Source organism: Diadema antillarum, unplaced genomic scaffold, assembly GCF_040938485.1.
Source record: "Diadema antillarum isolate AM-2024a unplaced genomic scaffold, OU_Dant_1.0 seq00000604_RagTag, whole genome shotgun sequence".
NCBI lineage: Eukaryota > Metazoa > Echinodermata > Echinoidea > Diadematoida > Diadematidae > Diadema > Diadema antillarum.
The window spans coordinates 3,321,654-3,393,742 of NW_027271532.1; the positions used below are offsets into that span (position 1 = coordinate 3,321,654).

The window sequence follows — 72,089 nt, forward strand, 5'->3', positions numbered from 1 at the left end:
AATGATCTAAAGTTTTTCATTTTAATACAACTGTTTACTAATATTCTGACAAATTTGTCGATTTTTCGATAAAAGAGATCATTTTTGGTAAAGAGTTCAGCAGCATTTTTCATTGGGGCGATTTGTTTCACAGTTGTGAGTAGATTTATTTAAGGCTCCGTATACACAAGTGTATACTCTAACTGATTTTCTTTGCTTCCTGTCACCTTGTTTACGACAGAACAGAAGGTATTCATTGGAATTTCGTTTTTCAGAAGTAGGGAGAGCACTGTCGCCACTCAACGACAGTATCGGCAGGCGTTTCACTTTACACAGATACTGCCAGAGGCTGAATAAAGACTAGTTGTGATAGTGGAATTTCTCATGAATAAATATTAAAGCATTGAAACCCTGGCCATTGTTTAGGACCATTGTCAGGGTGTTAACCACACACTCCCATACACACCCATTGACCCCTGTGCAAAGTGAAGTTTTGTACAGAGGGTTGAAAATAGAGCAAAATCTGGAACCTAACTGTGAAATTAATCATGGATTTCATGAAACTGATTTATGCTTTCATATTTAAACCACCTTCAACAAAATTGTACACTATTCAGCTATCACTAATATCAATGACAGTGTTATCTGATGTATAGTTTATGAATTATTAAGAATCAAAAGTGGGAAATGTTTTTTGAAACACCTAGTAGGAAGTCACAAGACTAGTGGGATCTCGAAATACGGCTGTCCAACGATGTGGTATTTTGCCTATGAATAGACACTAAGCCCTAACTTTACTAAAGGCCCCGTCACAGTACAGCGAATGCCCAACGAATGCCCAACAAATGTCCAATAAATGTGAAAATTTGAAGATATGTTCACATCCGTTGGTAATACTAGAATAGTTTGTAACATGCTTGGCGTTCTTTGTATTCATTAGCTATTCGTCGGGATTCGCAGAGATACGCTGGAGCCGATTGTTTTTTAAACATGTCCAAAATCTCCAGCGTATCTCGGTGAATCCCTACGAATAGCTAATGAATTCAAAGAACGTCAGACATGCAAACTGTCTTCACATTTTGGAATTCGTTGGGCTTTCGCTGGGCATTCGTTGGGCTTTCGCTGTAGTGTGACGGGGCCCTAAACTGCGAGAACTGCATAATTTCCCCCTCTGAATTCAACTTATTACTTTTCTAACATGTGTCTTAACTAAAGCTTATTCAGCGACTTCTTTTACATAGGTCTAGAGAGAAGTGATTTATGAGGCACAGTTGGTCGTATAATTTCTATATCTTGCTTTCTGAGTAGCTTTTACTTGTGATTACAGTAGTAATATGACGTAATCAATTACATTTCGACCTTTAAAAGTTTAATCATATCAATCACTTTAATCCGTTGAATCGTCGCAGAAGTCTGTGATAAATCTAAACATAAGCCGTCCACTTCTCAAACTAATCCTCACCGGAGGAGACGAACTTGAAAGATTTTCTTAAATTGATCCAAGAATTAACTACCATTGTATGATTAGTCTAAGTATGACTCACTTAATGCTGGTTCAACCCTTAAGCTTTGACCCCCACAAAGGACCTACTATAATACAATGATGATGATGATGATGATGATGATGAAACAGCATTTATATATAGCGCCATTTATCTGAAGAAACATTCAAAGGCGCTCAGCTCCCACAAAGTGTCACACATCATTCACAGAGTTGCTGGAAAAGATAAGTCTTCAGTTCAGACTTGAAGGTATTGAGGCTGTTGCAATTCCGAAGCTGGACTGGTAGAGAGTTCCACAGACGTGGCGCAACAGAAGAGAACAACCAAGGAGCTTCAAAGCTCCTTGATACAACGCGCTTGTACCGCAGGGCAAGGGGACAATGATTTATGTTGTGGACTCATGACCCTCAATAGTAGGGCTATACCACAAATACCCAAGGAGGTATACTAGTACCTCCTTGGTATACCCCTCTCTAAATCCCAGGGAGTTACCAGTTGATATCCCTTTGAAAGTCAGCCCTAACTATGGTTGAAATGGCAATCCTTCCCATGAGTGGAGAGTGAATAAATGAAATAAAAATAAATCAGCGGAACATCCCCCAAAGAAATCGGCTGAAGATTCTGGACTATGATGTATGGAAAAGGAGGTTCTGCTGGTCTATAAATAAACAGAAAATATGATTTTGCGACTTTGCACACAGGCCTACACCACAGTTTCCAATCGTTTGAACTTTATGACAATGTACGGTGATCTAAGGATGTGTCATTTTTAAGCGCAAGTGCCTTATAGGCGGGGGGGGGGGGGGGGGGGGGCATGACCTGGGGCCGTGTCCCCCTGGATTATTTCTGGGGGATGATTCCCCCCCCCCCCCCCGTCGAATTTTAAAGCTTAATTTTAAGATTTTTCAATGTGCTTGTCTTTTTTTTTTCATTTCCGATAGATTTTGTGTCTGCAAACCTGTTCGAAAGGTAGACATTTTTGGACTGAAAATTTGTCAGATATTTCACCAAAGTATGCACCACGTCACTGAGTTTCATTTCTAAAAATACCAAAGCTCCAACAGGCTACACCCTCCACCTTAGGTCTATAGCTATCTCTATACACTTAGTCTACACAGTGAAGACGCACGCGTGGATCAAAAGGCAATAGATATGTCACGATTTAGCCAATGAAATTGTCTGTGCATAGATTTACGTCTATTCTTTTTTTCTTAGTAGGCGTTTTCACATCAGCCCGATAAAAATCAAAGCTCGAGATATTTTTGGCGATTGCGAAATAGACCACGTTTACAGTGCGGGGCTGGGCCGCGGCTCGTTAACGTTAACACCAATAATTCTAGAATCGTATACAAAGACAACGAGGGACAACGAGTTTTCCCTCGAAAACAGTCTATTGCAATACAAGTACAATAGAGACACGGTATATTCGAGTCATGTCAATTTCGCCTGCGTCCCACATCCTTTTCTCCTTACGCGTTTTCACATCAGCCTGATAAAAATCCAAGCTCGAGATATTTTTCGCAATCGCAAATTAGCGCGCTATTTCATTTCCTATTCACATCAGCCCGAAGTGAATTAGCCCGAATTTTTTTTCGAGCTAATTCGACAGGTGAGTATGTGCAAACAGCATCAGTAATGTGTGTGCCCTCTCAAAAATTCCTCATGATTTGTGTGCAGTTGCCTCGGTCGATCGGGTCACACACGTTAGGCATGATGGGATGCACCGCGCTAATTTCTCGAGTCGTTTTTACATTATCAAATAGCGCGCTACTATCCCGCTATTTCAGAAATTTCCTTAGTGGGACTCAAGAAATTTTCTCGATCAGAGCGATACAATAAGCGCGCTAATTTGTGTTCACATTAGGCGTTTTCACATCAGCCCGATAAAAATCCAAGCTCGAGAAATTTTTCGCGATTGCGAATTAGAGCGCTATTTAATTTCTTGTTCACATCAGCCCGAAGAGAATTAGCCCGAATTTTTTCGAGCTAATTCGACAGCTGAGTATGTGCAAACAGCATCAGTAATGTGTGTGCCCTCTCAAAAATTCCTCATGATTTGTGTGCAGTTTCACTCCATCGATCGGGTCACAGGCATGATGGGAAGCATCGCGCAAATTTCTCGAGTCGTTTTCACATTATCAAATAGCGCGCTTCTATCCCGCTATTTCAGAAATTTCCCGAGTTGTAGTCGAGAAATTTTCTCGACCAGAGCGATACAATTAGCGCGCTTATTTGTGTTCACATTATCAAATAGCGCGCTATTTCGTTATCGGGTTAATTTCCCAAGTCAGAAAATAGCGCGCTATTTGGCAACATCGGGCTGATGTGAAAACGCCTATTATCAAATAGCGCGCTATTTCGTGATCGGGTTAATTTCACAAGTCAGAAAATAGCGCGCTATTTCGAAACATCGGGCTGATGTGAAAACGCCTATTCTCTATTGAAAATTTTGGAATTCCTGTTCTAGTTAATAAATGAAAAAGCTCCCTTTATAAGTGCGGCAGGGCGACCCCCCCCCCCCCCCCCCCCCGAAAAAAAAAAAATATCGTCGTTTATCGAAATGATCGCGACTCCTTGGCATTGCTTGGAAAGTTGGCACCAAGTACAAAATATTTATCGATCAGTGCACGATGTCACAACTGCTTTGTGACATCAGTTCACATATAGTATACAGGCCCTATTATATTTTGGATCAATAATTTATCATCTATATAGTGATTGGTTTAAAGAGCTTCAAGTGATTATGGGTATTTTCAGCTACGCCAGTATGTTGGCATGTTTGACACTCCATGGCGTAGGCCAGGGCCCTGTCTTATAAAACTTGTGATAGAAATCAATCGATCACAAATCTCTTGAAAGCTGCAATCAATCGCAACCTGTGATTGCAGTATTCCGTCTTAATTTAATCACAACTTTTTTATAAGATGGATTTGCATTCAATCGTAAAGTTGCGATTGATTTGAATAAATCACAAGTCTTTATAAGACGGGGCCCTGCTATTTGCAAAATGACGTCACTTTTATGACATTTTGCAAATAGTATACTATTTGCAAAATGTTACAAAGCAATTCTGACATCGCGCGCTGCTTCGTAACGTCACTCTGTTACATGTCACAATTTCAAACAAAACGATTGTGACATCACAAAGCAGCGTCGCCACTTTGTGCAGGGAGGTGTTAGAGGAGATGTGTAGGTTCTATACACAGCATGACAATTGAATGCCTAGCATTCCACTGGCTTTGATGTTCCATGCTCCACGCCGCTCTTCCGTAGATTTTTGATATGGAGACCAAATAAAAGGTTCTTGATTTTAACCATTTTAAGCTGGATTTCAGAGGAAATGTTGAAATCTTGTGTAGAACTTTTTGGGTATTAGGATAATTATGGAATAAATCTTTTAAATTTTTTCTTCAAATTTTCTTGTTATTGATACCTGTATCCCGGGACTTAAAAAAGGAACGTTAGTATCGAATAAAAAGTTAGCCTTTAACCATCTGGCGCACATTTGTGCATAATCTTGTTTGCCAGGTTTAGTACCCAAATGTGAAATCCGTCGGATTAAGTGATTATTGACCAATGCGTGTTTCCGCGTGCTTTAGGCCTATAGCATTTTACAGTTAAAGTAGTATACACCGTGAGCCTTTTTTTCCTTCCCTTTTTTAACTGATTTTTGTTCGCGTGTCCTTTTCTCTACACACTAATGACTGCTGCAAAAAATGTTGAACAGGCCAGCGAAGCTGCTGTTCGCTCGGTTTGTTGTGAATGAGAAATGATGCATACTTAGAAATGCTGCCTTTTGTCGAAGCAATTCGTTAACACCTGCAACAGAGCCCATAACTTCATTCTGGGCGGCAAGGAGAGATGCGGCACTTGTTTCTTCTCCTTCTTTACACCTCCCTGCTTTGTGAAATATAACAATGTTTGACAAAACAACTGTAACAGTCTGACATCAGCGCTGCATCGTACGGTCAGTGTAGAATCCATCCACAACATCGCATCCACCACACAATTTCTCGCCTCACATTAATTTCCCCTTTCTTGTACTTAAATTTTTAATCCAAAATGTAAAACAAATATACAATTTACTCTTTCTAATTTCGAGTTTCTGGCTAAAACTATAGGCCTCGGTGCTTAGCTCCAAAAGTGCTATTCAATTCGGGGCTGCGCCCCTCAGTGAAAATAGGCCTACTATTTTGGAGTCACCTCTGCCCATTGATTAACCAGAAACTCGCAAGGAAATACAAATTATATACTATTTGGAAAATGATGTCGTCATAAAAGTGACGTCATTTTTCATATAGTACGCCGCGGTGTGTCAAGCATGCCGACATTCTGTCATGATTGAAAGTACTAATCACATGAAGCTTTTTCAACCAAACGGTAAAGTTAGAGGATAGTTGGGTTTTTTTAATCCAAAATAATGAGAGAATCTAGAATCTAGCAAGAAGTCTGTGCTAGATCTAGTTCTAATTAAATTTTAGGGATTTAGGGTCTATTCAGTGCGATTCGATCGCAACTCAATTGCTCCAGCAAAAACAATCACGACATAATGACTCGAAGTTTATAGAAACGAAGTAGATTTAGATGTCAATACAATGACATGTAAATCGAGGCAAATGAACGCAAAACATCGATAAACACTTCAATTAAGGCGAAATTTCGTTTGTACAAACGAAATTTCGCCTTAATTAGAGAATTACCAATCAGATGAACCTAGTCTGTAGTGACCTGTTCAACATTTAGACTTGGACAAGTCATAAGATGACTCACAGAAAATATCTTTTTGTAGCTGCAAAATTTATTGCAGGAAATAATCGTTAGCAATTCATTTGTGAACATACCTGCGGTATTTTGAACAGCTTCAGCAAGTTAGCAACTTGAATCGAACAGGCGCTGGAACTCGCCCCAACGACACCAGTCACACGCTGAGGGGAGGTCATTTCTTCCCTCCACTTGGTCCAGAGTTCTGTCAGCGATTCGTTGGCCTTGCAGGCGATGTCGGCTCCGAAGTTTTGATCGTAATCGAACCAGTCGTCGAGTCTGACAAATTTGACGGACTGCTCGAGCGAGTAGGCCTCCTGGTTGCAATCGTCAAATGCCCGCAAGCCTAGGGTAAATCCAGGGAGTATGGAACCGTTATTTATCATATCCAGGGTGTAGAGCATAGCTTCCACGGATTGCATTCCCGACTGTTTCAAAAGTTGTCCGCAAACATGTTGGTCCGACGACTGGTGTACTCGAAGCAAACCGCCTATAACGATATCGCCAGGTATCCAGATAGCTTGTTTAGCAGGCCATGGAAAGGAGGTATTCATTCCAAAGGAAGAGCCAAGGTTAAGGTGAGCAAGAGTTAATAAAATGAATAATTCCAGGACTAGATTAAGAGCCATGTTTCCAGCTAGTAGCTATAGGAACCAGCAGCCTACCGCGATTGAATGAAAACAAAAACAAAGCCTGCTAGCTAGAAGCTGGAGCGGAGATCCTTTTGAAGCAAAGCGCACGCGTGCCTACCTTCGAAGTGGCGGATCTACTTGATGAGTCGAGAGTCCGCGCTGTCGTCGCGTCGTCGCACTGAATTTCGACGAACGGATGCCCAAACCTCAGCCAAACCTATCTCGAGCTCGCAGAAATTCGTTCGCTCGCCTAGCTCGCTCGCGGGATCGCATCTCGCAAGCACTGGGGCTTGTGGAGTACGACGCAACCTGGTCTTGAGAGCGCCCTCCAGCGACGAATGGGTGACCACGCATACGAAGAACGATTTACTAGTTACTATGTAGGCCCACGTTTATTGAGAGGTACTCGTAAGTCGTGTACGAAGTAGCTGAGAAACTCGCTCAAAAAAAAAAAAAAAAAGCAGCACCATTAATATCGTTGAAATGGTATAATGTCATATCGGGGAACATCTCCTGCGCTGTGAGATGAGGACGATATTGCTATAATCATAAATGTATCGATCTTCAGTATTCTGTCGCGATCTTCTTGTCCTGCTTTTTATTGTCACTCACTCACCCTGCTCCGCTCTGTTTTCTATATTCTGTTTTCCCCTTTATTTTGCCACTAATGTCATTTTCTTCATTTCCTCTCCACCATTAACGCCATCTTCTTCTTTATTTTTTCTTCTTCTCTTAGGAAGTCCAATTTGGCTTAATTATTGTGTCACTCGTTTTAGAATGAGTGTGCAATTACGATTTCCACTAATCTAATTTCAATGTTTGTTTCGTTTATTTCATTTGCAAAAAAAAAAACCCACACGTATAATTTCAATAAAACATTTTAATACACATTAAGACACAAAATCAGTATAACAGTGTAATCAAGGAAAACACTGTGAATGTGCGGTAATGATTTTGATTGTGCTAGATAGGCCTACTTTATAGGCAAAGTCTTTGGTCGTCAAAAATAGTATGTGACGTTGAGATACGCATAGATTATTGCGTAGAGTCACCCTTGCTACTTCCTTTGAATGACCTGGGCCCTTTTGCATAAAATATGCCGTCAAACAAAAGTCAGGAAAATGAAAACATAAGTCAGGTATATGGATCAGCCAATCAGAGTTGAGCTTTTGGCGATTTACATAATTCTGACCTATATTCGACCTCAATTATTTTTTGCAACATATAACACTGTCACTGATGGAAATAAAACATCGTTTTGCCATTAAAAAAAAAAGGTAATCCATGGACCGTGACATTATCATTGTTCAGTTTTCTCTTCTTGCCAAACAATCAATACAACATCGCGTTGAAAAAAACAAAACAAAACAAAACAAAAAAACCGAAACGCAGGCTGCGCGTGATGGATACGCCTGAAATTGATGACGCAACATTGACAAGTTAGCATTACCATCATCCTTTGTTCCAATATTGAACGATGTTCACCCTCCACTCGCAACCGTTGGGGACGAACAGAATATCAACAAAAACAACCAGCAATTAGAAACTGCCTTTCATTGGCGGCAATCGATGGAAAACCGATGCGACGCTCAACACATGCTGACGTGTTTGTGTTTTACCCATCATACCTCTCCTCCTCTTCGAAGTTGCAGCTGTACGTGTCAAGACTACTGAGCATAAATTGTATCCACGGAGACATCATGCTCTGATTTCACTGCGCGTATTGCAGAGTGAAACAAACTAAACGACAGCTGAAATGCAAGACGTACCACGATACAGGGGATAGTTTGATATTTGAGGGGGGTGAGCAGAGGAAGTGATTCTTTGACACAGTTTTGAAAGACTACAGTTTTGAAATGCCCGATTGCCCGATTATCTCATTCAGAACGTTTTTCACAGATAGCGAAACATGAAGAAAACCACAGGGTCGGCGGAACTGGAAGGGGGGGAGGGGGGGGACTCGCCCCCACTTTTTATTGTACATAGGAATACATATGGTCCGAATTCACAAAGTGGTACAAATGAAACCATATTAAACCATGGACAAAAGCCATGGAGCGCCAAAAGTCGCATGGAATATTTCGTTGCGAAATCAGTCATTTCGTCGATGAAATAATTATTTTGTAACGAAAAGACAACATTTTGTAACTAAATGAACATTTCGTCCACGAAATGATAGTTTCGTTAACAAAATGGTCATTTTGTAACGAAATGACCAATTTCGTAACGAAATATTCCGTGCGACACTTGGCGCTCCATGGTCTTTGTTCATGGTTTAAACCATGGTTTCATTAAGTACGACCTTCGTGAATTCGCCCCCCCCCCCCCACACACACACACTTTTTTTTTTATCCCGGAAGAAGTGGCACGCACCAGAAAACAAACAACCGTGGTTAAGCTTCTTGTGTGTGTGTGTGTGTGTGTGTGTGTGTGTGTGTGTGTGTGTGTGTGTGTGTTGTATATTCTTTCATTATATTCGATATAATGAAAGTTATGGGAAGTCTTATTGGAAATTTGATAATAGTTTGTGTTTTGATAAGGAATTTGTACAGGGAATGAATGAAGAAATAAAAAGTATTGAATTACAGTAGTTGACGGAGTTTGATACTAAATCTTCTTTCTGGGATTTTTTAAAGATGAAAATGAGAAATTTTGCAATGAAATTTTCGAAGAAAAAAATCAAAGGAGAGAAGATTAAGTATACAGCAATTGGAATATGAAATAGATATTTTGGAGAAAAATCTTCTGTCGTCTCCTGAAAGTGGTGGAATTTTAAAGGATATAGAGAGTAAAAAAACGGAATTGAAGAAATTGTATAATGTGTATACGGATGGATTAAAAGTTAGGTCAAGAGTGGTCTGGTATGAAGAGGGTGAACAGAATCAAGAGTATTTTGAGCAGTTGCTCAAGTCGAATAAACAGAAAACGGTTATACGGGAAATGTGCGATGATAAGGGAGATGTGATTAAAGAGAAGGATGTAATAATGCGATTGATTAGAAATTTTTATAGAAATCTGTATTCAGAAGATGAATCAGTGTGTGATGATTTCAGAGAAAGTGTATTTTGTAAAGACATTCCTCAATTAAGTGATGACAGTAAGAATTTTTGTGAAGGAAAAATTACTAAGGAGGAATGTTGGGAGTGTTTAAAAAGTATGAAATTAAATAAATCACCTGGGAATGATGGATTTACAGTTGAATTTTATCTTACATTTTGGCCACAAATAGGAAGTTTATTGGTTGAAGTTTTCAATGAAGCTTTTGAGAAAGGTTGTTTAGCAACGTCTCAAAAACAAGGTGTAATAACATTGATTGAAAAAGAGGGCAAAGATCCATTATTTATAAAGAATTATAGACCGATTACTTTGTTGAACACGGATTATAAGATGCTTTCTAAGATAATGGCAAAGCGAATTAAGGGAGTTTTATATGAGATTGTTCATCTGGATCAAGTTGGTTATATAGAAAACAGGTATATTGGTGAGGCTTTGCGTTTGATAGACGATATGATTTTCTATTGTAATAATTACTGCGAAGAAGAGGCATATTTGATAGCAGTCGATTTTGAAAAAGCGTTTGATTCAGTTTCGCACAAATTCTTATTTAAGGTGTTAGAATTATTTGGGTTTGGTGAGTCGTTTTGTTCTTGGGTGAAAATCATGTATAATGGAATAAGTAGTTGTGTTATGAACGGAGGTGTTTCGACAGGTTATTTTGATATAAAGCGAGGGGTGGGGCAAGGCGACCCATTATCACCATATTTGTTTTTATTGGTAATGGAAATTCTGGCGCAGGCGGTGAGAAGGGATAATGGGATTAGAGGTATTCAGTTTGAGAATTTTGAGGTTCGACAAGTTTTATATGCTGATGATATGACTTTATTTGTTAGACATAGGTCATCAATTATCAGAATACAGGAAATATTTAAGGATTTTTATGAATTATGTGGTTTGAAGGTTAATATTGATAAAATAAAGGTAATGAGTATAGGGAAGAAAAAAGGGAGAATATGAAAGATTACCCATGGGTAATGTTGTAACTGAAATAAAGATTTTAGGAGTGTATTTTGCATTGGATATTAAGGTCAGAGAAGAAATGAATTATAAAGAGATACTGAGTAAGATTAAAAGACTTTTGGGATGGTGGAGACAAAGAGATTTGACTGTAATGGGAAAAATATTTTTGCTCAAAACATATGCTCTGTCTAAATTATATTATGTATCTTCATCAATAGAGGTTCCAAAGTGGGTAGTGGCAGATATCAATAAAATTTATTTTGAATTTATATGGAATGGTAAAGATCGAATTAAAAGGGTTATTTGTTATCAGGATTATAGTGAGGGCGGTCTTAGAATGACAAATTTTGAATTATTTGTTAAGAGTCAACGAATTATGTGGTTGAAGCGATTGTTATATGGTGAGAAGCTCATGGGATGGAAACTTTTCTTTGATTATATTTTTAGGACTGCGGGACGAAGATTCATATTTTTGTGCAATTATGATATACGATTTCTAAAGTTTAATGTACCATTGTTTTATTTAGAAATTTTGAGGGCATGGCAAGAAATGGAGAATAACAGGAATTATCAAGAAGGCAAGATTAATCCAATTTTTTTAAACAATAAGGATTATTTGTGTAAAGGGAAAATGATTTTTTGTGAAAATTTATATAGGAAGAATATTTATTTAGTGAAGCAAATTTTGGAAAAAGATCGTATGAGATCAGCAGTATATTTTCACAGGTTAGGATTAGATAGTGAAAATATAGTTAATGTTTGGGAAATAGGGGAGGTTGTTGTAAGAAGCCAGAAATTTGAGGGAAATATATATGATTTTTATTCTGTTGATAAAGAGGAATATCATATTTCTTTGAAAATTTTTGAGAATGTAATTTTATTGAAAGATGTTTCATTTAGAAAGGTGTATGAACTCTTTGTTACAAATTTACAGCAATTGTATGTTTTACGAATGAAAGATGGCCAAAATGATTATTTGTTTTCGAAAAAGGAAATTACACATATATTCTTAAGACCAAGAATGACAAAACTTCTAACAAAACTTAGGGAATTTCAGTATAAATTATTTCATGGAGTTGTTTATACAAAGGAAAATCTTTTTGAGTTTGGTTTCGTTGCAAATAACCGGTGTTCTTTTTGTGAGCAATCGGTAGAAACATATAAACATTTATTTTGGGATTGTGTGTATGTTAAGAATTTGTGGCAGGAAGTGATAGATAGGTTTGAGATGGCAGATCTTCGAAATATAGAGTGGAGAGACGTTCATTTTGGTATTACGGGAAGGGATCCAAAAGTAAAATTTTATAATACAATAATTTTTAATTTGAAATATATCATTTTTAGATCTAGGTCGGAGGGAAAAATTCCTACTTTGGAGGAAATTTGTAAAAGAATAATAAGTTTTCGGGATGAAGAAAAAGAAATTGCTATAAAAAGAAATAAGTTGGGATTACATTTGCTGAAATGGGAAAATGTTTCTGAAACGAGAGCTTAAGTATTGTTTTGTTTTCTTTTTCTTTTTATTAGTACAGTGTAGTTATCAGTGGTGAAGGCAATATAATGTGTCATTGGCCGCGCGGAGGGATAAGTTTTTGGTGGTGTAAAAGTTATAGGATTTTGTCCGCAGCTAGGAGTTTGATGAGTTTTGTTTGGTGAATTTGAATGGGTATTTGGAGCGGTATTTGGGTGCGGGCGGACGATGCTTTTCTGCATACGGCCATTACACGCTTGTATGTTGTATGTATCAATCAACATTTGGAAGTCGTTTTCATTAGGAAGGAAGGTGGTATCGCTTCGGGTGTGTTTTGTGTGTGGGGTGTATGTGTGTATGTGCGTTTTTGGTGTTGGTGTGTATGTGTGTTGGTGTTTGGGGTGTATGTGTGTGGTGGTTGTGGATGTATGTGTTTGGGGTTGTGGTGGGGTGTGGGATAGGTTTGAGTGCATCGGGGTTGGTGGGGATGGGGATTTGATTTCAATCAGGGAGGTGGAAGAAACTTTCTTCCACCTCCCTGTTTCAATGAAATGATTTCATTCTAGTTTTGTATAAAGTATTTTTGTTGCTTTTTTATGTATATACCCTTGTATATATATACCCTTACATACTCGATTTATAATCGAGTTGTTATGTTGAAGAGAGATGATTGGCAGTATAAGTATAACCATAGTCAAAGATACATATATATATACATTTTTTTTTGTACATGTCAATACTTTCTCGTGAAGAAATGGTCAGTAGGATTGATTTATAATCGAGTTGTTATGTTTGAAGGGAGATGATGGGCAGTATAAGTTGGTAATGGATTTGTCTTTTGAATGGCATTTGTACCGTTTTTATGTTCATGTTACACCCAGAATGGGTTGATTTATGATTGATTTGAATGAAATCAATAAAATATCATCGAAAACAAAAAAGTGTTGTACCAGAAGCGCGGGTAAGCCCCCCCCCCCCCCCCCCATACACACACACTTTTTAAAACGTGGCGCCGGCCATGAACCAAACCAACGAAAAAACCAACAAACAAACAAATTTCGTGGTATAGAAGACACTGAATGTCGGCTGCATTTTCAAGCGCAATTCAACACACATCCAGCTATAGTAAAGTGATCTGCCCCTCGGGCCTCTGCAAACCAAGAACCCATCAAGCATGTGTCAAGTAATTTGCCAGCTCACAACCCTTTTCTGACATTGACATCCAAAATCATATACGGACAGCATAACATAATACAGACATCTTGACATTGACAACCATGAAAATAACGACAACGCTAATGAGAATGATTTTATAAGCATGATATATAATATTATGTTACCTTTATATTTTTTTTCTGATTTTTTTTTGCTAAATATGAAAACGAATAAATGAAATGGATCTAATGAGAATGATTTTATAAGCATGATAAAGTATGTTACTTTTATAATTCTTTTGCTGAAAATGAAAACGAATAAATGAAATGAAATCCAATTCAATCAAATGAAAATATGGTAAGAAGGTTGGGAAAGATTATGCTAAGCCATATACATGTACTGTAAAATGTGTAAATATAATGTAAAATGTATATAGAGATATTTTGAGAGAGAGAGAGGGAGAGAGAGAGAGAAAAAGAGAGACAGAGACAGAGACAGTCAGGCAGACAGACAGGACAGAGACATATATAGAGAGAGGGAGGGGGCAGAAAGTACCAATAATCATTAATCAATCACAACCAGGGTTGCAATATATTTTGTTAAAATCTAACTAAAAAATTAACTGCGCAAGTGAATTAAAAGTTAGGTTCACACGCTGTTCCTAAACTTTAAGTTCAGGTCGAAAACTTAACTCTCGATGATTAGCTTGTAGTTTTAGCACAGTGTGAACGCACTCGAAAGTTCACAGTCTTAAAGTTTAGTCGATGATTAGAACCACGAGACATCTCGAATCGAGGAGAATCGTTTCAACATTCTGCTAAATCTGAGTTGAGCACGCCCTAGGGGGATTGTATGAAATAGGACACCATGGTTCAAAAATAGAACGAACTTCGGGGACGTCAACATCTGTCGGAGGAAGAACATCCTCTTCTCCACTTATACCAATAATAACATTATTATTGGTAACCTTCCCATTTCTTAAGTAATTCAGGATCATATCTTTCTAACATACAGGTAGCAGTTCGTAGATACACTCGTCGATACTGTTGGGGTTTTTTCTCTTTATCTGCTATCATCTAACACCATTAGCACGGTAATTTCCCCTGTCTGCTCTGCAGCTTCAACAAAATGAAAACATGAATGCGTCATCACTTATAGTTGGACGTAAGCATGGTAAGTATATAACTTACCGACTTATGGATATTTTAACTGCGATGTTTTGACTACCGAAAACTTTCTGCACTTCTCTGTATACATCTTTTTATTCTGAGTCGGCTTATCAAAACAAGACACTCCGTGTCATCTTTTCTTGTTGCCGTCTCTTATTATGCAAACCTTTCTGATATTTTTATAACAATTCCAAGATAGTAGTAGACGAAAAGATTGGAATGACACACAGCCTAATTCCGTCATGATGGAAAGTATTAAACTAAAACAGTTTTACGCATCTGTTACCACCTTTGACATTAAACACTAAAAATGACGACATTGCGATTGTCAAATCTATTTTCACGTAATTTGTTTGATTTGCCAGTGTTTTTGAGCTGACGTGGGGCAATTTTTTTTTCTTAATCCGACAAGGATATTTTATGTTCGGTTTATTTTTCAAACTTAAAAATGAATCTTTTAGATATTGAAAAACAGTAATAAATGTTGACAAACAACGGTAAACACAAATGGTAAAGAAATAGGCCCTACACTTATGCAGGGCTCGACACTAACGGTGGCCCGGTGGCCCGGGGCCACCAAAAATGAAAGTCGGGCCACCAAATTTCAAAAAAAGGGCAAATTTGGTGGCCCGCCTCGGGCCACCAAAATTTTGTGAAAACTATGTCAATAAATTCGTAACTTTTTGCGCCGGAAATTAGCAGTTAAATTTGTTCAAAGGATGGATGAAAAAGACTGAATGAGTGCCTGAGAGTGAGTGTTGCAAGTTTGTTGAAATTTATTTTTGAGTAGATATGTCCAACTTCTAATTCTTACTATCATAAATCTTAAATATTTGACTCATTAAAAAAAAGGGACTTTTAATGTTTTTATTTTTTTTTCGGGACACCAAATTTTTCTCTCGGGCCACCAAAAATGTGAAATTTAGGATTTTGGTGGCCCCATCGGGCCACCAAACAAAAAAGTTAGTGTCGAGCCATGACTTATGTGTAACATATTTACACAGTATAGACCATTGAATAAGTCCCTTGAATACACATTACGAATTGCCTTCAAAATGTTTATACTTTTTGTGAGTATGCGGTATTTGTCTTGCTTATGTACATTAGTGGTCAAAACTTGAGTTAAGTTTTGGGTTTTCGTTATATTTGTCGCCAGTTATACCCCACAAAATTGAGGAAAACAGGAGTTCAAGAAATAATGGAAGTATTCTTCCGGCCATCTCCACGACACGTGATTCCTGCAAAAGTTCTTGGCAACGCAACAAAATCAAACTAACCCTTAATTGGTACCCTACATATGCCCTAGCTGATTAACTCTGTATCCCTTGTCTTAAGTTTTTTCCCCTGCCTTTATTTAACGAGTAACCAGGCGAAAAAAAAGCATGTGCGGAGCTCCAAACATCAAAAACATCAAAACATGGGGCAATTAACTTACTTTCCTGAACTATATTCTGAGATACTGTTCCTTTGCTCTCCCCATTCGTTTGGTCGATGCTTTGTTTTGATGTAGGTACCTATCTGTCGTAGGGTGTATTATTGAGATTACTAGATCTTAATTACGATGTCATTCAAAGTTTACTGATGGCAAGGCAGCTCTGAATCAACTCTTCTAATTCGGAGTGAGACTTGGGAAATGGCAAAACAATCAAGAGTTGAAGGCTTTTAGACTTCTCATATTATGGTCGAAACTGACCAAGGTCTCATGAGTGTCCACTCCAGAGCTAGGGTATAGAGTTTCCCCTCTGTCCTGCTGATTTGCTTTCTCGACGAGCGGTCGTCGTCAAGTGCCTGTCTTATGGCGCCGGAGTTCATGGTGAGCTATTTCAGAACTGGTGGCGTCCTTTGGAATTTCGTAACTGACTCAACATGATTCCAAGCAAAGTATACCATTACCAGTGATTACACTAGGCTGAAGTATTGCGCTTGCTAATATTTATTTTGCGCTACTACAGTGGGCAGAAATCGAGGTCAAGGCTGCAGTTACCATTATGTGCTGCCAAGCCACGAAAGCTCTTTCGGGCCCTATTTTCATTATACAATACCCTTTTTATCACTTTTGCGGTGAAACGAATATCTAGAAACATTCAATATATTTCTCAATAATTTTCGTCTATTATTTTTTCAGATTACTTGGATACGCCCACAAAAAAAAGAAAATACAAAAAACAAAAACTTCCACACCAAGATTCTGGTTGTGACCTCATCTGTCAATCATTGCTAAAGTACTATATAATATGATTAACAAAAGACACTGGAATGCACCCTCCTCGAGTCCGAGCATAACTTGCACGTTCCCTTGCCATGTCTTTTGTTAGTCACATTAATATCACAGAAACATGCAAGTTATACTGAGTCGAAGGGAAGGTACATTCCAATGTCTTATGGTAAACATATCAGTACTTTAGCAATGATTGACAGATGAGGTCACAACCAGAATCTTGGTCTGGAAGGTTGTTGTTTTTTTTGTGGGCGTAACGAAGTAATCTGAAGAAACATGCAAGAACGATTATTTAAAAATACACTATGGCTTGTTTCTAGATATTCGTTTCACTGCAAAAGTGATGTTGAGGGTATCATGAATCAACACAAATCAACGTGCATTTGTATGTCATAAAACCTTTAAGCTATAAGTTACACGTAAACGTATAACACACGGTGTCCATCTCAACGTATATATTATAGACAGAAATTCAAAAGGTTTATATTCTGTCAACAGCCCAGTGACTTTTGTTGTGTTTACTCAGTATGCTTTCACACTATACCCGAGGAAGGGGTTCTATACCTACGCGGATTCCCCCCCCCCCAAGAAAACACTACACTGTAAAAACATCGGTGTTAGATTTAACACCACGGGTGTTAAATCTAACACCGATCAAACTTCAATAAAGGACCACACCCACAGGTGTTAAAAATGCACTGTGATGGTGTTGAAAAGTGTTCACCTGACACTTCGTGGTGTTAATTTGACACTGTACCTGGTGTTATTTTGACACTGTACTGGTGTTAATTCAAAAATGACACCACATGGTGTTGATTTGATATTTGTTGGCGTTAATATCAGTGGTTTAACACCCGTCCAGCTTCAATAAGAGACCACACCAGCTGGTGTTACTTTGGTGTAAATTTATTTCACATTTTTTCAAAAATCTAGTATCTTAATGTAAAATTCTTGATCGTCTTGTTTAAATTAAAAATCAACAAGAAGTGCAGTTACTAAGAAACTCTTCAAAAAACAGTTTAAAATTTGGAAATGACACCCGGAGGTGTTAATTTAACACCACAAATGAGCACCGAAAATTTAACACTCGCTCGGTGTTTACTATTTAACACCGGACTTTTTGCAGTGTATGATGCTGCTACCTTCTATCGTAGGATCCATACAATATTTTAATTCATGGTGACAATCTTATTTTATATCACGACTCTTCATCACGTGTCAGTACCTGTTAACACGTGTCAAGTGATTCTATGTGGGCAAGTTGCCTGTCGTCGACAACGTGGAGCGGACTTAATGTGCATTTTATGGACATCATCTGTACAGTATGCCTCCCCCCCCCCCCCATGATCACTGAACCAGATTAAATGGGGTTTCGACAACATGTTATATAGGTAACAAGTTATAATTTCATACTCTATATTAGCATATAGATGGTTTGATTATTTTGAAGGTTATCAATACGAAAAGTCCAATTGTATAATATTGGGGTGTAGGGGAGTGGGTGGGGCATACTCTTACAGAAAACTTTCGCTTCGAAGCAGCTTCATGATACACATGCAGTGACATGTATTTTCGATTTGTTTTCGAGAGCTCCCACACGATTGTAGACATGTTTGTGCATCGACAATAAAGAGACACCTCACTAATTGAGGTGGAAGTAGGTCGTGTATCCTTGAGCCTTTGTTGTTGATATATTCCTGCATCCGCTGCGATATTTGATGTGTGATCATCTAATATTCATGCCTCATACCAGGAAAAGACAGAGAGAGAGAGAGAGAGAGAGAGAGAGAGAGAGAGAGAGAGGGGAGAGAGAGAGAGAGAGAGAGAGAGAGAGAGAGAGGAGGGGGTGGGTTGAGGGGAGGGATAGAAAGCGAGGGCAGCAGCGTTGGGATTGACCTATCTTCCGATAACCTCTACCGTCAACATGGTCAAACATCATGGAAGAAACGTGAAGGTTATCATATACAAAACAAGATTATGATATATACATTGTAATGATTGTTCATTAAAGCAGAAGAACGTGGCCCACCTCGCTGGATAAAATACTGACTCATGCGCACCTCTTCCCATATCAAAGGCCCTCATAAAGAGAAACGTAATTCTCATGAAAAATTCCTGCAGAACTGTTAAATTTGCTTGAAGATGTACATCATTTACATAAGAAATGAGCGAAATAACGCTGTAATAACCATGATAACACGATTTTAGTTGAGGAACGACGGAAAAAAGGGAAATGCAGTTGTATTACCCTAAAAGGTTCACCGAAGTACAATTTCAGATCATACCAGACCGTGAAATCTGGTTGCTAAGCAAATTTTTACAACAGATTATCGATAACCGACAAATCGGGCCTCGGCCACGGCCACGGCAGTATCCACCGATCTTTCGCGCTCGACATGCTAGAGTGAGTCGCACGCAGCTTGTTGGAAAATACGATTGATCGATCATCACTTAACATTCTACCCATCCATACCACTAAATAGAAAGGGCGCGTTTCATGGATAAAAGCCGTATGCATACGATCGGAAATATTTTACACTTTTGATCTCAAAATACAGTACATGTACTCTAAAACAATACTTTATCATGGAAAATCTCGTCAGCCAGACAAAGTTTCCTGGTAGACCCTCTCGACTTTTTGTAAGCAAATTCCAAATGGCGGAAGATGAATTTTGAGCCCTTCTGAGAATTATGTTTTAGCTTTAAGTTGGGTGTACGTATGTTTGATGTCAATGACTTGAGGCAGAATGCATTAGTCAAATACAATATTATTTACATGTACACGTATACTAGTAGTTCAAATGCACTGCGTTGTGTATAAGTGTATCGGTATACCAGAGAGCTCATTTAGAAGTTTACATCGAAGGCGTATGTACATGTAAGTTAATGAGGAATTACTTATAACATGTATATTCACTAAGCTTGACCTTCTTTGCTTAAATCTCCCTAAATCTCCGTCACTGACAAACACCTATAACGAGCAATTTTGCCGATAAATATAGGCCCTACCATCCTGTTGTGCATGTCAGGGCTACCCCACATTTGTGTGGGTATGTGTGTGGGTATGTGTGTGGGCGGCGTGTTTTTTTTAAGACGGCACAGATTGGGGCATGGCGCGTGTTAAACCTATGGGAAAAACGTTGGGTTAGGGTTTTTGGTTATGGTTAGGGTTAGGGTTAGGGTTAGGGTTTGATGGTTAGGGTTAGGATTAGGATTAGGGTTAGGTTTAGGGATAGGGTCCCCGATAGATTTCCCCAATCTGTGCCGTCTAAAAAAAACACGCCGCCCGGCGGGGATGAAGCTGAATTCCGGTTCCGCGAACTGTATGCCTGTAATGTCTTTTGTTTGAATTACTGTGCGCAGCAAACATGGCGGAGGGGACTTGGTCTTTGAACATGCAGACCATTATTCAATATTTGCACAAAGAAACGAGACGGAGTGTGTAGATCACCACGGAGTAAAGTGACAATGCAAATACATTTTACTCTCGCCAAACAGAACTAATAAGAACGTGACTTCGACCGAGCTGAGTCGCATCCCTCCACCAAAGCTATTCGACCGAGCTGAGTCGCATCCCTCCACCAAAGCTGGATGTTTTCTTCCTTTTAGTTGGCCACACCGAGTTTGGCGCTTACCATTAGTCTGTCAAGAACGCGCGCACATTGGTCATCGTAAACACGTCGCTGAAGAACATTCGGCTCCACAGACGTAGCGACTAACAGCGTATAGCGGAAAAATGGGAGAGGATAAAAATTGGCAAGAAAGAGTCTTTTCACAAAAAAAAAAGAAGAAAAAAAAATGTCGAGAGAAATCATAAATAACTTGTTCAGCACTACCAATTTTGATTACAGCTGTACCATATTCACATAGGAATTCGTTTTTAAATTCGGTAAACCTACTCAGGGCTTTAAATGAAGTTACCAAACTGCATCCCGAAACGTTAACAATCCATTCCTACGACTTTTTTTAGAGAGAGATGAGTATGTGGCAGTGCGCATTTGTTATTAGATGGTCTGCAATGAAGAAAATAATATTTTGACATTGCGATCATAAAATCATTCAAAGAGAATAAGGGCACAACTCACTGTACACACAAACAAAATGGCAAAGCGGTAACACACAGTCAACGCTCTCGACACACCCACACTAATTTGTATGCGTACTAAGGACACACATTGCAATGCCTGACACAGAAGCTCAAAGACACACACACACACACACACACACACACACTCGCAAACACAAAGAGATGCATACACATAATCTATATATATATATATATATATATATATATATATATATATATATACACACACACACACACACACACACACACATACATACACAAACAGTATGTCCTGGACACTTTCAATAAAGTTAAACACTGATCTACTACTGATGTGAAACTACCAAAGTGACTGATGTAACACATAATTTGCAAATGAACGGTTTAAAATTACAGTTGAAAATAGGAGAAACTTCACTACACTGAATCAAAATTCTTACAAACAAAACAAACAAAATTCAAGACTGCAGGGCATTGGTGCATGGATACATTTTTATTAGCTGCACTACACTATCACCATAAAAAATATTTACACCGAACTATACAAGATTCATTTTCAACACGTTTCTAGATTTCCTATGTCATAAGGATTAATGATAATAGAAAACTTGAAAGTGGGATATTTGTTCTATTCCTTTCTTTCAGGTGATACTCAACCCATTGAAGAAAAGACTGATTTTGCTACAACACACACTTCCTATAAACACTTGCCTGAGCATACTTGGGACTCATCTTCAATGGGTCATTAAAGGCATAATATACTATTTGCAGATGAAACAAAAACCCAGCATTAGTGCTTTAAAATAGTTCTAAAATGTGAGTTCGGGATAGAAACAACCACTGTAAAAATTTGAATCGCTAAAATTGATGTTAAGTATTGTTAAATATACAAAATGTGAACAATAGTTACAATAAAAATGCTTCCAGACTAAACCGTCTACAGTTACGGTTTATTGAGAAAAATACAGACATCTCCTTATATTTTAGGCTTTATCGCGAACATTTTATACGATAGGATGTTTTGTGGTACAACAGACCTACACATATGCATTAAATGTCATATCTTGAATTTTTTAAAATCACTGTTCCCAAAGGTAAACAGGACCTTTAAAAGCTAATGAACAGAAATCTGTGAGATGAAACATAGCCATAGGCTCCACTGTGTATTCCAATTGACCCCCAAAAGGCAGAAAAAGTCAAAATACATGTAGTGAGCTACAATTCAGCTGCTCACTCTTTTCCCACCACACAATGCCAGCTCTCATATTCTTAGACATAATCCTCAACAGCTAATACAGAATAATTATATATATAAAAAAATTCATATTTGCAATTGACATTCACTTGATCACTCAGCAGATCTGCAAAATCCATCAGATATACAGTACATATACCAGCAATGGAATGAAAGTCTTCTACTTTTAGTTCATTGCAATCTCTATAGCAAAATCCTATTCAATACAATATGTTGGATGCAGATTTCAGGTACAGCATGTTGTGTTGATAATACTCTCATTGACTGCAAGTGCAAGGGAATGAGATAATTATAGAGCGTGCAACTCGTTTGAGCATTAGCATTTGACTGTTTAATTGGCAAGTTTCAAAAACTTAACAAAACTCCATTCAATGTCAATTCAATGCAAATGAAAAACTGTTCATCTCATTGAATAGCTCTGGCAGACTTTCTGAGATGCATCCCATCACTTGTATCATAAAGTTATGTTTTTGAATGGTCTTTTTCTTCAGAATATACATGTGTATTTTATATTCAATTGTAGACATTAACATTATGGTATTTTTCTTTTGGTATGTTATTCAAATGTATATCAAATTTCAATTATTTAATGGTTTATTCTGTTGCAAAATGAATATAAAATTTGAAATGAATTGAATTGACACAAAAACAACACAGACTTTACATGGACATATTGTGTTTGGTTCCTAATGAATGCCGACCGTTGGCTGAAATTCAAGGAACATTACAGGGGAGCAATTAAGAAGAGTATGCCAGGGGACATGAGCGTCTCTAAGCTTGCCTGAGAAATATACAATTTAAAGTGCTCCGTCTTTAATTAACCACATGATTTTCTATTTTTACCTGATGTCAGCTATCAGGTGTCTTCCATATTCAGAGTGCTTATTCACAGTGCAAAGTCTTTTTTAGAATACAGCATAATGATATACAGTTCCGCATTTATCATAAAATATCATGACAATCCAGACACAAGTGGCAATTTTGAAATTTTTACATAGGACAGTATGAGACAATGGGGTAACGCCACAGAGATTCAAGTTTCAAGCTCGGAGGGTTGCTGCTGCTGCTGTTTACGTCTCCTACCCGGTGTTTTGGCACTGGGTTTGGTGGATCTCTTGCTGGTGGATCTCCCGGGATTCACATTCTCATTGTTCTCATCATCAGACTCTGCCTCAAGTTTCACCTGCATGAACAGACAGTGGGAATATAGTGAGAATGGAGTGAGAATGGAGTTAGAATGGAGTTAGAATGGAGTGAGAATGGAGTTAGAATGGAGTGAGAATGGAGTTAGAATGGAGTTAGAATGGAGTGAGAAAAGAGTTAGAATGGAGTGAGAATGGAGCGATAATGGAAGGAAAATTGAGTGAGAATGAAAAATGGAGCAATAATGGAGTGAGAATGGAGTGAGAGTAGAGTTAGAATGGAGTGAGAATGGAGTTAGAATGGAGTGAGAATGGAGTTAGAATGGAGTTAGAATGGAGTGAGAATGGAGTGAAAATGGAGTGAGGATGGAGTGAGAACGGAGTTTGAATGGAGTGAGAATGGAGTGAGAAGAGAGTGAGAATGGAGTTAGAATGGAGTGAGAATGGAGTGAGAGTAGAGTGAGAATGGAGTGAGAATGGAGTGAGAACTACAAACAGAATTCAGCTCAAGCTGATCACACATTTTTGTCATTCCAAGGAGACCGGGACTTTAATAAGGTAAGTTTATTTCCCAATTACAAAGAAAAAGAAAAAAAAATTGTAATTGATACGAAGGTAACTATAGTGTACTGTCAGTCTCTGGTAGAAAGTGAAATGATTATGATAATTCTAAAAGTAATTTATGGGGCGTGCCCTCCTGTTTCAGACTGCTACATCATTATCTTAAATCTCATGTTAATGGTCATTCCATAAATGCAATATTTGCAACTTTTTAAAGGGGATGGCTAGTAACCGACCAGTGGGAATCAGTGGGAATGCTGAGGGATGATTGTTCCAATCCTTGTGGGATTCATGAGTACATTATATATCTACTGTTGTGTGAAAATTATTTGCTTCAGAACGGTCTCATATTCAAGTAATGTGCAGATTAATGCCCCGTCACTGACCAGGCACACTAACCTGGAAACATTAAACTGCACATTACTTGAATATGAGACCATTCTGAAGCAAATAATTTTCACACGATAGATATATAATGTACTCTCAAATGAATCCCACAAGGATTGGCACAATCATCCTCCAGCACTCCCACTGATTCCCACTGATCAGTTACTAGCCATCCTCTTTAACCCTAATCAGGCTGGGCTTTTTTGGCTATGCTATATCTGGGGGGGGGGGGGGGGGGGGGGGGGGGGGGGGGGGGGGGGGGGGGCGCGGATTCCGCCCCCCCTTCAGATCTCTCCTATGGAACGCGCGATCGCGCCGAAAATCGGCACACGCGACGCCCGCGACGTATTCTATCAAAATGTATGGTTGCTTTCTCCGAAAAATTTTTCTTATATTTTATATTGATTAATTATTGTAATTTATGCATAAAATCAGTTTTGGGCTCTAAATCACTTATTAATGCTCCAATTAAGCTAATTTCTTTTTTAAAATGTTTCTTGTATCATTCTTCTGAGACATAGGATAAAAAAAAATCTGTATCCAAATTAATTTCTTATGTATTTTATTGTTTTTTTAATTTCTTATGTATTCTTTGTTTTTTGACCTTTTGTTTTTGTTTGTTTTTTGGCCAAAATTTGTCACAGACATTTTTCGAAGCATTATTATGCTAAAATAAATTAATTTCGGCCATTCTAAGTGAAGATATGAATTTTTATGTGAATTAATTGAAAAAACACAATTTGCATTGGATTTGTACACAAAATCACGTTCTGGAGCAATTTTGGGGTTGACAAATTTTTTTCGAACGGGCGTCGCGTCAAAACGGTACGCGCGGGCGCAACAATTTAGGTCTCAAAAGTTGCGCGATACTTGAAAGAAAAAAGTCATGAAACATCGCGGCGGGAGCTTATCGCGTTGCGAAGATATTGCGCGAAACGTCGAGGGAGGGGGTGGATTCCGCCCCCCCCCCCCCAGCCTGATTAGGGTTAAACAAATGCAATGGAGATGGGTCTGATCAAACACCCTTGCTACATAAGGTTGCTTCTTCCAATATGTAATTCACCCATTCTTTTTCAATCTGTGTTATGGTTTTCAGTTATTTCTTTCAAAGTCGCATCAAGATTACACCAACCTTTGGCTTGGGAGGCGGGGCAAACACGTCATCACTGTCCTCATCGCTGGAGAAAGGGATGGGAAGGGGGACCTTCTTACGCCCCTTCCTGCTGATACGAGGGGCAGAACCTGGGTCTGGTAGAGAGGCAGTGAGGCTTGACTTGTGTCTACCAGCTCTGTCATCATCGTCATCAAGGTTGTCGTCCTCATCGTTTTCGCTGTCGCGATTGAGGTCCTTCTCCCTTAGAGCTCTTGCAGGGGTCTGCCCTTTCTTACCTCGTTTCCTAGCTGTGGTATCAGGACACAAGACACAGTATTTCAGTTGCTGGACATTTCTAACACCAATTGGATGTGACAAAGGAGAGGGAAAAAAACAAACAAATAAACTGTGTGGACCCCAAAAGAATTTTTTATCTTTACTCTTCTCTTTTCCTCTCTTGTCTAAAAATTTCTTTCAAAAGTTTAGCTTACTGAGATACACAGATAGAATGGCCACTATTTGCATCTGTTCAACAGATAAAAGGGCATGATACCCAAAGATAATCCTATCAAAGTAATAATGGGAGGATTGATCAACTAATCATATTAGCATTCAATCAAATTTTAGAGACAAATACAATGTACAGAGAGGACATGAAGTAAATATGTCACTTTAGTAACAGTAACTTGGCAAATCAATGCACTTGTACTTTGTGAACCAAAAAATGATTTGCCATAGAACAAAGTAAACAGGATCTGAATGTACAGCACCAATCAATGTTGTGCTGTTAGTGAACAATGAAACATTCAAAATATTATTCAGGGTGCTATATGACTTTTTTTTTTTACCATTTGCCCGGTTAGGCAAGCAGACTTCCAAATTGTTGCAGAACATTGATCTTACTTGCCTGAAAAGTAGTACAAAAACATCAGAAATTATCATAGAAAGATTTTAGTGTTCAGATGGTTTTCTTTGGGAAACCTTGACAGAACATATTCCAACAAAGGAACTAGGAACTCCCTTTCAACAGCTTGATTTTGAATTATTAATAGGTCACAAGAGCTGGCAACTACAGTAAGCTGTAGACCATACAAGCACCAAAAAAATAGAATACAAAGCCAAACCAAACTAAATCGATCCAAATCAAAATATGAATTCTCCCAATAGAAGACTAAATCTGTACGACAATCTGTGCTTTACAGTTGTGCCATTTAAACAGCGGCATTCCCAAATGGTGGATTCCTCTTCATTCAATGGTGTCATCAAACTTACGTCCTGGTGTACGAGTGTTTTTGGAGAGAGCAGCAGCAGCCGAGGAGGCCTTAGTAGCCTTCTCGACGGTGGCGTTTTCATCCACTCCCTTGGTGTGAAACTCGGCCATCTTCTGTTCATAGTCCTCAACCAGCACCTGGGTTTAGGGATGACAGATTGATTCATCAACCATTAATGAACCTTACTACTTCATTATCTCGACTTCTTAACTGTTTGGTTTGATTTTCTGTGTTTCTGCATGGTGCAAGTAAATGCAAAATTAAACATGACAGTTAAGCCATAGAAAAATGATAAAACAATTTTCTACTATGGAAAACAAAAATGCATTTGGCAAGCAAAATATTAAGCAGGAGAAACCCCAGTACACAAATTCAGTACACAAAATGAAAATCTAGGAATGCTAACAACACATCTTCAACATAAGAAAACGTGCTCAACTATTACCAGAGGAAAGTATGTACTCCAATGTGATGTTGATAAATAATTACACACAAAAAAAGAGAAAATGATATAATTCACAGGTGGGATTCATTTTTACATTTGTACCCCAGCTGATTGAACTTTTTGTTAAGTGTGTATGTTTATCTTTCTATACTCATGATATGAGCTAAAACATGACTGTGTACATATGAATGAACCTAAATGTGATTTCTGGAGACCCATATCTTTTCAGCCCACGTACTGTCTGTTGTGTCTTAGACGTCCTTCTGGCACTCAAACAAAAAAGATCATCTCCATCGGTCTCACCTTTGTCTCCTGCTTGACTGTCTTCTTGGCCTTGGAGATGATGGTGGTGAAGTAGCCGTAGACTTCTGGGTCGGCCACCTTGTCTGCGTAGCAGGCCACGTTCTCCTGCAGCTTGCGGAATCCCTTGTCGTTGAAGTTCAGCAGCGACAGGCAGAAGGCCAACTCCCGGACCTGGCACTCCGACCTGGGGGTCATAGGTCAAATGTCAAGATCGTGATACACTTTGTTTTATTTGATCTTTTGTTGTCAAACTTCTAGATCAGGTTTCATTGTCTACTTTGTCGTCTGGTGAGCTGAAACACTTTGTTTATTACTGCACATGGAAAACAAGCTCTTGGAGCACGGCACTGCCTAACTTTGTTGTTAGAGGCAGTGGTCTTGGAACAACAAATGTACAAATTGGTAAATGATCTGTCAGTGTTTCAAGATGATGACAGCTGGATGATAAGTGTATTTTACACATGATCTGAAAATGAGATAGATGATGTCGATGAATAATTGGTAAACTAAAAGCATTGTGCTATGTCTTGGTCAAAATTTATATCATGATTTAAACCTAAGTCACCATTAAACAATCTACATTTGCTGGTAATTACAAAGGAGGTTTACATCCATGATCTGAACTGATATAAAACTGGTTTAGATTTGAAGCACTGTCGGTAAACAGATCATCTCTTGCCTTGAACTTCTCTGCATATTATGTTCCATCAAGGAATTATTATAGAAGCAGGCCTCGAATCAACCGACGGCCATGGCCGTCGTTGGCCCCTCTCGTTGGCCGCAATGCCTTTCTTTCCTTGATCAAAGTTACGGCCAAAAAAAAATGTGCTCTTTTTCTTGTGGCAGTGGTGCCCTTTTAGAATGAAAGTTATTATATGACGTATGATATGCCCTTTCTCAAAGTCTACTCAAATATCATACCTTCAGTTCACTCGCGTCCCAATATATCTGATTTAAACTCAAAGTATCTTTCCGAGATACGAGACGACGCGTACGTACATGTGTCTACACCCGACCGGCTTTTACCGTCCCGACTGCCTCTGCAGCGCAGCGGCAATAGAGTTACTAGCTAGGCAGCGGCGAACCGGAGCAAGTAGTCGCAAGCCATGCTAAAGAATGCCAGGCCTGTCGGACGGCTGCGAGCATTGCCATCTCTCTCGCTCTGCATTCATGCTTATATGCCCGCGCGACCCGCGCCGCACATGCTCAAAGCAAAATGGCGCCTGAAGTGCTCCAAAGCGAGCGCGGCGTGTGCGTTGAGAACGTACATTACAGAACCTATATCATATTGCGTATGGCCTACTGCCTAACGTCGTCTGCTGCGGAGAGATCATATGCGTGCGTGCGCTGCTGGAGTGTAGCAGCACGGTCGATAGCATACAACTCTATGGGGCATTCACATCACATATAAACACCCAACATGCCCTTTCGCATGTGGCCTTGGTGCCCCTCTGACTGACCTAAGTGCCCTGGCCTCTTGGAAAAAGTGCCCTTTTCTAAATGGCCTTGCCCCTCCAAAATCCTATTTTGAGGCCTGTAGAAGTGATCAATACTTGGTCTCATAAAGACTGTACAATGTTGAGTTAGCTACGCAGATAACATTCCAATACACATTTAGACTTTGAATTCATATATGGATTTGGCACACTCCTCATACCTGGTCGCCCTGAAACGGTGACAAAGTTTCTCCACCAGAGACTCTGCCTGCTTGTCTTTCTGGATGAAGGCCAGGAGGTACCTTGTGTTTAATAGCAACGATGAGGAGAAAAAGATAAATGGAGATGCATGGGTGTGAATGGCTCATAGAGGGAAACCCTGTATAACGAGTTCACTTACAAAGAGGAGATGCTCTTAATGAGGTGTATTTGGTAGTCCCGATTTCCATTACTGCATTAGGCTGGTTTTCTTTTTGGTACGTTTACTATGAGGTACCGGTTATAACTAGTCCTGGTGACTTTGTTATTACAGGGTTTTCCTGTATTACATTCCTGGAACAAGTCTCAATGAGTTTAAGGAGTATTTCTTAATTTGATATCTACTGTCTCTCAAGAATTCATGATATTTGGCAATCATTTTACAACAAATTAAAAAACATAATGAAGGGCATAGTAAGGATTTCTTCAGGTTACATAACAGGAGACGATGAAGAAACAGAAGCGAGTGAAGATGAAAGAAATTTATTGTACTGTGGAGCTTTCAGAAGGGCAGTAAAAAGAGAGTTCTTTTCAGAACAGAAGCAAACAATATCTGGGACATGTAGACATGAAAGTACAAAGCGGTCCTGTCATTATGATAGTTTTGCTGTGGTATGGGAATCTTGATAATCATCAACTAACCTGCAATCGCAAATATCTTTCATTTTTGTTTTAGAAGGCAAAAAAGGCAGCATAGCACACATCAGAAACTGTAATCTTCATTCCCATTTTTTGTTTGGATCCTCTTTCCTGTTCAATATGTATATAGTGTACTGAGAAATTTTCAAAATGGCCAACAGGGCACCAGTGTCGAGTGTGTGGGAGATGAAGGGACTCACTTGAGGATGGTTTTGAACTGGTCCTCCGGCAGGTTGAGCTCAGGGTCTGACAGTCGACTGATGACATCAGGTAGGATGTTGTACACGGCATTGCCCTGGTGGTGGTAGGGTACGAAAGATATGAAACCAGATTGATATATCACAAGACAGAATATTGTACACGGCTTTGCCCTGGTGGTGGGAGGGTAAGAAAGATATGAAACCAGACTAATATATGACAAGGCAAGGCAGAATATTGTACACAGCACTGGCCTGGAGATGGAAAATTGAAACAGATATAAATACCAAACTACTACATCACATGGTATCATAGGTAAAATATTGACATTTGATTGGGAAATTGAAAAGCTTCAAAAGTTACATTTTAATTTTTTTTCCAGCATTCTTCTGTTGTTATACAAAAAAAAAAAAAATAAACCTATGACTTTGCTAGTGATTCTATGTTTTGCATATCAAGTGCACATTGTCATAAACTTGTGTGATATGTCATCACTTTACACAGACATATCTTTCTATGGTCCCAGAGTACTACGCTCTTGAGTGCTGCTATCTTTGATGTAAGTGTAACATTGACAAATTCACAGATTTTTTTTTTTTTTTTTTTTTTTTGGCAGGGGTGTAGACAGCATTACATTTCATATCCCATAGAGCTAAGTTTCAGTTTCCAGATACAAAGTGATCATGACCACTCACCTTCCGTGAGAGCTCAAAGAAGAAGAGCTTGGCCAGGCTGGCGATGCGCGGTTCCTGGTCCACGATGCACGTCGCCATCTCGCTGATCTGACCCTTGACCTTTACCATGTCGTTCAGGATGAGGTGGGTGAGCACCATCAGGGTGTTCTTGCGGACGTGGGCCGAGGGGTCGCGGAGTCTGGTGGTGACAGGAAGTTGGGGTGACGTGAAACAGTTCTTACACTTGAATATTCAGTTAATACAGTGTAATGTACCGAGCAAGGTCCCAATTATTTTCACACTTCATTAATCAGCAGAGGAGAAAACATGGGCTAAGCAGGTCACATTATGCAAATGATGGCTTGCAGGGGAGGGAACAAGCAAAATGTTCCATGTGAAGGGCTGTAAATTCCAGTGAGTGAGTTTATTCACTAGCTTAGTGGTACTTGACTTTACCCAAATATACATCTATTGCAAAAAAACTGATGTCCTTGGATGACAAAGACAAACCTAGCAATAACGATAAAGAAATTGATCAGGTCACTGGACTCTATGATGAAGCTGTCATTGTTCTATCATTGCATAACAAGCCGACAATGTGGGGTCAATTTGAGCATATCATCTACTCACTTCACATTTGCTGCACTTTTCTCCTACCAATATCAATGAAAAACACTGATTTCCCCTGCAAGTAAGCTTCAAAATATGTGTGCCCTAAGAGACTACAATTTTTTTTTAAAGGAAAGCCATCTGTCATGGTGCTTCAGGGAGAAAGTAAAAAGAGCATGGTATTCCTGGTTGCATGGCTGCACTACAACAGCTACAGGACTGCTTGTGATTTGCACTGTTTCACACTTTATATCATTGATCATACACAACGCGAGGATGAAATTGGATACTGTAAAACAAGGAATGTTTGCATGCATTTTTAATTTTGCCAATTCTAAATGCACAGGAAACGTTCTTGTCCACACTCTATGGATTGAGTGCCAGTGACAATTTGCCAAAATTTCATCCTACGATAAAGGCCGTCCGCTCCAATTCGCGAAAATTTCACGTCGTGAAAGTTTCTTGCTTTTAATACAGTATTGGATAGATAGGACATCACGGCCACAGTTTACGTCATCTTTGGTCCTCAGCTCACCTGGCATACATGTTTGGTGTCCATGGCTCAACAAGGTTAGGGAAGCGGAAGGTGAGATCACCGATGGCAATGATGGTGTTGGCACGGATGATTGGTTCTGGAGCCTGTAGATGTGAGAGAAAAATGCAGTGATGTGATGACCCTCATGTGAGAAATAAGGTTTGTCTATGAAGAGGTTGCTCTTTGCTGGTGTTTGACCTGGACATACATATTAATACTTGATACACGTTTAACTTCTCATCTCCACCCCCTTTTTTCAATTTCTTTTTATTTTCAGAAATAGAATTAATATAATGATATTAAACTGAGCAGTTGAGCATATTATATCTCATCAAACTACCATTCAACATGCCATATTTGGTTGAGAAATTAAAGTGATCTCATCAGAGTTATACAAAGCAGCTTTTTGTGTTCTTAGGAAGATTTTGAACTCATTGCCATCACCAATGGCACACCATGTCCAGATAAGCATTTGTAGCAATATTGGCATAGCTGTGTGGAAGGTACTAACAAAGCCCATCCTGCCAAAGACAGCTACTAGCCAAGAATAAAGTTGAACGGAATGCAATACGGGCTGATATTGCTGCAACATGCATTTCCCACAGACACCTGCCCGAGCATACTGGGGACTCGTCCTCAAGGGGTTAAAATATCAACATCTGATCATTTTTTTCTTACCTTTTCCAGGACGGTAAAGAGCAGCTGAAGATGTGCCTCACAGAACTCTGCACTGACCAGCATGAACTTTGCCAGGGCCAGGCTGGCAGCGGCCCGCAGCTCTGGGCTGGAATACTTGCTGGGGTCGCTGCAGATCAGCACAATCAGCGGCTTCAGGGCGCCCATCAGGTTAGGCCCTGGGAATCGAAAACCAGATGTTTAGGTCTTGGGTACTCAAATTCATCATTCCCTTTTTCAACTGGTCATTTAATTTCTTGTTCTAATTTTTGACAAGAGGTGATCTCAAAGATTATGAATGAATAGAACTAGAATGCAAAAAAAAAAAGGGGGAAAAAAAGTCCATTAATGTAGTTTCACAAATATTTGGAAAGCTGAATAAATGGTGCATTCCGAATTGAAAAAAGAGGAGAAATTAGATGATAGAAAGTTACAAAGACATTTAAACAATCTGACTCACTAATTACTATCCTATTGGGCAAAAATATTCTTTTTGTGCATGTGTGCATGATGCACAAGTGTTTGCTAGTTACTGTCATGTATTTCCAACACATCAACATGTAGAAAAAAAAGATCTACCCATCACAAATATGGCTGCCATGTTCCATAGCAACACCTCCTATCAGCAACTAAGTGAACTCTGAGTAATCATTTTTTATTCACATCCTTCGTCTGCTATAGCATGCTCATAAGACACAAGGTGCATGCTAATCAGTGTGGATACGACGTAACCTAGTCCGTCCACATGATAACCACTGCGTGAGACCAACTTTGGCTATTGTTACCTGTGACAATGCTGGAGTCACAGATGCGCTTGATGAACTCGCCCTCTGCGTCCTCAGCCGACGCCCCAGCCAGCCCCATCTCATCTTCAATGTTGGTGTTGTCGCCCTCGCTCTGTGAAAACATGTCAAGAGGTAAGTGGTAGTTACAAAAACCCATGAAATTGAAACATCAAGGCAACTTATCGTCAAACAAAGATGGCTAAAATAAGACACAAGGTATTTGCTGACATCATGAAAGACAGAGACTGCAGGAAAGAGTTTATCAATGGATCACGGGTTTTCTACTCAACTGGATTGAATGATAGAACATATGTGACCCGCTACAACAAAAGGATCCTCAAGTCGCTGACGGCCGAGCCGAGAAAATCGAGTTTGAAGTCACATCATCAAAATTGGTCAAAACAATCGGATTTCTGTTTTTAGAATAATTTTGTAGTCTAATGTTTTGTCCATCATCTGCCGAAATTCCGAAGCTAAATTATCAAAAGGAAAGGCAAGAAATCGGGGCTTTTCTGGGCCATTATTTTCCGACTTTCAATGTAAGAGAAACGTATCCGAAGATTTGGATTTAGCGCCTGCAGCTAGACTCCTCCCCTAGCAACAAGGCAGTGATCTTATTGGTCAGTGCGTGGCATCCTGATTACCGATTGGTCGTGCGTAGACCGCTGGTGTTAAGCTTGAATGAACATGGCGGAGGTCGCTAGGAGCGTGCCTTCTATTGTCAAGCAGTGAAAACTGTCTCACCTCCCCTTGTCCATGATAGCGTCGGAAGGACAACTTTGAAGGCGTTTTTCTCGAAACTTTGATTTCCTCAACCACTTGACATGCGCTGATAAAATCATCGATATCTCCGCAACTGAGTACTTTTATGAGGAGTAGAAGAGTAAGGAAATAATGTCATGCCATTTTCAGAAAATTGTCCTCCCCCGACTTTTGGATCCTTTTGTTGTAGCGGGTCACATATATGAATAGAAGCCACAGAACATGGCGAAAATGTAAGGAAAATGGGACAACAATGACAGAGAGATAATATGCAGTACGTCCTGTTATAAGTCCTTTGGAATGGCAAATTTCTTTAATTAAATCGAAATTTCTTTATAGCCAAACAGCATGATAATGTGTAAAGATATAAAGATGACAAATGTGGGACCTGAATTTTGATTTCGTTGTAACAAGGATTTTGATATAACCATGTTCGTTGCAACAGGCATGCACTGTAGGACTAAAAACTGCAAACAGGCAACTCCCATTACAGTGCACTCCCGCTATAACGAAATGCTCAGGACCGGCAGTTTTCTTTCGTTCTAACGAAATTTCGTTATAACCGAACAAATATGATATATAACGAAAACAAGGAAACCACGTATATATATCATATTCTGTATGCTGAATACTCATCATACACTGCAAAGCTATGTGAAATGTGATGGGATAACTGTATTACAATAATAAACGCAAGTTCCCCTCAGAAACTGTGCGTGACACAAGGAGCGAACACACAGTGGTGTGAAGCGTTCACCTATGCAGAGACGCTATAAATGCTTGTTCCGCTACGTATTTTCGAAAGCAATTTCATTTTGTTATAATGGCGCACATTTCTTTTGTTTTTCTTTGTCTGTGGCGCTCAGAAAAGAATTCGTTATAACAGAAATTTCGCTATAACCGTGTTCGTTATAAGAGAATTTTGTACCATAGACTTTAATGGTGATAATTTTGGGACCAGAAGATTTACTTCGTTATAACGCAATTTTGTTATAACCGTGTTCGTTGTAACGGGAATGCACTGTATAACAAGTCCTAAGGACTGGCAGTTTTCTTTCGCTACATGGAAATTTTGTCACAGCCAAACAAGTAGAGTATAAATAGATATTTTAATAATTTGGTACAAAAATTTGTTATAACCATGATCGTTATAACATGAGTGCACCGTATCATAAAATCATCACCTTTGCCTTCTCTTTCTTGGCAGCCTCCTTCTTGCCCTCCTGGATATTGCGTCTCCGCTTCAGCTCACACTGGACCATGACATCAAGGTGGATCAGCTGCTGCAGGGCCACCTGCCCAGAGATCGCCATCAACCGGCACAGCAGGCCGGACGGACAGCCGCTGCTGGCTCCTGGGGTGGCGCGAAACAAGTAGCAAAGTTGGGTCTCAACTTTAACATTAACAGAAACATTCAAATCCAAACTGAAAACTTGTTTGTTCCTTTTGCATTACAAATAACATAACCATAATCTACTTTGTCCTGGAGAATTTTGTTCTTCTTTGCTTGCAAGTTAGTTTCTTTATTTTTAATCATTTTTCCCCGCCCTTGTACATTTTGTACATGTATTTTTCTTGAAGCACCATAAGCTCCAAAATGTGGATATGTGCACTATATAGGTAGCCAAAGCTATCATTATTTCTATCATTATCATCATAAATATATACTAGGGTATGAAATTGCTGAATAAAAACTAACAAACAAGCAAACAAACAAACAAACAAACAAAGAAACTGATGACATTTTTCTGGTTTGCTAGTAAGCAGTCTAGACTGTTCATGATATTGCAGAGTTCTCATTATACAAAAGTCCTTTTCAATGTCAAACTACAGTGATTAAACATGATAACTTCGGTTTGCAGTGGACCATACAGAATGTATATATATGAAAGTCTTTGAAGCCAGTTGTGAGTGTCTGGTACTTGGGCCATAAATCTGTTTATGACTTGATCATCTATCACTTTGTATTCTGTGACAACTATTTCCAGTTAAAGACAGGTATGCAAAAGACAATCCCATGTATATTGTAATTTTTAGTGTAGCATATTTAATTGTTTAAGGTGATCAAAGGGTAAGGCTAATGCATTACATTGTGAATCAAGTTCATTAGTAACACTTATTGCCCTTTACTAAATGAATAAATGAAAAAACACTAGAGCACTTGGACATTTCCACAAAGGCTAAACGAGAGCAAGCTATGACAGAAGATTAGGAAAGGCAAAGGGTGACTACATACGTTGTTCTCCCTCTTCACTGCCGGCATCAGGGCTGCCCTCTGGCTGCTCCCGGCTAGCAAGCAGAACCGCCGCCAGCCGCTTGAGAATCTCGCCGCAGATGATGTCGGGATGCTCGGCCAACCTGTAGATGGTCAGGACCGCGGTCTCGGCCAGCGGCACCCAGTATCCATTCTCCAGCTCGTTCATTCCTGGAGTAAAGAGTGGGGGAGAAAAAGAGAGGAAAAGAAGGCATAGTTATGACAGCAAAGTTCTCTTACTTGCTGTTATCTCTATACCAAGGTGGTTATGTTTTGGCCAATGCCGGTTTGCTTCTTTTCTTTTTCTTTTTTGTTTAAGCATTTCATTTCAATTCAATTCAATTCAATTCAATTCAATTCAATTCACTTTATTGATAATCATAAAAATAGAAATATATACAGTGTAAAGTGTGTCGGGGAGTTCACAAAGAAAGCTAAAGGCTTGATACAAGTGATCCCCTTCGTAGAGTTGGATACATATAAGAATATACAAATGCAGACATTTACCCAGTGATGCCAACCTTTTGACTCACTGTATTGCAGTATTCTGAGGGCTGGAAAGGTGTATTTTTGGTGAAAAACTGAATTTCTACCTGTTATGAAAGTGTTTGAAAAATACATGGTTTTCCATACCTCAAAATTACATCTGTATACTGCAGATTAAAAGTGACAATTACTACTTTCATCTTTATGATTTGCTGTCACACGAAAAGAAAAATGAGATTAAACTTTTGAATTCATTTTGATTTCTGCTATGTTTTCCTTTGAAGAACCGAGGGATCTTGTCTTCGAGCAAACGCCATTGTAGAACCAATAATATCAATGTAAATTCTAATCAGGAATGGTTCAGTAAATTAAGAAAATACATACGGAATGAGACATGACTATCTCACCTTTGACAAGAATGTCATCCAGACGAGTAAAAATCTTGTGGGTGCTCGGGAAACGGAACTGCTCCTTGCCACTCAGGACTTTAGGCTGAAAACATTATCATAGCAAACAAAATTATGGTACAGGGAGGCAGGAATATCTTGACTCAGAAAGCACAAAGAATGAATGAATGATACCTTCAGCCATTTCCGAGACGAGGAGAAAAAAGTAAAAGTTCATCATTTTCACTTGACCTTTGACCTTTAACCCCAGGCTGTAAACATTCGGTAAAAAATCTTCATCTGGTAATACATTCATACACAAGTTTCATGAAAATACCTTCAGGCATTGCAGAGATATGGGGGAATCAGTGAAATTCTTAAATTTGACCTTGACTCATGATCTTTGACCTTGAACGTGTGCACCCACAAGTTGATAGGTGAAGCTTCATCCACTCATATATAATATACACCAAGTTTTATTTTGACATTTTAGATGTTTCTCATGTTAAGTTAGCCACAAAATCAATTAGAGATGGAAGGACCGACAACAGAAAAGCGCATTATGCCTCTGGCAACACTTCAAGGCATAGGCATAAAAAGACAACATAGCATACTCCCTTTAGACAAGGCATTGAAACTATTGAGCAAGTAATGATAAAAAGCCAACTACAAGAAGCAATTATGTGGAAACATGTCCCTTCTACTCTTCATGCCTCATGTCTGTAATACTCTTGCACGATCTCATGGTTATAATTTGTATACTCTTGTAGGATGTCACTTTTCGCTGGTACCTTCTTGTTGCCAACGAGTTTGAGGAGGGCAAGGCATGTGTCCTTGGCCAGGAGAAAGTTCTTCTCCCCCCTCTCACCAAGGCCCTCAGAGACCAGAACCTCCACGTTGCTCCGGATGATGTCAGAATCAGCCCTGCAAAATGGCACACAAAAATCCATCAGTAACGTGATATATGTTTTATGTTTTCTTTCCTTACATATTGCAATTATGCACATAATATGTAGTTAACAAGTATTTCGTCCACCTTTATAGTACTCTCTGTAAAAGTGCAAAAATGTGCATTTTGTATTGTGGTTGACAAAATAATTAGAAATCGTACTGCACCTATCAGAACACCAATTCATAAGAGAATGATCAGTCTCATTTCATGCTTGTATTAATCTATGATTGTCGATTTAGGAGCACTCCTGGGCCCTGTTGTATAAAAAGATCTATGCAACAAACATAGGTCAGGTATCAGCCAATCAGAATTGGGTATTCAGAGACTTATAAATGTTTGATTTTCTGACTTATGTTTAATCTGATATTTTATGCAACAGGGCACTAAATCCTCTAAATGTTCTGTTTTAATGGGGCGTATGTTTTCCTCACCCGGCCGCCATGCCCAAGAGCTGTAGGGCAGCCCGGCTCTCTGTGGGGGTGGTCTCGGGGTGCTTCATGGTGAAGAACTCCCAGAGGATCTGGACGGTCTGTGAGGGGAACTCCCCGCTCCTGCTGAACTCTGCCACCATCTCCTCCAGCGAGGTGAGCTCCCCGAGGCTGGCGCCGTACGTCAGCTGGATCAGGTTACGCACCACGGCCAGACTGCGAGCCCTGACAGGAGATCGGGAGGAAAATGACAACAACAACAAAAAAGAATCATCAGCAAAATTTCTTTAACAATAGTAACAAACTTCAAAGGACATTACAGGGGGCAAGGGGGTGTCTTAAATGATTAGTGAAAGGTTGCATTCATCATCATGCAGTCATGACACACTTCAAAGATCTGTTTGTCTCAACCCAATCTAGGTTGTGCTTAGTTGTAAATAAATATCTGAATATTATATTCAGTTTTTGGTATATAGATGTCAACTTACTAAATGTGTGAAATTCTACAGTTCTACATAAGATATCTAATATCTGTAAACACAGAAACAGTGATTGTGCATGTATACCTCACACACAGCAATCTAGAAAATCAAGTCAAACTTGTGTTTCAAGCCTTAAACTTGTGACCACAGACCAAACACTTTCATTTCATCATGTTTAGCACCTGCCTTCCCACTCACTCTGCCAATCACGTATTTTCACCCAGATTGCCGTGCAGTAGACAGATTTATGTGTATGTTGATCAAGGATGACAAACACAATTTTTTTATTATGTTATTTGTTATGCTATCACTGTCTCTCTCTCTCCATCTTTTGCTGTGTTACTGTTTCTGTACCATGTGACAAATTTACCTGACAGTTTTGCCAGCTGGGTCGAGGTAGAGCCTCTTGTAGGCTCCCACCACGGCATCCTTGATGGACTGTTCCTTGGACCAGATGAGGGCTAGCATGCGGCGTACTCCTTCCCCGGCATTGCTGACCCCAAACTCCTGGGCAGTGACAAAGAAGCCGACAGCCTCCAGGATGTCGGTGGTCTGCTTGGAGGACAGCAGCTCACAGACAGTTGGCACGCATGTCTTGACCATGCCAGCAAAATTGACGCAGTCCTGGTCAGGGGAGAAAAAAAAGAGGAATTAGAGACGTTATTGTTATCCTCTTCATATCTGATCTTGACTCTGCCGTTCCTTGTCCTTGTAAATATTGTACCTCATCATCACTGTCTGACATTCCATAATAATCACCACTATCATTATCTCTATCACCATCATCATCATCATTATCATCATTCCCATAATCATTAGCATTCCAATCATAATCATCATCATCTTCATTATCACCATTATCACCATCATCATAGTCCTCATAATCCCCATGATTACAATTACTATAATCCCCATCATCATCATCATCATCCCAATTGTCATCATTAACACAAGTGACCATCATTAATATTCAATCCCATCATAATAACTTGAGCATCAATGATATGATATGATTATCACCTCATCTAAACACAGCAGTAGCTAAGCTATTTGGCTCAATTACAATTAGCATTGTCACTTCTGGAACACTGTGACATTCCAGAACTGGTGTATTGAGGGCAGCCATCTACCTTGCTGATGTAGTCAGTGCATTAGCTCTGCAACAGTGATGATACAAGACAAAAACTGAACTTCCCACAAGTTGCTGTGCTGTGCATTGCCGCAGCTGTTACCAAAATTGTCATGGGTATTTCTGCTTACATGGCAAGCAATAAAACTTACCGAGAGATACTGCACAAGAATCTGCTGCTTGCTGACTTCGTTGACAACAGGATCTTCCTCACCCTGGGATTCCAGCACCAGGATCTCAGGCTCACCGGCCTCGTCCAACTTGACAAGCTCAGCAGGATTGTAGTCACTTGGGACAGGATCGGCAGGGGTGGATCCTATAGAATACATCAGGAAAAATGAAAAAAAAACAAACAAACGTTAATCTCTCTGGCATGACATCATGTGCCCAAAATACTTACTTTTGTATGCATTGTTTTGGGGAGATGTGTATTTGTTGATCCATATAATGGCAACTTTAGATTTCATGTTGGTGGCATGTTATGATTGCAAAAGTGAAACTTTAACGTTTTGGTACGCACTATATGCTACATATCTGTGCACTTCATGATGTACGTTGGCGTGATGAAACAGAGTAAAGAATACATTCCCTTATGAGTCAGCACCACAACAATTTTGCTTTTGGCAATATCATGATATACACCAATCATGACTATAAAACATATATGTTTCAATAACCTTCAGGCTGTCACACATATTTCCAAATAATCTTAATCACTAAAGCGGTAGAGGGAATCTTTTTTTACAAATGTTTCCTCCCTCTGAAAAAGGGGGACAGAATAAGATAGGCTAAACACAACATATAAAGGTGATTATGAAATCATAGTATTTCTTGGTAATCTCTGCAGTTAACATTGTCCCTTCAATATATCCGGGGCTCCTTTTCTCTTTCATTGAACTCATTCTATTCTAGATTGCTTCCCCCTTTAAGATTTAAAACCATGGTGAGCTAGGTATAATGGAGTGATTACACATTGGAAGTTGTATATCCCTTGCTTTTGCACATGAAGAAATGTGTTTCTTACATCCATTTTTCAGAATTATTCTGAAAAACTCTGAAAAAAAGTGAAATAATTTTATAACTTTGACAAATGATAAGAAATGATGAAAGGCAGCCAATCTCACCCAGGTAAATGGTCTTCAGCAAGTCAAACAGAATTTTTCCTTTGGAGGAAAGTGCCTCATCTTCGTTCTCTTCTTCATCAGTACTATAACGGTTCAGAGAAAAAGAAAAAATATGAATGCATTAAAGTCACTTTAAACACATACATGTAGGCTTCATTTTTTACCCTTAACAGTCCAGAAGAGTTGAGATGTTACACATTTGTTCTGCATGACACATTTGATGACTGCTGTTATGCTCAATTTCTTAATGTAGTTTGTTTGCAATAATTGAGGAAAAAATAGATAAGTATTCCTTGTGAGAAATTTGAAAGGAACTTTATTAAAAACATATTAAACCATGGTGCTATGAAATGGTAGGAAGTTTTCTCTCAGTCAAAATAGCACTGGGTCAAAATAACACAGGGTTATATAAGAAAGGCAAGTCCAACTCTGTGCTGGTTCTAGCAACAAAAAGAGAATAAAAGATTGTCAAGTCTGCAAATATTCTTATGATGTTAATATATCAAATGAGCCATGTTCACAAATGAGGAAGAAGCAAAAGTATCATGTGATCTCAATGAGAACATGCGGAGAAATGAACACATTATTTCCATGTCATGACTCACGGGTCAGTGTCTGCTGTGAGGACGGTGAAAGCCTGGTGGTCAGGGAAGCAGTCCCGGGCAGCCTGCAACAGACCGATAGCCCTCGTGTGGTGGGATTTGTCCAGGAGCTCAATGATTTCATCAATGACACTGAAATGTATGATAACAAACACATAACACATGTAAGTTTGCAAGTGTCGGAATGTTTGTAAACACTTCTAAAATCACTAAACACGGCAATGATATTTGAAAAGCCTGTTTTTTCATATCAACATCTACGAAAGCATTTTATATGAATTCATCAGTTCTTATGCATGCTTACTAAACACAAATACAACACAAACCCCAAAAGTATTAACGAAAGGGGGGGGGGGAAGGAGACAAAATCTACTCCTGAAATGCTCAAATACTGCATGGCAGATAGAATTCATGAAAATGGAAATTACAAAAAGAGGACAAAAGGGTGGTATAGTTTTAGTTGACAAACCAAACAAAGTGTTCCTAATAGAAGGTGGGAGTCAAATTTTATTAGGACAACCCTTTTTTGCTTTGTATTAGAATATATCACCTGTTTCAAAACCAATTTTCATCAAATTAACTTTAAATTCCTATTGGAATTATATGCTCTTTAATATTTCACATAAGTGGTTTTTAATAATCTTGCAAAAATTCACAGCATGAATCCCCATCTCAACCAAAACTATACCATCCCTTTAAGTCGAGAAGATGGTAAAGATGTGTCTTATCTTTATACTTACTCTACAGGGGCTGTATCCTCTGGGATCTGGACCGGATTCTCCTCATCAGCCGCCAAGGCTTTCTCAATGCTGGCCTTGATTTCAGGCTCCATGGCTGCCCAGTTGTGCTCTGGCTTACCGCTCACATCTATTCAAGAGAAAGAGACATCATCTGGTATATCTCACAGCTCCGTATGATGACTATGGAAAAAAGCTGATTGCCTGGGCATACTTATGAGTAGTGGGACTCAAATGTTGACTGATTGTACATCAAAACACATATCAAAGAATATGAGCCACACCATGAAACTGAAGGGCATGATTCATCCAATCATGTGACAAAGTTATATCTCAATATATTTTCTTTTAAAAAGAGTAGTGCTCTAAAATATAGAGAAATTTCTACAAAATTTCCTCTTTTTTTTCACATTTCTGTGACTTGTTACTGACATATGTTAAGGGTAATATAATTTTCGATGCTTTCTAAAAGAGGTAAGGCAGGGGCTTTTTCATAATGCTAGAAAGATTAAAATTTGTAGACTTTCCTTTTTATCTTTGTCTGTAGTGACATCGCACAATATACTTATAGTCTTCTCGTCCATTCCAGTAATGGTTGTACCCAAATTTTAAAAAATTAATAACTTTTGAATGGATTATCAGATTTTCTTCGAACTTTCTATGATGTGTTCTACTTATGTTGCTGCATTCTTTCGATCCACAAATATATTGGGTTTCATTTTCTGTTGATTGTTAGTTTGCAGGGTTTACCAGTGCCAGTTGAGTCCTTTTGTTCTGGCATCATCTCTTTCAGCTTCTCTTGCTCCTTTTCCAGAGTAAGTTGAAGTTCTTCAGCTGAGAGCTGCACAGGGGAGACAGTTTATCAAAGCTGGGTCAATGGTTTTCATCTGTACATGATAGCTTTACAGTTAAGAGATTGCTAGTTACCAAGACATAAGATGATAACTACAATTCGACTGTTGCTATACTGATAATGCTATTTTCTGGCACTACTAGTATAGCATTTGGCTATCAATCATTACAATTTTAAATCTAACAATCATGCAATTCACTGTGTTAGTATTGTACTGTTCTCTATCAAATAAATAAAATCACATTAACGTTTGATACATTTGATACCTACCGGTAGTATCAAGAGAAAGAAACTATACTTGAGGCTATTGTTCTGCTTCCATTATTGCACTGATTAGCCGGATTTACACGTACAAAATAGCGGGATGACGATCGCGCTCCAAATCTTGAGTTTTTTTGCAACCGTTCAGACGCTCCAAATTAGCAACCATTCAGACGCTCCAAATTAGCGGGATAGCGATCGCGCTCGGAATCTGGAGTTTTTTGCAACCGTTCACATGTACAGAGAAATATCCCGCTAATTGCCGATCAAGATAACAGCCAAACCTGCAAACTGGGTCACAAAGCGCGCTTCACTGCCTGCGCTTGTCTTTGCCCATTGTTTTTTGTGTGTTTAAGTGGTGTGGTACACGCGCTGTTGTTGTGGTACGCAAAAGAGGTGAAGGACTTCTTCGCAGAGGCCTCACTGTTGTGATGTGCGCATTGCATGATGGGATATAAAAACTCAAGATTCTAAACCCGACCATTCACACGTACCGGCGGGGGAAAATTAGCGCGCTAATGTAGAAATAAGTGCAAGATTTCTTGGAATTAGCATCGCGATGTAAATCTCGAGATTTGTATTCCGCTTATTGGTGTACGTGTAAACCTCCCTATTGAAAGTGAATACATAAAATTTGTAAAGTGGGCATTAATCGCAAATGTAAATCAATTAATTTTACCACAAGGCATTCTTTCTGTTGTTCTTGAATGCTCTGAAGGCTAAGTTGACACTGATGATGCAAGTAAGAACTAGAAATGTCGCTATGGCGACTGGTATGCCTCCGCCATAATGCATGATTCTCCTAATAGGTCTATAGTACATGTGGACAATGTGTGATTACATTTTCACAAAATTGGCAAAATATTAAAATGACATGTTTGTCACAAATGTATTGAATGTTTACCTTCCTTGACCTATGTTTAATTGGATGAATAGGAGAGCATGTATTTGGGGATTTAAGAACTTTAACTTGACTTTGACCATTTCATAAGTTTATGCACTGAGTAATTTTCAAGGTATGGAGAAAAAGCGCAATTTCTGTACTGAACAGTAAATTGTTATCATTTTCATCTGGCCTTTGATTTATAAGAGAAGCACTGTCAGGCAGAACATACATAAATTCAGCATGTACTAAGTTTCAAGATAACTTGAGCCACTTCCGAGATATGGAGAAAAAAGTAAGTTCAGCACTTTCACTTGACCTTTGACCTTTTGACCTTTGACCTTCTTGGCAAAAAAAAAAAAATCCCAGAGAAACTCTATTGGGTTAGACATGCATACATCAAGTCTAAAAAAAAAAAAAAATCCTGCTGGCATTGCATAAATATAAGGAAAATAGTAAGATTTTGAAGTATTGCCCTTGACCTTTGACCCCTGACCTTTGACCCCATGAACCCTAAATTCCCTAGATAACCACTGCCAGTCAGTAGATGCATATACACTATGTTCCATGAAGATACCTTGAACAATTTCCAAGATACAGAGAAAAAAGTAAAATTTTAACATTTTACTTGACCTTTTGACCTTTGACCTTTTGACCTCATAACCCCAAACTTTCACCAGAGAATCTTAATTGGGTAGTACATGTATACACTAAGTTTCAAGAAAATATCTTCAGGCATTGCATAGATATGGGGGAAATTGTAAAATTTTGAGCATTTGACCTTGACCTTTTGACCTTTGACCTTGAGCATGTGCACCCAAAAGTTGATAGGCACAACTTCACCCCCTAATACACATACATGCCAAGTTTCATTAGGATACCTCAAAAGGTTTTGGTAGTTACCTTGTCCACAAAATTCATTACGGACGGACGGACGGACGGACGGACGGACGGACGGACGGACAACCCGAAAACATAATGCCTCCGGCACCACTTCGTGGCGGAGGCATAAAAAAATCAGAGCACATGACACATGATACTATAGCAGTACCGGCACATATAATTTGTATGAAACATGATGTAAGGGACTGCCGAAACAGAAGGTTCTTGCATAGCCAGACCTTAGCAGCAAATGGGTTACTGGTGAGGAAGGTTGAGATAAGCTGGACGGCGGCCTTGCGGACCATACTGGACTTGTCCTTGAGGCGGCCCACGGCCAGCTCCATGACAGAGTGCTGTCGGGTGAGCGGGATGGCTCGCTCGTTGCAGAGGTGCAGCCAGACCTGAAGGCAGCGGCTGCGACTGAAGGCGTTCACATCATGGATGTGGTCCTACAGGGTTGGAAATCAAAGTGGGAAACAAGGAAATTCACAAAAATACAGCGAAAAGCCTAATGTATATAATGGATAAAGTGACATTTACTGGCAACTCAAACATACAGATTTTAGAGCTGTATCTGAAGGTGGTTTTGTTTTTTGTTTTTTTCACAACTTGACTGCCAACCATCTGAGCATGACTTTTTATAAGAGTGAAATGGAACCTATCATTTAAATATGTGGTCTTACTGCTGCATACAGACTGATTTTTATGTTTTTGACCTATCAGTCACTATTCTTATGCAAAAACAGGGCCAAACTCAAAATATGAGAGGAACTTATCATCCAATCTTCTGTCAATAGTAATCAGGAGAAGAAAAAATTAAATTAACACCAAAGTACAAAACATCTCTTTTATGCTCCACGATACTGTATATGTCATATATTTAGCCAGTTTAATTTTTCGTGGAGCAGGACTTTCTGACATTTTAGTGAATGGATAAATTTGCAATTATGAAGCTATGTGGACGAAGAAATGTACGCATGCATGTCACATATCTATATTGGGATCAGAGTCAATATTTGTTAGATTTGGGAATAGCATCCGACTCATCAATTTGCAACAAATAAGAACCCCACGAAATATATGGCATACACAGTATATGATCAGGAGGGTGTTTCATAAAGCTGCTCGTAAAGTTACGAACAACTTACGAGCGACTGGTGATCAGTTCTTGTGCTGAGTTATGAAAATTCTGAGATAAGTACAATAGTGTATAGCAACATCAGAACTGATCACCGGTTGCTCGTAAGCTGTTCGTAACTTTACGAACTTTATGAAACAGGGCCCAGGGCTCTTCCCACCTCCCTGATATGATGTCCTCTTACCTCCAGTTTGTCCAGAAGTTGGTCACGGTCCGTCTTTGCCTTCTTGTCGAGCTGTTCCTTGGTCAGGACTCTTACCACTATTTCCCCGATAACACCGAGTATGCCATTTCTCATGGTGTAGGACTAGAGAGCATAATCACAAAATAATAAATGGACAGGAAGTAGACTTCTCTTCCCACAATGCAATGGGGCAAGGAGTGAAATGTGGAGGTGGTCTCAAACAGAATCACATTAGTCAATCTAATGAATTAATAAGATTAACAAGACAAATATATAACATTTTACCCCAACAAAATTTCTTTCCTCCACGGACAATTACAGTATTATCTTCAAATCTAAAAGTCACTAGACAACAAATATTCACAATATGAGTTTCTGTGTACCCACAGAGTACAAAAATGAGTTAAGAGCGAGTGACACCTAAAGAAATTCATATTCTAGTCACGGCTAGATAGTAGGGGTGAGCCACAAATGCCAACTGACTGGAAACCAGACATTACAGCAACTAGACAGAGTTTAATGGAAATTTGGAGTACCTGTAAAGCTACCCCAAAGACGCTTACTCATTATGCTGACCTGAATCTACGAAAGGGCATTATAAAGTACGTTCTGAAGGGGACTTGAAGTTTTTACTTCAAAATGTTGAGTCCATGCTGGCTTCCCTTACCTCACCATCCAGATGACAAAGGATAAGACTGATGCAGGGCAGCATGAGGTCCGGAACCTTTTGTGCCATCTCCACCAGGTAGGCAGCGTAGGAGCGAGTGCCACTGTTGTCCCTAGCTAGGTCATTGGGATCCATACTACCCAATTCTCTGTCATGGACACAGAAAGATCAAAATAGTCATTGCCAATGTGACCACGACAATGAAAGTACTGGAGGCAGTATCAATACAGATGGTACTGTGAGAATAATAACAGCTATTCTATTATTCTTGTTTATGTTTCTATTTACAAAAATGAGAGTAGCAGCAGTATTCCACCACCACCACCACCACCACTACTACTATTACTATTACTACTACTACTACTACTACTACTACTACTATTACTACAACTACTACTACTACTACTACTACTACTATTACTACTACTACTACTACTACTACTACTATTACTACTACTACTACTACTACTACCACTACTACTACTACTACTATTACTACTACTACTACTACTATTACTACTACTACTACTACTACTACTACTATTACTACTACTACTACTACCACTACTACTACTACTACTACTACTATTACTACAACTACTACTACTACTACTACTACTACTATTACTACAACTACTACTATTACTACTACTACTACTACTACTACTACTACTATTACTACAACTACTACTATTACTACTACTACTACTACTACTACTACCACTACTACTACTACTACTACTACTACTATTACTACAACTACTACTACTACTACTAATACTATTACTACAACTACTACTATTACTACTACTACTACTACTACTACTGCTTTGACTACTACTTCTATAAATACTAATACCACTACTTCTACTCCTACTGTTGCTGCTGGAGCTAGTACTTATGTGTCTTCTGATAGTACTTTTACTGTTACTACCAATAGTTATATTCATTGATACTATTAGACTGGCATATCCAATATAAGGCAACAAGGAAAACAATGAGACTTTATCCATTAATTCATAATGCAAAGTCAAACCTCAACAATGCTTTACAGATCTCCATGAACTACATCAGTATCATTTGGGATTTCATATCGCCATCTGGTAAGTTTACGCTGAGTTTATGTCAAACTGCCACATACGACAGCACATTCATCAATTACCGAAGTATTATAGTGTAACGTCAGTTTGTTTAAAATGTTGTTGAGACAATACATGCACGCCAGCAATGGAGCATCCACCCACCTCATGATCTCACTGACGACACTCTTGACCCCACACTGGGTGGCGATGGTGTGCACAGCCTGGGCCAGTGGGCTGGGGAGGTGCTCAAAGTGCTGCAGCAGCTGCAGCATCTTCAGGCTTCCACCTGCAAAATGAGAAAGGTTTGTCTGTCTGTTTATTTGTCTAATTTCCATCAGAGAAGACGGCTTGGATAGCCCATATTCAGCTGCACTATAGCTTATCTTCCATAGGGTCCAATTGGGTGTGAGGGTAGACCACCTCACCAGGTTATACACCCTGCTCTTTGCGATGAACGAAGCAGGATCTTTTACGTGCATGAGTTGTGATTCTCTCACACGCAGGACCTCCATTTTACGTCCTATTCAGAGCTACACACAAAGAGAAAATAATTTATCTCAAAAAAAGTAACAGTTCTATTTTCTTTGCATTCTTGCTTTTAAAATCAATGAAAATCAGTGGAATCACAGAAATTGATCATAATCATCAGCAAGCAAATCTGTGACAAGTTGACACTCAATATTTCACCTACTGTGGTTTCATCTCAGAATCTGATTTGGTGCAACTCCACACCATTTTGAAGTAGACTTTGCTGACCACAGAAAAGTCAAACAACCTGTTCGGTCTGTAAAATGTAAATTTGGGGCACTCTTTCTTCCCCTTCTTTTGTTTGTTTGTTGTTGTTTTTTCTAATGATAACTTTTATTACTGCAGCCACTGCCTTCAAGAAGATCACTTTGAAATGAGACCACCCTGCTCAATCCCCACAAAAAGTTGCAGATTAGGATTCTCTGTAATGCAACATAATATGTCATTTTGGTTGACCAACTGATTTTTTTTTTTCAAGTTTGTCTTACCTTGAAGAGTAGTCTTTTCTTTGCCTACTGCCAAAATTTGGTGGCTTAAAACAAAGCCGAAATCAAGATAACAGCAGTTTTTTAGTACAATATCTTTTATGGACAGGTATGCCTAGGCACTGCTTTCACTGGGAAACAGAATGTGTTTTCAGTGATCCTTCTGCAGAAGCATGTTTGAGTGACCCAAATCTTTAAATCCCCTTTTCTCCCTATTTTATGAAACTGCACCACCTGTCTCTTACTTCAGTTACATTATGAATGGGTTAGGATGGTCCAATTTTAACAAGTTATATATCATTTTAAAGCTTACAGAACACTCTTTAAAACTATTTCAAAAGTGAACACTCGTTTTGGCCTACTTTTGTGGGTTTGAGCTGGTTTGTTACATTTACATATTTCCTGCGCAATGGCCCCATCATGTAAGCCTACCTAGCACGTGGTTGTATCTCTTGAAAAGAAGTCCAAGGACCTGCGTGATGACCTCTCTGGCACTGTGATTCCTGGTGATGCTTGGATTCTCCAGCAGCTTGTAACAACATCCGCTCACCAAGCTGATGGCACACAGGAAAAGAAGACGATAAAAAGAATAAGTCTCATTTAATTCCATGTCTTGCAAGCTTGGTCACTCAATTACATTTCATCAACAACCATTTAAAACACACAAAATTACAGCCCATTAATGAAAAGCAAGAAATGCATGTATATACTTGGGCAGGTGTCAATGGGAAACGAGTGCGACAGCAAAATTGGCTCGTTCTCAACGGGTTAAAACAAATTAGAAAAACAAGATGAAGTGATGGCATCGTTTGAGGCCTCACATGTCTTCCATTGACCTAAATGCAAATCTTCACTAAATTTCTTTTCTTACATGACATTATATGAGAAAAAAAAAATCATCCTCTCCATCAATTTTTGGCTGAGTTGTATTAGGCAAGCAATGGGGGGGGGGGGGGGGGGGGGTGTGCAGGGTTGGTGATAGATATTAAACCCAATACATGATTTTCACATTTCTAGCACAAAGCAACAGGAAAATTGTAGGTTGCTGACATCATCACCCAAGCTATGGTGAAGGTAAAGGCAGTTGCAACCAGCCAATATAACCATCCAGAAAAACATAATCTATAACTTTATATGAAATACATTTCTTCCTATCCTACAATGTATGTCTGATTTTGATTTTGAAATTCTTCCTTTCTGTTTGTTTGACACCTTGAACATGGAGTTAAGAGCTGCACTTTCATCTTACTTGACAAACTCCTCCTCCACAACAGGTGGATCCCAGAGTCGTGCAATGTCCAGCTGAAGGGTCTGAATAAGGCACTGGAGTGACCGCTCCTTCTCACTGTCCCAGTCCCACTCGCCGGCTTTGACGCTCTTCTTGGCTCGGCCCTGTACAAAGCAGGGCAGTGAAAGAGGTGAAGGAGACACTGTGTCAGAAATAATCTTATCAATTATCCAATGTTTTTATACATTGTGCCACATTTTGTACTGTTTTTTGTTCCAGTTCTAGGCTATTGTTTTTGGTTTCCTTGGGGAGGAGGCAGTTAGGAGTCTTAAAACTTGCTGAAAGAGACTAAGAATTAACAAGGAAAAGTAGAAATTACGCGGTGCGTAATATATGTCCCCGCCGGAAGTAGCATTTAGTAGCAAAATGCACAATATAGGTAAAAAGATGAAGGTCAAAGGTCAAAGAAGTCAAAGGTCAAAATTCTATGTAGAAGTTTTGAAGCCCTCACCTAGTGCCATCACATAAAGCAAACGGAATCGAAATCGGGTTAGAAATGGCGAAGGAGTAGCATTTTGTAGGCAATGTGCAATATAGGTCAAAAATCAAGGTCAAAGGTCAAAGAAGTCAAAGGTCAAAATTCTGTGTAGAAGTTTTGAAGCCCTCACCTAGTGCCATCACTTAAAGCAAACGGAATTGAAATCGGGTTACAAATGGCAAAGGAGTAGCATTTTGTAGCAAAATGTACAATATAGGTCAAAAATCAAGGTCAAAGGTCAAAGAAGTCAAAGGTCAAAATTCTGTGTAGAAGTTTTGAAGCCCTCACCTAGTGCCATCACATAAAGCAAACGGAATCAAAATCGGGTTAGAAATGGCGAAGGAGTAGCATTTTGTAGGCAATGTGCAATATAGGTCAAAAATCAAGGTCAAAGGTCAAAGAAGTCAAAGGTCAAAATTCTGTGTAGAAGTTTTGAAGCCCTCACCTAGTGCCATCACTTAAAGCAAACGGAATTGAAATCGGGTTACAAATGGCGAAGGAGTAGCATTTTGTAGCAAAATGTACAATATAGGTCAAAAATCAAGGTCAAAGGTCAAAGAAGTCAAAGGTCAAAATTCTGTGTAGAAGTTTTGAAGCCCTCACCTAGTGCCATCATATAAAGCAAACGGAATCAAAATCGGGTTAGAAATGGCGAAGGAGTAGCATTTTGAAGCAAAATGTACAATATAGGTCAAAGGTCAAGGTCAAAGGTCACAATTGAAATTCTGTATAGAAGTTTCAAAGCTCCCATGTAGTGCTATCATATAAAGCAAACAGAATCAAAATTGGGTTAGAAATGGCGAAGGAGTAGCATTTTGAACGTTTTGATCACACACGGACGCACACACGGACGGACACACGGACGGACGGACACACGGACACACACACGTACGGAGCCCGTTTCATAGTCCCCTGCTCGAACTCGTTCGGCGGGGACAATTAATTGACTCAGCATGTAATGAACAAATATATACTATTGACAGATTTAAAAGAAACTTTCAAAGCTTCGTTCCAACTTTGAGGATTGTATAGAAACTCAAAGAACTTAGTTTTGCCTTTGCTAGACACAGGATGGTAATAAACCTTGGCATATAACCAACTAGTTCAACATCTTGTCTACAATGAAGAAAAACTCATATGAAATAAAGAAACCTGAGAGGTATTACACTCGACATTGAAAGTGATGTTTAAGCAAGTTATTCATTTTCTTAAAATTCTCCACTGTGCTAAACTTCCTTACATTACAATTTCTATCAAATTACATGATTAGCCGACTCTCAAACGTGCATTGAAGTAACAATGTAAGTTGGGGGTGGGGGAATGATATGCTGACAAACTTGTGATAAGTTATTACGAAACTATCTTTCAAGAGTCTTGAAGAAAGCAAACAGCAACCTTCCCAACAAATAATGCGATGATGTTTGAAGTGCCTAATATCAGTCAACGAGTGCTGCAGAAATGTATCATATTACACAGATTTATCTGGTCAGTTTTTTCTGTTTGCATTTATTACATAGATTGATAGCGTTTGTCAAAAAGATTTCCCATACCCTGCCCTTCAATGCTGCTGTGTCAGTAGACGGCTTGCATGCCTCCGTCTCAAAGGCTTCTGTTAGCTGGCACAGGATGAACGTCGTCATCTTGGTGCTGTTGAGGAGCAGATGGCGATTCTGGTGGTCACTGACAGACTCTGCGATGAACTTGCCAACAGCTTCAGTATTCTTAGCACAGGCTGTGGAACAGAGATAAGCATAGTTGGATACTAATCATGAAATATACACTGACTAGAAAGAGAACAAGGATTGAAAAATGAGTAACAAGGCACTACAAGAAGGATAATCAATATTAAAGACTATATGATGAAAATGTAAGTAATGATGAGTGACTATTTTTTGTTTTTTTTTAGAAATGTACAGAAAAATTCACACTATGACACTTACTTGGAAGTTGTGTAAATTAATAGCGTGACTTAAAATAGACACTTTATCTTTCAAGAACATGAGAACATCTACACACAAACCAAACAAAAAAAGTGCTATCATAAAAGTGTCAATGTCAATCATAAACCATGATTACTATTCTAGAATGCCTATCACGTAACATGGACTTTTAGAGGAATATTCATACAATCATAACTGCATCTAAAATATTTCCATTTCACACAATCTCACATTCATCTATTACCTTATGGCTGTGATTATGTTGAATTGAGTTGAAGAACTGAAACTACACCAGTCTCACACTTGAGACTCAGTGGACAGTTCCAGTTACTGTGTTGAAGGAATTTGCAAGTTTGTCCTTGAAATAAACAGTACACAAATGAAATGTACAAGGTGATGTTAACCCCAACTATGCCGGGGGGGGGGGGGGGGGGGGGGGGGGGAGGGGGGGGACGTTCCGCGCGATGCATTACCATCGCGAAAAGCTATCGCTGCGATGTTTCATGACTTTTTTCTTTCGAGTCTCCCGCATCTTTTGACACCGAATTTGCGATACCCGGACGTGCGGTTCCGAAGTTACGCGTAAATATGTACATGCATGTCAGACCAAAAATTGCTCAAAAACATGAATTTATGTACAATTTCAATGCAAACTGTGCTTCCAGGCAAATTTCATAAAAGCATGATTATTTGGGGTTTTAGTGATTAAAATCAATTAATGACATATTTTCATGTTCGGAACAATGTCGCGGACAAATTCCATTGAAAAAATAGTGAAAAACAAAAAGTCGAAAAAACAAAGAAATACATAAGAAACGCAAAAAAAACAGTAAAATACTTAAGAAATTTTTCTGATGGCACAATTATTTTCTCTAAAATTTGCTAGGGACACTAAAAATATGCCTGTTTTGAGCCTTATTTAGTGATTTATGTCAAATAGTTTGATATCATGCATCATTATGCATAAATTAGCATAATTTAGAATAAATGATAATTTTTTGAAAATCAACTTCACTGTATTTTAGATTACGTCACATACAATGTGTGTGCCAATTTTCGTCGTGATCGCGCAGTCAACAGCCGAGATCTGGTGGTGGGATCTATCATCTACCTAAATAGCCCGGCCTAGTTAGGGTTAACAACTGTAAGATTACCATTTACATAAATTCCAGGTATAATACCAAACAAAACGATCAAACACAAAACTAAACAAACCTGAAAGGATGATTTCCCATGCTTCCTCTCTAACATCTTGCTCTACACTCTGAAACTGCCTGTAAAGCAGGAAAGAAGAGAACATGTTTGTTGATGTTAAAAAACAAAAAACAAAATCTTTGCACAGTTATAGAAACAGAATATGTCATGTTTCTGTAAGATTTTATTCTTCAATTCTTAGAGGTGCTTTTTTTCACACACATACACACAAACAAAATATTGAAGAAATACTCAAAGACTCTCACTCACATGCAAAAGAATAGAAATCTACTGCAAGGGGATATGCGTTATCTAGTGGCATTTTATGACACAAAATAATGACATAAGGTACAGTGTCAATATCTGAGTAACATCAAGTTCATGTGCCCACATACAAAACTTTCATGGTACCTAATGATGTGCTGTGGTAAGAGACTAAATGAGAGGCAAGCAATCATTTGCTTGTGATCAGACTTTACTTTGTGAAAAGTTTCACAGAGTTCAGAGTTAGTATGGCCACTGGAAAACAGTACATTCAAAATTTTTATTTGATTTCCGTATGTGAAAATTTCACACACATGTATCACAGAAGGAAAAGAAAGAAATCTACAATGTACTATCAACACATGAACAAATGTACATTGTATAACATCATTCATGTTGGGGAGACTCAGCATTGCACTAAAGCCAAATGTATGTTTTAGAAGTACTCACCTGAGAAGACTGTAGAAACTGTCAAAGTGGTCCAGAATCATAAAGGAGCCATCTTGATGCAGGGCAGACTTGCTTCCTGAAAATACATGTATAAAAATATAACAATTGTGATCAGGAAAGGAAAGAAAAAGTTAAGTGCCAATATCAAAGGTTGATTAAATGTCACACTGTGACTACATGTAATACAACATTGCATCTATGAGCTACAATACTATAATCTCCAGAGAATTCCAGTGAGTGCATTTTTTGTGTAAATTTTTGAACTATGTGTACTATCAAGTATCACGGCCATTCTCCTATGCCACAAGGTGATAAGGAATACCATACAGCAAGCACCAGAATAATATGATTAATGGGATGAAAATGATGTGGTGAGGTTCAGAAATGAACCAAAAGCAGGTAGTTGTCAAATCAAAGAGTATTAATATCTTTGGTTGATGACTTTTATCCTTCAAACACTGTATTCTGAGTCAAAAAAGAAAAGAAAATGTTTGGGTAAATTATTCTTTACAGAAAAGAATTGAGCCTGTAACTGATTATAGCCATGTCATTTCCTTTTTTTTAAATCATTGATTCCATGCTGAGTCCAGCAAGTACTGAGTGATAAAAGAGATAATGGACTTTTTGGGGGCAACATCAACAGTATGAGATCTGTCTCTTTTTGGAGGAAGGTATATCTCTCGTGGTACAGACTTGTTTAAAATTTGAGTATCAAAGTCATATTTATGCATGAACACTCTGAAAAGCTGTTACAAATGACAGCATGTGGTAAAAACAAAAACAAAACCCAAACTGTCTGAAGATGGCTGTCGGTTTTCAATGGACAGTAAATGCAATCAGCCCTATTCAGTACATATCAAATTTATGTACATATATATACATACAATTTTTATTCTTTTTTCATTTTGGAAGAAACCTCTAGATTCTGTTTGCCTGATTCATTTTGTTACAAAGCCAACTTTTATAACATGAACAGTGTCAAATTATCCTTTCAAGCTCACTTTTCTTTTGTTTGCTCAGTCTTTTTGCCCAAAAAGGAAAAGTCACGTTCAGGCTCAGGAACTTACCAACAACCTTGTCTCCTACTTGTCTGACTGGGTACACTTCCTCGACAATGTACTGGTTGATGCCAGTCCCTTGCTGGAGGTCCTTCAGATGAAGGGGTAGTACAAACTCCCAACTCATTGTGGTGGCGTGCAGATTCCGCTAGTACTCTGGTCTCTTCTTATGCTTTATTGGGTAAGAAAGTGGAGCGAGGTTGGGAGGGGGGGGGGGGGGAGGAGAGAAATCAAAACATTTGATTGAATCAAAATTCTCAGTTCAGACATCTGACAGAGAAATACAGTTATCACAGAATCTACTTCCATATTATGACACTTCTTGGGAGTGACAACAGAAAAAAAGACGAAAATAGTGATGAGGGAAACTCTTGGAAATGCCAATAATGCTTCAACTATTAAAGGAAACCAAAACCCAAAGAGAAGTGTGAATCAGAGTGAAAGCAGCAACATTAGTGTAGAACACATCAGTGAAAGATGGCTTTCTCATGTATAATAAACTCAAAAGTAAGCGTTGGATGGGGCGCAATATGCTGGAACATTCAAAGATGATTACAAATCAAGAGATACATTGTATTAGGGGGATACACTACAGTCTACAGGTAAATAACCTGAGGAAACAGGAGTAAAAAAGAAAAAAGAAAAAAAAAGGAAAAAGAAAAAAGAAAATCGCGCCTGGTGAGCCCCCGCCTGGATCCGCCACTGATCATTGCTGATCTCATCTTTGACCGAAAGATCGGTCTGTATCTGGTCATCAGGGATATGTTCCACGGAGACTGCGTCTGGCTTCACAGAATCCCCTCCTACAATGTATACAGACCGAAAACTATCCTACTGGCTCCTGTATTGATGCTCTGCCAGCGGTCACACACAGATCAGACGTTACCATAAACCCAATTTCAGATTGATAGCTTCTTTACATTCAAACAAGTTTGACATGACATGACACATTACGCAGTCAATATTTGGGGTAACTTTCTCACATTGTGCAATCGAAATACTCAATTTGTAGAGTCTATCCATATCGCAACATCGCCGTTCGCTAGCTGTGAAGTACTGTGACTGTGAGCAGTGTGAGTGTAAGTCGCCATTTAAAACACGTACATCGCATGTGATTGGCTAACGGATTCATAATTATGTTGAAGAGCTGCCTGTTGCGACCGCATCAGCGGGCTGGTAGTCATGGTACATCTGTAGTTGTGACGACAGTTTGTGTCTTTTTCCATGAAAATTTGGCAATTGTGCACTTTACGGCCCTATATTATGGGTGCGAGAATTTACCCTAATCGAGCAGTGCGTGCGAATTCGAGTTCCTTTCAGGCACCCCGGGTCGACAGCGGGTCTTCTGGCACTGTACTGTATACATGTGTGTGAGATTTCGTGTTGGGATGCATGCAGTGTGTGTGAATGTGTCAACGTGCTCGTGTGTGATGAAAGCTCTTACGGTACCCCACATGGTTGCTCTAACGCCCTTCCCTGCCTGTGCGGCGCGGCATGATCGAGCGCGAGTTGTGCATTGCCACACAATTGGAATGCAATGAGTGGTAAACTTCCGTGCTTCAATCATGATTTTAAATGAATGAATTTTGCGTTATATATTAAGCGGGGTGTCACTAATTAAGCTATTGCGGAGGGTATATGTCTGCTCGCGGCCTTGGCGGAATTATTCTGTAAAATAATAACAAAAAAAGAAGAAATCTTATCTCGATTTGTCAGTCTGTTAGTGTTTATTTCGTCTAGACAGTTACCGTGTAACGAGCCCGACCAGACGCCGTGCGAAGTGTGTATAGCTACCGATTTACGGGCAGCCACTACATGGACACACACAGTACACAAGCTTCGCCCGCGTGGTTGGTTTGCGCGATTTGTGATGGGTTCGGATCGGGATGGATGAAGAGGTATGAAAATACATGTATTCACGTAACTGTTGTGGCGAGCTGGCGGCGCAAGCTAGGAAGTTCAAAAATGGAATCTATTGTATCACAGACTACTGCAAACTTTCTCACACTTTGTGCCATGATCGTGGCAATTTTCTGCAATGCAACATTGTATATTATGTAAAGCTCGATAATCCTGCAGCGGAGAGCAAAGGCACGCGAAATCTCGATCGCACATTGTTCGATGTGTCAGCTAGCTCCGCAGAAGCGCCGTGAGTGAGGCGGGCTTTTAGTGACCTTATCACTTGTCAAACGGCGTTCCATACAGCAAGAGAAGCTCGCCAGCTGCTCAGTGCGGGATGGTATATGGGATATCACCTTAGCACACGGCGAATGAGGTACCGATAATATAGGGCCGTAAAGTGCACAATTGCCGAAAATTTCACCCAAATCTTGGATATTTCAAACACCTGGCGAGTACAATGCATTCTATTCTAGAAATGTTGATTTTGCTATACAACTAGAAATCTAGACCTGCAAGTTTGAATTTGCTGATCTAACGTTAGGGCTGTGAATTGATACAGAATTAGACTAGACGCAATCGAGAAGGGCGAGTACTGAGGTAGTTTCTACTGTACCTCACCCAATTCTCCATAGAGACAGTGGTTAAGAGCTTTAATACAGCGAGGTATGGGATCATGGGACAACCTTCTGTCTGTCTCCGGGGGTGGTATTCTGTAAGGATCCTAGGACAGCTCTCGCTCCTAAATACGCGATTGGTATTCTGTAACACCGCGCGTAGGAGGAGAAATAGGATAGTGACGTCAGGGATCCTTATTTCTCTCCCAGCTTAGGATAGGGGCGTAACTTGATATGTTAATTAGATATAATTAGATGTTAATGAGATACTAAGATAAGTGGTATTCTGTAAGCACAAGTTTAGGAGCAAAAATAAGGATAGCCTCTAGGCAATCTTTCTCTGGCGCTTTATGCCGGGCTATTGCGTGTATAGGCCATACTGACGACCTACTGTCTCTTATTTTGTATGTTCATGAACAAGAAAAGAAATGCATGAATCGTATAACAGAGTTATCTGTTCCTCTCATATACTGAGGATTCTAAAACTGCAGTCTATAATGTTCGAAACAATTGTATTCTTTATCTAGCTGGTATCTGTTTATTTGTTTGTTGTTCGCCATTTTCAATTCAATTCACACTTCATTTTATTCGGCACAAAATAAATCAAAAGTATTATTATGTACACAATAACAACAAAAGCTATTATTATAATTATTAATAATGTAACAATGATAATCATCATCAATATTATCATTATTATCATTTACATTATTATTATCATCATTATTATTAATATTATTATCATTATTACTATTATTATTATTATCATCATCATCATCATCATCATCATCATCATCATCATCATCATCATCATTATTATTATTATTATTATTATTATTGTCATTATTGTTATCATTATTATTATGCTCAGCGTCGGCCCGAACGTCATGCGGACGCAGCGCAAGTAGCCTACCTTCGCCGCCCACTTACGTGACCCTCGAAGTCGTTGCTATGAAGATCTAGTAACCAAAGAAAAAGAAACGTACGCAGTGCGCTTCTATAATAGGTCGGGTGTAGAATATGAAAAGTACTAGTAACACAACGATCCATACGCACACAAAGACGTAGGCGTACGTATAGTGTGTGACGCAACCCGGTGACCTAACAGTCCATGTGCATGGGTTAACTTTTTTTTTTCAAAATGTAGTGAACTTACGTGTTTATAGAAGGATATCATGGAGCTATAGTAGCTCCATGTTTATATCTTTGTTTAATCTATCAGTAATCTCCTTTATTTATTCTCTTATCATTGCCCTGCATGTAAGTCTATACTACCATAAAGATAGGGGAGAGCTAGCGGGGTGAATTAAGTGGGACAAAAAAACTGTGATTTGATGAATCTTCTCGAATAACTTTCTGATATTTAGAATGGGGCACACAACCATGTATCGGACCCAAAGACTTTTGATGCTAGTCACATAACGGGTTGCTACGCTATATTCCTGTGTAAGTGTCGTATTTGTGTTATCTTTGTTTTTGTTTTGTTTTTTCCTGGGAGAAATGGAACATTGGTTTGGTTTAAGTGGGACAAACAGTAACTATAAGCAAGACATTATTATTACAAGCATATCGATCATACAATAATGTAAGCGTAAGTGTGTGTGTGTGCATCTATTATTATTATTATTATTTTATATCTATTTAAGAAAATCTTATATATGAAGAACTTGTTCGCAAAAACCGATAAGTCCATTTTTGAAGATTTTGAAGTATATTGATAATGATATATTGGTCACTACATATACTGGTACATTTTTGAAGTTATGGTCAAAAGAAGCAAAAAAAAATTTTTATTATTCTCTTTATTTCTCTTGACCTTTAATCGCAAATATCTCCATTTGGCAAATATGGACTTATCGGCTTTTGCGAACAAACTCTTCATATCCTATAATAACTTTGAATTAAGGGCGAAGTTTGGCATGCAGTGATGATATCCCAGTTTACCCCAACATCCTCCAAAAGTTCAGAATTTGAGCTAATTTCTGCAAAAACTTTAAATGCAAATTAATGGAACTCGTATGGTCTACATTTATTATGGTGGGTTAAGTGCGTGCTAAAGCTTTGATAATCAAAATTGATTTCTAAACTGTAAAATTAGACCGACAATACATTTTTAACTCCTCGCACAGTAGAGCTGCGTGAAGCGCACTCTTGAGCAATGTAGATCTTGGGCGCGCATTGCGTGAAATTAGCCAGATGATTGGCTTATAGATACTGCGTCGGGCGTGTCCTGTCTTTCCTCATTAATATTCATTATTCATAAATGACTGTCCTAGGATAGGGTTAGGACAGGCTTACAGAATACCGATTTTGCCTGTCCTAAGGGTATCCTATTTTCTGTCCTACGCGCGCTCCTAGGATCGAAATAAGGATCGCGCTTACAGAATACCACCCCGGAGGAGAGCGATAACGACTCAAGTCAAAAAAAAAAAAAAATGGAAAAAAAATGAAAGAATCCTCCGGACAGACGGATCTAGAAGTTCCAACTGCTAGTGCGTGGTTACTTGAATTCTGTCTAACGACCGTTACTCAATCTCATCTGAGCCTGGGATATATGAATCTGCGGTATTTTCTGCCTTGAGTGATATGAAGTGAAACTGAGGGATATTTTCTAAGATACAAGGTCTACAGAATGTACTTGTACGGTATTTCATCAAAAAGTGGTCGATGAGTAGTAGGTCCAACTACCGTAGTTATGGGTAAACTCGGCCTAGTGGGTAAAGTCGGCCGCCAGCGCGCACAGTACATAAAATTGTACTGTGCGCGCTGGCGGCCGACTTTACCCACTAGGCCGAGTTTACCCATAACTACGGTATGTAACGTCGTTAGCACCGCATCGGGCGGGATGGTTGCACGTACCGGCTGGCGCTGGCTGGCCGGGGAGCGCAGCGAGCGCAGGGAGGTCGTCTCACCTTCTTGTTCCCATACGTTGGTTGCACGCAACACAACGGCCGGTAGCGCGCTTTGTGTGCACGGAATGACGTGAGCGATCCGACGAAAAATAAATCGGCAATAATATATCGTTAACGTTACAGTTTTACACATTGTCAGTAATTCTCCGATTCAGTCATGTTTCCATACAAAGTCAGTTACAACAGAATAATATCATATTGGATCTTTACATGAAATAAACTCACCATATGAACCCTGCATGCAAGATGTGTTACACACGCTCGTAATTTGTTGACGTCTTCGAAATACCGCCGATCGGAAAGTATCGCTTATTGACCAATCACAAACGCGCAATCGTCGGTCGCGTTATGGTAGCTGCAAATACCGCATAGAAATAGAAGGCATGACGTTTTCCCTGAACATGGCCAAGGATATTTTTTACATGTCATTCACGCAATTCATTTCATTTCGTTTCATTTCATTTCATTAGTTTTAGTTGAGCTGGGGGATTCAGATTTTAACTTTGAGGGAGATTATCAAGAAACTACTTATGAAATATTAAAGAGCATGCAATTTTAACAGGCATATCAAATTCAAAGTTCCTTTCATGAAAATTGGATTTGAAATGAGATATCCAAAAACAAAATAAGACAAAGTTTTATAAGGATTTCTTTGTTTTTGGATATCTCTGCCATTAAAAAAAAACAATTTTCATGAAATAAAATTTGAATTTCTTTTCAAATTTTATGCTCTTTATCGTTTCATATGAGGTTTCTTATTATATTACAATGTATATCTCACAATATGTTGGAAACCTGAACCCCATTTGATCTCACTATAATCCATCCCTTCAAGGGTATCAGTAATATTATTCCCCCTCCTCCTGAAAGAGGTTCTGTAAATCGCAAGTGCTCTTTCATTATGCTATCATCGAAAAATATGAAGATACATTGATGTTTTTCTTTATATTTTCTTTGAATTCTGTTTGTCTGATTTGGTTCTTTTCTTTAAAGCCCATTTGAACATGGTGTGGAGTTGTATCTTGAAGAAATAGCAAAACAGCTGTATCACCAGAACAAGAGAGATATAAAGAAATATGTTGTCTTCAAGTCCAGTTTTTATTGTCAGGTTTTAGAAATATATTATGTTATTTGATCCACATATTGGCAGTAATAGTGTGGTAAATGGAAATATGCGGTATGTTATTGTTGCGTCAATGCGTTGAGGCGCGTTGTGTCCATGCCAATGGCGCAGTGTGCGTGTGGTTGGCATGGGCACAACGCAACTTTTATTTTTCATGTGAATATAATGACGCAGATTTGATTGATTCTTGATTTTTCACTTTGACCTTTCACTTAAGAGAGAATGGATGGTATACTAATGTATTCTCTACGAGCTCTGCTATGTTGAATAGTTAAAAGGCCTGTATCTGTTATTCACTCTGTATTCGACATGTAGCTGAGGATAGTGCGGAGTTTAGACTGTCTGTTTGATTTGCTCAATAAATCATTGCAATTTCAACTCATGGAGACTGTCAGCGTCATCATTAACCCGGCTTACAACAAATGGTGTCAGGAGTGGGATGATGACAGTCTGGCGGATTGCGACGTTCATCCAGTTGAAGAACCCTGATCGACGAATAACAGCCTCGAGTATGACGGAAGAACGATCCACGTTTCGCTCAGAGGAGACCTGCTGTTTTGACGACACTTTGGTAGCGGACAGTATGCAGGAGTGATCTTCATGGTGTACGTTGATCAGCCCTGGTAGAGCAACGCTACTCTGTGAGGCAACTCCGAGATGATCAGGCTCGTCGGTAGCAGATTGAAGACTGGAGCAAATGGTGCATCGAGAGTTTGCCGTAGATGTCTATCAGCGCGAGTGTACCACAGGAGCAGCAGAACATCGGGATCGGGATGTGACGGTTGGAGCTGATGGTATCTCACGCACTGAACAAGTATTTGATATCTTTCGTTTAAACCGATTGGACTTCAGGCAGATTTTGACCTATGATGCCATTTGGGCATTACGTGTCATGTTTGAAAATGGCGTGTCGTAATTGGTCAGTTTAACTGCGTTATTAGTCATGTGTGAACAGTTTGTTTATAAGGATGTGCAAGGTGATAATTGCTCTTCGTCATCATATCGACAGGCAATAGGGTTGTGTGTAAATCTCGCTCTAGGCCATGCTCAGATTGAAAAGTTTAGTGGGTATTGTGAAGATGGCTCTGAAACACCTTTTTCTAACTGGATGGAAGGATTCAATTTTATTATTGAACCTTTCCATTTCAATGATGAGGAGAAGGCTTGGGTTTTGGTGAGCAACCTCACGGGGCCAGCAAGAGAGGAGATTCTTTATTGTCTGTCTGACGAGAAGCGGAGGAGTTTCACAGAGATTGTAAAAGCTCTCCGTCTGTGTTTTAGTCGAGAGAATTCTCACTATTTACGATGTTTGCTCTATAATCGTGTTCAACATGATAATGAAGACTTGGCAGACTTCAGTAGGGATCTCATTCGTCTTTATGCCAAATTGGTAGATGCTGCAGACGATGAGAAGGAAGCTGCGGCTCTGAGGCAGCTTAGGGATGAAGCTCTGTCAAATCAGTTTGTCAGTGGAACACGGGATGAGAGAGAACGAATTTTGTTAAGGCGTTTGCACATGAGAAATATGGGAGGCCGATTTGAAGTGCTTAGGAGAGAAGCACTGTTAGTTCTCCGTGAAGACTGTATGCTAGAGGGGGATGGGTTGAAAACTGGGAGTGCTGATGCTGGAACACAAGGAGTGTTCACTGACCCGGTTGCTCAGCAGCTAGATCTTTCCTCAGACATGTCAGATACAGCTGGACAGGAGAAGGAGGATGCCATATCTACTCTTTTGGATGGGGGATCGCAGATTCTGGGTTGCGTTGATGTAGATGAGGGTGGTGCAGAAATTGATGCTGGGGGACATGGACAGGTTGATGCAAAGGATTTAGATGCTGGGGTGCTTCTAATTGCAAAACCTGTGGGAGAGGGTACCGAGTGTGGTCCCGAATTATCACATGAAGGTCAGGATGTTCAAAAGCATGCAAAAGTGCAGCCACTGAGCACTCACTTAGCGCCAAAGGAGCGGTCAATTCCAAAAGGGGAGAATATTTCTCATGGTGACATTGTTGTCAATAATGTAACAACAAGGGAGGCATGTATACCTAACTGTAACATGTGGAAGCATGGATGTCATGTTCAGGGAACGGTATGGGGGCCCTGGGAGTCAAATTGGAGACCGGATTTTGGGTTGGTCGCTGCAGGTTAGAAATTCGTTGTCCGTCCACGGAATTTGTTGTGAGTTGCGCTTACAGTGTATACGTTCATGACAGCAGCTGAAACTTGTGTACCATCTCAAGTAGCAATGGATTTAGGAACTATGCGCATTTAGAGATGCATCAATGCGAGAAATGATTATCAAGATATGGTTGTTTTAATTGATATGTGATTGATAAGAAGTTTTTAATGAGATATTGGAATAGTGATATGAAAGTATTTTAAATCACTATTACGTGGAAAAACGAAGGAACTATATAATAGCCACTGTTTTAATTGTTTTGTTGGCAGCTGAACAACATGGCATTCTGACAATATTAGTGGTTGTTCAGTGAGTCAGGAACGTTTGATAATGAGAAATAGTTGGTCGAGAATTCATGCTTTGAATGATCCCTTAATTTGTGTGAAGTTTTGTAAATGAGCAAATCGCTGACTGTGACGATAATAAATTATGACACATAAAGCGGGGAAGTTACCGTATATCATAGCGGAGAAGCTTATTTTTGTTAGTTGTGAATTCTAACATTCTGTGACTTCACTTTGTTTCAACTCTGAATTTCGTGATATGTGTTATATTGATTCATTGAGAAGTACATTACTTTTAGAAAATCGATTATTATCATACGGGTCGTATGATATAATCACGGGGAAGTTGTGTTGTTGTATGCATTTGGCATGTGTATTAAGAGACTTGTCTATATATTGCGTCTTGTTTTCCCGGATATTCTGTACATAACTGACAATGTGGGACGGCTGAGTTCTACATCGAAACGGAACTGAAGAAAATTGTAACATATTGATGTGTTATTCTCTTGGCACGGAACATTTATGCCAAATATGAGTTTGTATGATTTACTGTAAATTTGGAAGATTCAAGAGTTTCGGCTCTTAGCAGATTTCATGTATAAAGTTCAATCTTTTAGTATTTCGACGTTTGTATATTTGACTGGAAAAGCGGGGAACACGACGCTTTCCTGAAGTATATTTTTGTATATGTGCTGTTAATCCGCTCTTATATGGAATTGCTGTAAAGTGTAATGATTTGACATGAAGAGCGGGGAATTTTTTGTTATGTATTATTATGTATAATGTTATGAAAATGATATGATGTAATTGGGATTATATAACCCATGGTTGTGTTATATAATCGCGGGGAAGTTTGTGGTAAATGGAAATATGCGGTATGTTATTGTTGCGTCAATGCGTTGAGGCGCGTTGTGTCCATGCCAATGGCGCAGTGTGCGTGTGGTTGGCATGGGCACAACGCAACTTTTATTTTTCATGTGAATATAATGACGCAGATTTGATTGATTCTTGATTTTTCACTTTGACCTTTCACTTAAGAGAGAATGGATGGTATACTAATGTATTCTCTACGAGCTCTGCTATGTTGAATAGTTAAAAGGCCTGTATCTGTTATTCACTCTGTATTCGACATGTAGCTGAGGATAGTGCGGAGTTTAGACTGTCTGTTTGATTTGCTCAATAAATCATTGCAATTTCAACTCATGGAGACTGTCAGCGTCATCATTAACCCGGCTTACAACAATAGTCACGATAGTAATGTCACAATAGAGGAATGCATTATGCCAATCGCTATTTGTTAGAATCTATTTATTTGGATTCTAATAAATAGCAATTGGCATATAATGCATTCCTCTATTGCGACATCACTATTGTATATATATATATATATATATATATATATATATATTACATACACACACACACACACACACACATATATGTATATTCTATATACATGTATATATACAGCATGGATGGTATAAAGCAAATAATCAACGTTGGTGGAGGTGATGCGACAAACTTTCACTTCCGAGGCGATCTGGATGTAGCTATCTTTCCGAAGCGCAGCTGAGGAAAGATAGCGTACACATTCAGATCGCCGAGTTAGTGATACATGTAGTTTGTCTCATTGCCTGAAACTAAAAGTTGATTATTTGCTTTATATTCCACATCTAGGGTCCTAGATATTCCCATTTTATTCCACATCTGAAACCGTTTTAGCTGTCTTTAGGTATCCTCAGGGCTTAGGCTACATAGTTTACTTTCCCAACATAGTTTACTTTCCCAACATTCCATTCCCAACTCTCGATGGAGACGGACGTACAGCTGTAGTTCTCCCGGTTTGTCGGCCGCCGCCCTATTTTCCAGCCTTTTCCTCTCACAAGATTTGTAACTATACAACTCGTCGTGCTCCTAATTAATTTATTGCAAATTACACCATTACTTCTGTGAAGCTCTTACTCTACCCTCGTGGAGCTGTATTTCGGGCAACGTGAACTCTGCTTGGTCGACACAAAACTGTGTGAGTATGGCTTCCCGCAAAACTCGGCAAACCACGAAAGAACTGAGCGCCACCGCCCATAATATGGCCCACTCTGGTCGGCCCGAGTCCTCGAGTGATACCGAGTCCGCTGACCTCACACTGGCTGACATCCAACGCAGCATTAAACTTTCCTCTGATAACGTCTGTGCAAAGCTCGATTCGTTGTCCAGTGAAGTGGCCTCTATCAACAAAAAGATCTCCGACCTTGAGGATTCTGTCACAATGAACTCAGATAAGATTACGGAGCTGGAGCAAAGAAAAATCCCAGAAATGGAAAAAAAGATGGCGGAGGAAATCAACAGGCTACAGGAAAAGCTGACACTCATGGAGATCCACGGTAGACGTACAAATCTTCTCTTCTATGGTGTTGCTGAAACCCAGGATGAGCACGTTGACGACGTCCTTCGGGATACCTTCTCCTATCTTGGGATTGGGGACGCTGACAACATTGCCCTGGTTAATGCCCACCGCCTCCCACGCCGTGACAATGCTGCGAACCAGGCCAGCGGAGGTCCGTCCCATGACTCAGCTCCTCGCGCTATCATTGCCAAGTTTGTGTACATGAGAGATCGCAACAAAATCCTGACCGCATTCGAAGACCGTCAACGCCAGCGACGACCTGAAGGATCTCACGCCGCCACCGCGGACCAGAACCCGCGTAGGATCACAGTCCGCACAGACCTCCCCCCAGCTTTGAAAGCCAGAAGGAGCGTCCTGGCTAAAGCTGCCTACAATCTGCGCAAAGAGAAGCACGTCTCTACGAAAATCTCAGTTGTCGGCTGTAATGTGCTGCTACACTGGAAGGAAAAGGGTACCTCCAGATGGAACCTGTATGAGGATTAACCTTTTGCTCATGTGAATCTTTTCTCTTTTGATCTAATTTACCTAAAATACTTTAATAGATACCTTTAATAGATACCTTTCGGTTTTAGCGAAGATCTTGATTTGTGCTAGCATCCTTACTTTGTAACCCCTTATCCATTTACTGTAAGTAATAACACCGTTAACTGATTATTTCCAACAGTATCGCCTCTGATGAGCAATACTGTGCGACGATGAAGTTTTTCAACTCTCTACTGTCGTGTATCATTTTGACTATCACGAAGTGCCATAAAATTACTATATCCGTTACATTGTCAAGCTGATACAGTTGGATCTTTTAACACACTGTTCTTCTGTGTGTTGAGTGTGTTGATGTATAGTTACGGCCTTTCAAATGTCACAGAGCCAAGCTTAATAGTCCCCCAGAATGCCTGCTAGGTATTGAGTGTGTTGATGTCAGTGGTTGATGGATAGTTACGGCCTTTCCAAAGTCACATATCAAACCTCAGTCGCCTCAGAATGTCTGCAAGGTTTTCACCTCTTTTAACTATGTTGCAACTTCTTTTCTGATATAGGAGTCTCGACTCCTCTCCTTATGTCTGTATTTTCGTAGCCTTATTTCAGCCGAATCCCTTTTTCTATTAGTCAAAAACTCCAACTTCCTAGCCATTATTATGGCTTAATTGGCATTTATAATGGGACTGGAGGGTAGGGTGGGTGGCCGTAAAACCGCGGAACCCGGTTTACGAAACTGTTTGTCCTGAGCCTTTTCTTGATTGCGTATTTTTGTATACTAATCTGCTCAAAGCTAGAGCCATTGTTGTTTTTGTACATAATTTTGGATCTACTTTTCTTTAAGAATGCGTATCAGTCAATTCTTACTTTGCAACCTCTTAATAATTATGCCAACCAGAAATCATTGTCCATGCATGCATCCCAGGTCTTCTCGCTCGGCTTTATGCTAAACCACATGTCTGCAAACTATTGTAGCCAAATCTTCATATCGTTGTCGTTGTTATACGTGTTCTCTGATTGCAATTTTCCGCACACCCATAACATGACTTCAAAAAAACTCACTCTGAACTTTATTCTTGAAAAAAGCTTTATGTCCTCGTTTGTGCTTGATATGTTCAGACAAATCTATCCACCTGCTTTTTCTACTACAATCTTATGCCACATAAGAGCTTGTACATTTCTCCTTACTCCGCGTCTTCTTGTGTTTGTGACACAGATCACTCATGACGCTTTCTTCTCACCTGTGTGTCACACGGAATTTTCCTTTATTATCCGTCTGTCCCTCGACATTTTGTATTTGTCCATCCCTAGAGAACACGGTTTCATTATTCACTGTGCATTCCAGTTATTACCAACTGCAAGGTCATTACCTCATGTGAACGCAGTGTGGTATGCATATGCTTACCAACTGAATGTTGTTTTTGTAACTCGTTTCCAAGAGACATACGGTAATCTAAGTCATGAACATGTATTTCCGGTAAACAACTCGTTATTCAACTCGTGTTTGTGCACTTCTGAATATGGATGAGTTCATAAACGCTATTTCTTCTTCTGTTATAGATAGTGATGTAAACGATTATCAGCCAGCTGCACAGAATTCCCTCTTACATTCTTATGATAGAGAAGAAGGTGAAGACTCCGATTTTGTTACTTCTTTAAACACAGATACCCAAGATCTGAACCTTGATTTTGACGCTAATGATGCGTCTTCTCGAAATGAAGGCCAACTTTCTCACTATCACTTGGAAAAAGAAATGATTACACTTTCCCATTCACACTCTAATGAGCTTTTTGTTTCACATTTCAATATAAGAAGCCTTAATAAAAATTTTGATAAATTACTTGTATTTCTCAACGAATTACAATTTAATTCAGCATAATAATTGGTCTCAGTGAAACTTGGCTCAAGGAAACGTCACCTTCTTCTCTATTTACCATAGACGGTTTTAAATTAGTTACCAACAACAGGATTACTAAAAGAGGTGGTGGTGTTGGTTTTTACGTCACGCAAAATTTAAACCATAAACTGTTAAATGAATATTGTATCATGTCTGAATGCCTTGAGAGTATTTTTATTGAGGTCATGACCCCTACTAAGGGGAATATCATTTTTGGGGAAATTTATAGACCTCCGCATTCCAACCTTAATGAATTCACTGAGCGGTTTCACAATCTTCTCTCTAATGATTATTTTGATACTAAGACATACTTCATTATGGGTGATTTTAATATAAATCTTTTAAATTGTAATGACGCTTTATGCAGTCAAGATTTTCTTAATTTCATGTTGTCAAAATCCTTCATTCCTCTTATCAGGAAACCTACTCGGATATCTGATGCTACTTCTACTCTCATTGATAATATATTCGTTAATAATGTTTTTACTGATGTTACTTCTGGTATTGTAGTTTCTGATATCACCGATCATTTCCCGATATATGCGCTTGTACCACAGTTTTCTATTAGGAAAATGCCAACCCTTAATTCAGGTTCTCGTGATATGTCCGAATGTAATCTTGATAGACTTAGAGAGGGATTGAGGTCAGTTGATTGGTCCTCTGTTTATAACCAAAGAAATGTAAATTCGTCCTTTGATGTTTTTATGAACATCCTTATAAATATGTGTAATGTTTATATACCCTTATTTAGACGATTCAGATCAAATTATAAGAGAGTACCAAAACAACCATGGATTTCAAAGTCCCTACTTAGGTCTATCAATAGGAAGAATAAATTGTTTTACAGATACCGAAAATCTCCGAATGATGTAACCAAATCCCGTTATATTCGTTACCGCAATGTACTTACTTCTTCGTTGCGCTTAGCCAAGCAACTGTATTTTGCAAATCAGTTTGAAAAATGCAAGTTCGACATTAAGAGTACGTGGAGGGTGATAAACACAGCTTTGAAATCTAGCACTGTTACAAATTCCCCTACTCATATTTTGAATGACGGTCATCAAGTTGATGATCCACAGGAAATGGCCGATGTATTCAATGATTACTTTGTTAACTTAGGACCTGATCTTGCTAGCAAAATACCAAATACCCAGACAACTTTTCATTCTTTTTTAAAAGACAGGAATGTACAAACCATGTTTTTCATTCCTATTGTTGAAGAAGAAATCAAAGAAATTGTTGATAACCTAAATATTAAGAAAAGTATAGGTAATGATGGTATTTCGGCTTTTCTTCTGAAGAATATAATAAATGAAATAATTTCTCCACTCACTTATATTTTCAATCAATCTTTATCTAGTGGCAAAGTCCCAGATAATATGAAAATCGCTCGAGTTGTTCCCATATACAAAAAGGGTCCAAAAGAATTTGTGAGCAATTATCGCCCGATATCTCTCTTAACCTCAGTCTCAAAAATTCTTGAAAGGCTTGTTTATAAACGAACTCTTAGATTTCTTGTTAATTGCAATATTCTTTCTAATTTCCAATTTGGATTCAGAAAACAGCATAGCACAACTCACGCATTATTAGCCTTCATTGATAAAGTAGCTCATGCTTTAGATGATGCTTCCCACACCATCGGTGTTTTTCTCGATTTTTCGAAGGCTTTTGATACCATTGACCATCAAATTTTGCATTATAAGTTAAGCCATTACGGTATCCGTGGGAGGGCTTTAGAGTGGTTTAAAGACTATCTCACAAACAGAAAACAATTTGTTTATATAAATGGCTATGAGTCAGGTATGACGTCAACTTCTTGCGGTGTCCCCCAGGGTTCTCTTCTTGGCCCACTTTTATTCATCCTGTACATCAACGATCTCCAAAATTCGTCACAGATTCTTTCTTTTATTTGTTTCGCTGATGATACAAATTTATTTCTATCTCACCGCAATCCCAATACCCTCGTAAGTATAATGAATAATGAATTGAAATCTGTTCAGTCCTGGATTTACGCTAACAAGTTATCATTAAATGTTGATAAAACACATTATATGTTATTTAGCAATTCCTTGCAAGTTATTCC

The 72,089-nt window shown here is 39.1% G+C and overlaps 1 protein-coding gene across 1 annotated transcript; it reads right to left on the reverse strand.

Moving 5' to 3' along the window:
* Window positions 1-23,258: 23,258 nt before the first annotated feature.
* Window positions 23,259-56,369, reverse strand: LOC139735911 (condensin complex subunit 1-like). The gene is made up of 31 exons (XM_071646667.1): window positions 56,223-56,369; window positions 55,156-55,231; window positions 54,463-54,521; window positions 52,858-53,039; window positions 50,791-50,933; window positions 49,974-50,095; window positions 48,691-48,814; window positions 47,447-47,594; window positions 46,780-46,902; window positions 45,697-45,906; window positions 43,329-43,419; window positions 42,582-42,708; window positions 41,845-41,973; window positions 41,240-41,322; window positions 40,268-40,431; window positions 39,357-39,610; window positions 38,508-38,729; window positions 37,916-38,048; window positions 37,146-37,230; window positions 36,235-36,423; window positions 35,183-35,349; window positions 33,237-33,348; window positions 32,455-32,630; window positions 31,777-31,880; window positions 30,654-30,831; window positions 29,961-30,055; window positions 29,085-29,165; window positions 27,428-27,611; window positions 26,677-26,816; window positions 25,448-25,712; window positions 23,259-23,408 (listed from the first exon to the last, which is right to left on the reverse strand). Exons 1-31 carry the CDS (start codon window positions 56,338-56,340, stop codon window positions 23,259-23,261), a joined length of 4,434 nt encoding a protein of 1,477 aa, XP_071502768.1. The 5' UTR covers window positions 56,341-56,369.
* Window positions 56,370-72,089: the final 15,720 nt, after the last annotated feature.

Bases quoted from the DNA above. Each gene is read 5' to 3' on its own strand.
- LOC139735911 (XM_071646667.1), bottom strand. From the start codon at position 56,340: ATGAGTTGGGAGTTTGTACTACCCCTTCATCTGAAGGACCTCCAGCAA. The intron at 48,815-49,973 runs GTAGGCTTACAT...CTCATTTTGCAG, and splicing joins GAGATACAACCACGTGCTAG to GTGGAAGCCTGAAGATGCTG. The intron at 35,350-36,234 runs GTATGTAGTCAC...CCACCCCAGGAG, and splicing joins CAGTGAAGAGGGAGAACAAC to CCAGCAGCGGCTGTCCGTCC.